The 72,089-nt window shown below is 42.4% G+C and overlaps 2 protein-coding genes across 28 annotated transcripts; both read right to left on the reverse strand.

The window, feature by feature from the left end:
• Nucleotides 1-8,249: 8,249 nt before the first annotated feature.
• LOC144479517 (cold-inducible RNA-binding protein-like) lies at nt 8,250-39,647 on the reverse strand. 20 transcript variants are annotated; one of them, XM_078198284.1, is made up of 12 exons: nt 39,575-39,647; nt 38,700-38,775; nt 35,558-35,649; nt 30,449-30,558; nt 28,973-29,079; nt 27,915-28,056; nt 27,623-27,704; nt 27,437-27,489; nt 23,976-24,054; nt 10,098-10,219; nt 9,349-9,587; nt 8,250-8,507 (listed from the first exon to the last, which is right to left on the reverse strand). In XM_078198284.1, exons 4-8 carry the CDS (start codon nt 30,546-30,548, stop codon nt 27,438-27,440), a joined length of 483 nt encoding a protein of 160 aa, XP_078054410.1. In that variant the 5' UTR covers nt 30,549-30,558; nt 35,558-35,649; nt 38,700-38,775; nt 39,575-39,647; the 3' UTR covers nt 8,250-8,507; nt 9,349-9,587; nt 10,098-10,219; nt 23,976-24,054; nt 27,437. The 20 variants fall into 20 exon arrangements, with proteins under 20 accessions (XP_078054410.1, XP_078054407.1, XP_078054399.1 ...); XM_078198281.1 differs by lacking the exon at nt 35,558-35,649 and adding an exon at nt 24,505-26,556 and having other exon boundaries at nt 39,575-39,632; XM_078198273.1 differs by lacking the exon at nt 35,558-35,649 and adding an exon at nt 24,505-26,556 and having other exon boundaries at nt 27,437-27,492; nt 39,575-39,632.
• On the reverse strand, nt 38,294-50,467 carry LOC144479515 (cold-inducible RNA-binding protein B-like). 8 transcript variants are annotated; one of them, XM_078198272.1, is made up of 8 exons: nt 49,378-49,482; nt 48,214-48,321; nt 46,330-46,433; nt 45,501-45,633; nt 45,050-45,098; nt 44,896-44,969; nt 39,575-39,647; nt 38,294-38,775 (listed from the first exon to the last, which is right to left on the reverse strand). In XM_078198272.1, exons 2-7 carry the CDS (start codon nt 48,311-48,313, stop codon nt 39,643-39,645), a joined length of 465 nt encoding a protein of 154 aa, XP_078054398.1. In that variant the 5' UTR covers nt 48,314-48,321; nt 49,378-49,482; the 3' UTR covers nt 38,294-38,775; nt 39,575-39,642. The 8 variants fall into 8 exon arrangements, with proteins under 8 accessions (XP_078054398.1, XP_078054397.1, XP_078054391.1 ...); XM_078198271.1 differs by lacking the exons at nt 38,294-38,775; nt 39,575-39,647; nt 49,378-49,482 and adding exons at nt 42,014-42,753; nt 48,738-48,755; nt 50,040-50,170; XM_078198265.1 differs by lacking the exons at nt 38,294-38,775; nt 39,575-39,647; nt 49,378-49,482 and adding exons at nt 42,014-42,753; nt 50,168-50,467.
• Between the last annotated feature and the right edge of the window lie 21,622 nt (nt 50,468-72,089).

Below are 72,089 nucleotides of genomic sequence, written 5' to 3' on the forward strand. Positions count from 1 at the left end.
AGTCCACATTTGATGACATGCATATACATTATGTGCATTTTATAAATCCAAATGCATCTCTTTAGGCCCAAGATTAGGTCAGGACCATTTATTCCTTAAAATTAAATGGAATTTACAGCACCTAAAGAGGCCATTCAACCAAACAAAAACAGAAAATGATGGAAAGCATCAGCAGGTCTGACAGTAACTGTGGAGCGAGAACAGAGCTAATTGGCGGGATTCTCCGGCTGTTCAGGCCAACGGGATTCTCTGGTCCGCTGCAGTGAACAGAGATTTGGCTGAGCGCCAAATTCTCCATCCTCGCTGGCAGGACGTGATCAGCCAGGAAATTCCGGCCAACGTTTCAACTCTGGAAGACTTCATCAGGGTCATCCTGACTCGAAACGTCTGCTCGATTCTCTCTCTACAGACACTGTCAGACCTCCTGAGATTTTCCAGCATTTTCTGTTTCTGTCTCAGAGTCCAGCATCTGCAGTAATTGGCCATTCAACCCATTGGTTTATGCCAGTAATTATACTCCACAAGCATCTCCACTAACCCTGCATCATCTAATCATGATAGTGTTGTTACAGTTAGGATTTCAGAATCAAGGATAAAGGATCGTGGAGAAAATAAAGTGGGACTCACTGAATGTATGGACAAAACTCATAAATGATTTGCATCGTATATTGTTTGCTTTAGTCATAACTGAAATCTTCCAGGAATTCTGCTTTAATCTATGTGAGGGTGCCAGGAATAGGAACCTTGGAATTAAAGTTTATTCATTAGTCACAAGTAAGGCTTACATTAACACTGCAATAAAGTTACTGTGAAATTCCCCTAGTCGCCACAGTCCAGCGCCTGTTCGGATCAATGCACCTAACCAGCACATCTTTCAGACTGTGGGAGGAAACTAGAGCATCCGGAGGAAACCCACGCAGACACAAGGAGAATGTGCAAACTCCACACAGACAGCGACCCAAGCCGGGAATCGAACCTGGGTCCCTGGCGCTGTGAAGCAGCAGTGCTAACCACTGTGCCATCGGAGCGGGAGTGGGCAATTCAGCCCTTCGAGCCCACTCCACCATTTAACATGATCATGGCTGATCTTATCCTGGTCTCAACTCCACTTTCCTTCCTGCTCCCTTTATCACCCTTTTAATCAGAAACGTATCTATCTCTTTCTTGAATCTGTTGATTGATTCTGCCTGCACTACACTCTGGGGCAGCGAGTTCCACAGATTCACAACTCTCCAAGGGAAGTCGTTTCCCCTCATCTCAGTTTTGAACCTACCCCATCCCAATTTACATCTTTGACTTGTATAAAGATAAGGTGCTTTAACATTCAACTCCTCGGTGACTTCCTCACATGGGCTTAGTACCTTCACTAAAAACTTCTACATTAGTACCAAGTTCCTCTAAATGCAGAATATTGTACAGCATTGGCGTTTAGGTGAAATTTAGCCCAGTCACCAATATCTGAAATGAAATGGTAGGGTAGCACGCATTATTTCTCCTGGAATTCTGCAACATTTCATGAAGGAGACTGCAGTGCAGCACATCTTAAATCTGAATCATCAGTCTTGACCGTAGATCTCTGATGTGATGGGATGGCGGGACTGATGCATGAGGGGAGATTGAGTTGGTTAGGATTATATTCGTTGGAGTTCAGAGGAATGAGGGGGGATCTCATAGAAACCTATACAATTCTAACAGGACTATACAGGGTAGATGCAGGAAGGATGTTCTCGATGATAGGGGTGTCCAGAACCAAGGGTCCTAAGGAAACAGAGTAAACCTTTTAGGACTGAGAAGAGGAGAAACTTCTTCACCCAGAGAATGGTGAACCTGTGAAATTCAGTACCATGGAAAACAATTGAAGTTAAAGCATAGTATGCTTTCAAGAAGCAGTTAGATATAGCTCTTGGGGTAAAAGGGATCAAAGGATATGGCAGGAAGGTGGGATAAGGCTAATGAGTTGGATGGTCAGCTTGAAGGGCCGAATAGCCTGCTCCTATTTTCAATGTTTCTATAAAACTTCCAATTCAGGGGTGGGAGTGCAACTATTAAACCCTTACCACCTCCTCTGACCTCTACACTTTATATGCCATCACAAAACAAGTGTGCGATTGTGCATTCCTGGTGGAAGCGGAACCCACTATTATTTCAAAGGTTATTTCAGAGGTAGGCGTCCAACTATTGAAATGACACGGAAACCTAGAGGGAAAATAACAGGCCAGTGTTTCATGTGCAGAACTGTCAACAAAACTGAAATTAGAAGAAGAGAAAGTGTACGAATCCTTGGCAGGATTGAACAATTGGATGCAGTTCTATCCAACCTGTCTGTTACGGTTGCTTATAAGCAATACAGCAAGATATTGAAACTATATGACTAAAGTGTTATTTTGGCGTGTTTTAGTAGACAGACAAATATTTCAGATGATGAACTGATCTGGCAAATACAGATTGAATGATTGTCATGTTTAGTGTTGAGGATTATTGGTGAGAACAGGCATGTTTTTAAATACTTTTCATGAGTTAACAATGTGATCTGTTGGTGCCAGCTGGTGGAGATGGTAGGCATTGCTTTCTTCGCTGTGATCCATGTTGATTTTGAAACAACTGCAATGGCTCTATGGCAATAAAATGCATTCCGGTATTGGAATTCTAAATTGATGGCAGCGCAATGGTGTAGTCTCTGCCCCCTATGATCACCCACAGCCCAGCCCAACTTGTATCTTTCTAACAGTTTCAATACCATTACTATCTCCTTAAGACTCTGGGTTGGATATTCTACTTTTCACAGAATCCCTGCAGTGCAGAAGTACGATGTGGAGATGCCGGCGCTGGACTGGGGTGAACACAGTAAGAGTTTTAACAACACCAGGTTAAAGTCCAACAGGTTTATTAGTGTTACTACTGGCATTTGCTACCAAATAAACGTGTTGGACTTTAACCTGGTGTTGTTAAAACTCTTACGGTGCAGAAGTACGCCAGACGTCCCATCGAGCCTGCACCGACAACAATCTCACCCAGGTCCCATCCCCATAACCCCACGTATTTACCCTGCTAATCCCTTTGACACTAAAGGGCAATTTAGAATGGCCAATCAACCTCACCCACACATCTTTGGACTGTGGGAGGAAACTGGAGCACCCGAAGGAAACCCACGCAGACACGTGGAGAACGTGCAAACTCCATACAGCCACCCGAGGCCGGAATTGAATCCCGGGGTCCCTGGCACTCTGAGGCAGCAGTACTAACCACTGTGCCACCGTGTGAATCAGGCCATTTCTCAATGTTGTGCTCCCACCTCTAGAGTGATTGTGTCGACTTATCCTATTTTCACGTTGCAGGGTAAAGGATGGGCCAGAGTCAGAGCTGCAAACGGAGATGGGCAGGTAATAAGACCTGCCTCTGTTTGCTCGGACATCAGTACAGTTCTGTAGAAAAGTGAAGCTGCCTAATCCTTACCCTCATCCACCCTGCACCTCAATGCTCCCATCATTCACAAACACCCCTCCCCCCACCAGTTCCCTACAATTTCCTGTCTGTATCCCAATATCCTTCGATATACCCCCATACTCCCTCACCCTCCCATGCCTGCTCCCCACCCTCTATTGCCCCTCAACTCCCTTGCCCCCATATCTTTTCATGCCCCAAATCTTTCCATGCCCTCTCCCCCATGCACCTATCCTGCTTTCCCTTTACCCTCCCTAGCTCATTGACCTAGTATCCACCATGTACAGAAATCATAATCCCTATAATAATATTAGGAGTCTTCGAGATGCTCACAATACTGCCAAGATAAACTGACGTCATTCAAAAGCCACATTAAAAAACATAATCCTATTAGGGAGTCAAAAACTGTCCAGCTAAGCGCACCGACAGTCCCTTTAACAGCAGTATCAACAACTCCTGCTGAGCTGAATCCATTAGTGGGGTTTGGAACTCAGCCAAACATACATAATGGGATTCAATTGCACAGCTGCATAACCAAAATACATTTTAACTCCTGAACCCATCGGAAGAGCTCAGCCATCTGTTCAAGCTGTAAAGCAGGGAACGGAAGTCTGGGTTGTCAATCGAAGAGTCAACAACCTAATCATAGAATCCCTACAGTGCAGAAAGGCCATTAGGCCCATCAATACTGCACCAACCACAATCTCACCCAGGCCCTATCCCCATAATCCCATGCATTTACCCTAGCTAGTCCCCTTGAGGCTAAGGGGCAATTTAGCATGGCCAATCCACTTAACCTGCACATCTTTGGACTGTGGAAGGGAACAGTAATACCCGGAGGAAACCCATGCAGACACAGGGAAAATGTGCATACAGTGACCCAAGTCGTGAATTGAACCCGGGTCCCTGGCACTGTGAGGCAGCAGTGCTAACCATTGTGCCGCTGTGTTGCCGGTGATCACGCTTTAAATTATAGGAACAGCTGACTGAGCTGTCTTTCCATTAAAATATTAAATCAGGAGTCAGTTGACACCTTAAAATCGGAATATCATTATTGTTCATTGCAGAAAAACATTTTATCCATTGGATTATGCCCCTATGCAAAAAGGTGCAGCAAAAAGATGCAAGTGCAGGTTAGGTGGATTGGCCATGTTAAATTGCCCCTTACTGTCAGAGGGACCAGCAGGATAAATGCTTGGGGAGTTAAGGGGATGGGGCCTGGGTGGGATTGTGGTTGGTGCAGACTCCATGGGCTGAATGGCCTCCTTCTGCACACTAGTGATTCTATGCCCCTTTGCCTATGCCGCTGGAAATTGTCAGCAAAGGGAATGGTGGTTGGACCTCTACATGCAGGTCCCAACTGCCTTCTTCTCTGCCCACCCAACGCAGGTTGGCCCCGGGCCAGGATAGGAAAGCCTGTTTCCTCATGTTATCTTACTCTCCCTACCCTGAATTTTTTCAAACAGGTCCTTTTGCATAGGGAATAAACAGCATTAATAATATGCATCGAGTGTCACTGAAATTCCTGTGGTAGCCTCCTGTGTTTGGATCTGGGGTAGAGCAGAACTTTTTCCCACCCAATGAACGTGTTGCAGGTCCCATTCCAAATCCCCGTTGAAGGGTATTTATATATTTTGAGTAGGTTCCTGTGCCTTCTCTGTGCTTATAGGGAAGGCAGAGTGGGGGGGGGGGGGGGGGGAGGGCAGCATACATTGCTGGAGAATCTCAAAATGTTGTCAATTAACCAACCAACCAAGCTGAAGGTCAGTAGAAATATTTTAAAAGATCTGAGTTTCAAATTTGCTGCCTTTACAATGTCATGTAATCCCTGTGATCGCTTGCTAATAGAAGACCTTTGAAATAATAATGGGTTCCATTTCCACCAGAATCAGATCCATGCATAATCATATGCTTCTTTGCGCTTGGGGGCAGGTACATGAGGGCCAAAGAGGGTTTAGTTTAGTGTATTTATGAGTGTCACAAGTAGGCTTACATTAACATTGCAATGAAGGTACTGTGAAAATCCCCTAGTCGCCACACTCCGACACCTGTTCGGGTACAGAGGGAGAATTTAACACACCTAACCAGCACAGCTTTCAGACTCTGGGAGGAAACCAGAGCACTCGGAGGAAACCCACACAGACACAGGGAGAACGTGCAGACTTCGCACAGACAGTGACCCAAGCCGTGAATCGAACCTGGGTCCCTGGTGCTGTGAGGCAGCAGTGCTAACCACTGTGCCACTCTTGGAATTATAACGAGTGCTCACAGATTGCATTGTCCCTCCAGCCCTGTCTTTTCTTCTGCTATCAGCACCTGAGTGCAGATACAAGGACCTATCCCAATTCTGCGGACCTTCACAATACAAGGATCCAATATAAGTGAGTAGTATCCCAAATTCCTTCTCCACTCAACCAGATCGCAGCAGTGCTTTCCCCCAGAAGGGTGGAATTTCAGGGCTTGTATCTTCAATGTAATAAAATATCACATGAAGCTTCACACAGGAGGGATTAGAAACTTAGCACAAGTAGAAGCTATGGTAAAATACAAGGTTGAGGAAGTGCTTCTGATAGGAAAGAGAAGCAAAATAGTTATGTTAATTGTATAAATTGAGGTTAAGTATATACAGGTGAAGGTTATTGTTTGGATGAATACTTGAGCACATAGAATCATAGCAACCCTACAGTGCAGAAGGATGCCATTTGGCCCATCGAGTCTGCACCAGCTCTCCCACGTATTTACCTCACTAAACCTCCGAATATTGGACACTAAGGGGCAATTTAGCAAAGCCGATCCATCCAACCTATACCTCTTTGGACTGAGGAAATCAGAGCACCTGGAGGAAACCCACACAGACACAGGGAGAACATGCAAACTCCTCATAGACAGTAACCAGAGGCCAGAATCGAACCCGGGTCCCTGGCACCATGAGGCAGCTATGCTAACCACTGTACCACCGTGTCTCCATATAAATAGAAACTGGAATGTGGGAGTAGCATTAGGAGCTATACATTTGTAATGGTTCACTCTGAATAGGATCAAAACTGTGGAAAGATTGATTTCTGATCTACTTCACTGGCCATTGGGAATTTAACAAAAAGATTGCTGAACAATCTCCCTCTCAAAGCAATGTGGTGGAAAGAGGAAATATATTGTAAGCTACATTCTAGTGTATTATTTTGGAGGGAGTTGTGGAAGTAGGATGAAATTCTAGGGATTTGTAGACAATGGTTTTGGATTCAGTGCAACAAGCAATGTAAAACGACAAGGACCAGGTGATACAGGAATGAAAATCTGTCCAACACATGGAGTTTTGGATAGCTAAATGTTTGTTAGGCTCAAGCTGGAGGAGTTTTTTTTCATGGGATGTGATCCTCACAGGCTAGGCCAGCATTTATTGCCCATCCCTAATTGCCTTTGTGATAGTGGCAAACCATCTTCTTGAACCGCTCCTGTTCACGTGGTGATGGTACTCCCACAGTGCTGCTAGGGAAGTTCCAGGATTTTGACTCAAGAACCACGAGTAAAGGAAGTGATGCATTTCCAAGTCAGGATGGTGTGGAGAGAAACTTGCATGTGTCTACCACCCTTGTCCTTTTAGATGGGTTTTGGAAGGCACTGTCCAAGGAGTGTAGGTAAGTTCCTGCAGTAGATAGTGGTAGCAGTGTGCACTATACGTTGCTGATGGAGGGAGTGTCCATCGAGCAGGCTGCTTTGTTCTAGATGGCGTCAAGCTTCTTGACTTGAAGCTGTACTCATCCAGGCAAATGGAGAGCATTCCATCTTTCACCTGACTTGTGCATTATAGATACTGGACAAACATTGGGGGAGCCAGGAGGTAAGTTACTCGCTGCAGGAGTCCTAGCCTCTGATCTGCTCTTCTAGCCACTGGTATTTATATGGCTAGTCCAATTCAGTTAATGGTCAATGATAATATCAAGCATGTTGAAAGCATGTAAAATGTTGTTCACAGGATTCCTTGAGTGCAGATGAGGCCATTTCACCTATCAAGCCTGGACAAACTCAGGAGTATCTCAACTAGGCACTGCTGCCCTATCCCTGTAACCCCATACATTTCCCATGGCTAATAGGACACCAAGAGGCAATGTACCATGACCAATCCACCTAACCTGCACATCTTTAGACTATGGCAACCAGAGCATCCAGAGGAAACCTACAGACATGAGAATGTACAAACTCCAGTTACCCGAGATCGGAATGGAATCCGGGTCCCTAAAGCTGCGAGGCAGCAGTGTGAACCATTGTGCCAGCATGCTGCCCTAGATTTTGTGCTCAAGTCTATGGAACAGGACTTAAATCCATTAGCTCTGACTCATAGGATAGTGTGTGACCACTAAGCCAAGTTAACTGCAGTAACTCTTGCATGGTTTTAGTTTCTAATGAAGAATGACTTCAATGTTTCTGTATTTTGTAATCCTTAAATATCTGGGCGTATACAGGAGTGCGGAGCCTGAGCCACAGTCCCAGTAAACATTCTGTAACATGATAGTCCGTGGCCTCGATGTGCAGTTTTTAAAACTGTAGTTTTTGATTGTCCAGCAGCGCCACTTATCTCTATAGAGATTTCAGTATTATATATTAAATGTATGGGGCAAAAGACCATTAAGTTAACGTTGTACTGACCAAAGTAGCCAAACCGCGAGTACTAAATACCACAAATACATGTTGACTTTGATTGAGTTCAGAATCTGGGACACCCAGTTACTTATTCAAATGAATTTGTGGAGAAATAGTTTATCTATGAATACAGCAAAGAACCATCTAAAACAAAGTAGATAAACACAATGTAAATAACTCAAACATTTATTTAGTATATTAAGAAACAAGTGGGAAGAGATAGAATGCTAACACATTCCTTTTCATCAGACAGTTCTCAGTAACTTGCAAAAGCACATGGTTTTTATTCTCCTGTTTCTGATCCAGGAGATATAGCTGGAAATCCGTTCGTAAATATTCTGCTCAATTTGACCTTTGCAATCTTTGCCAAGGAAAATAACCCTTCAACCTCACTCTTTTTGCAAACCAGTGGTTCAGCAGAATTCGCCCTGGAAAATATACAAGAATTACATTAAATACATGAGTTACATTAAATGTAATGATAGCACTTCACTGAACTACGCAGTCAAAAATAAAACACTGCTTCAGGATAGGATTGATTTACAATTTAATTTGTAAATTTTAGTGCACAAAATTTTAATAAAACAACAGAAAACAAAAACTGCAGATGTTAGAAATTAGAAACATCTGGAGAAAACATACAAGGTAATGTTTCATTTGTAGACGGTCAAGACTGGAAAATATTAAGAGGAACAGCATTTAAAAAGGAACAAAGTGGTAGGAGGGAAAACCACAAAATCAAGTAGAAGATTGGCTTAAAAGTTAAGCACATTACGGTACGAGACCTGGAGAAAAAAAACTGAAGTCATTTACAAGATAGAGAACCAAGACTGCGGGGAGTGGGAAAGATGTGGCGAGGCACGTAGCAGGAGAAGCAGAAAATTGCTCCGGAAAGGCTCCATCTTTATGACATTATGGTGGCATCCTTGGTGTCAAACTGCTTTTTCTCTTCTCTAAGGCTTCTGGGCAACAGGAGCTTGTTCTGCTAATCAATATTTACTTTCCATGACAAGAATAATATAAAATTTATAAATGAGTGATAATTATGCCAGGTCCTTACACAAGAACATTGCCAGTGGTATCACAAAATGCAATGAAGTTTCATTCAGTCTCCATTTTTCTTTAAAGAGAAGCTAACAGAATGGTGGAACTGAATGAGCTGGAGTCATACAGAAGTGAACTACTGATCTGAAACATGAGCACAGTTCATTTCTGTAATGCAGGTGAAAATCAAAAACAAATGAAAATAAAAGTGCGTGAAATGCTTACCTTACAGACATCACTTGTCCCCATTAAAGTTACCAGCACATTGTATTCTTCGTCACATGATCAAACAAATGCAAGCTATTGAACTTTGCACTTCTGACTGTTAGATTCACTTTTTGCAGTTCTTCAGGATAATTTCCTCATCGTCCAGTTTCATTGCAAACAATGCCATCAGAAATATTTACTTTAAATAAAAATGTTTAGTCGTTTTCAAGAATTGTCAGGGTCCCTTTGTTATTAACCTGCAATTGGGCACCGTACAAAAGAAATATTAAAAGAGCAATCTTGCATTTATAAAGCACCTTTCATATCCTCAAAAGATCACAGAAGTGTTTCACAGCCAATTAAATACTCTGTGTGGTCTATGTGGCATGTGGTCAAACATGACAGCCAAAATGAGATAAATGATCTGTTTTAATAACATTGGATGATGGATAAATACTGGCCAGAATTCCCTTTTTTATAAATCTCCAAATAGTGCTGTGCCATACGATCTTTTTCCTTTAAGTTCATTAAAATGAATGAGAATCTAACTAAGCAGTTGGTCAAAATTAGTTTATTTTAAAATGTATTCAAACTACTAATAATTCCAAATTGTCCAATACTTCACAAAACAAGTAATGTAAATAACAAAGTGCTAATTTAGTGCTAGAAATCACGTTATCCAATAATTTGAATTAAACCACAAAAAAAATCAACAGACTTTGTATCGGTAACATGAAAAATGCTAGATTTTCTATTTCTTACACTACCTCAGGAAGCATGTTGTTGTTTGCTTTTGTGATGCTGTTGTTTTTCAGATGAAATTAACCCCGAATTATTTTGCTTGTTCTTCATTGTTTTGTAATGATCAATCTCAAATGGCAATTCTGATCTGTTAGAAAAGCAAAGCAGAAATATTAAACATATTGAACTGCAAGCAGATCTTCAATAACATTCATAAGTTAAGGCCTGAATCTTTAAGAACAGAATGCATATGTTTGATCCTTTAGTTCTGAAGCATTTTTAAGTCTTACTGCACAGCACGATTAAATCAAAATAATTCACATTAGCTTATAATTCACTTTCAGGTTAATTGGACTCTTCTCCCATTTTGCCCCTGCTGAAAGTGTAACCCTTGGGTGAGTTATTGGGGGAACTGCAGTCATCATGCTACACTGAGATGTTCAGTTTTCACATGAGCACAAGCATGTACTGAACTGCACAGAATACTGCTATGCAATGGTGTGCCCCCTGCCAGATCTGATCATGTCTGATTCCTCCCCCTATAAAGTTTATTTATTCGTCACAAGGCAGGCTTACATTAACACTGCAATGAAATTACTGTGAAATTCCCCTCGTCGCCACACTACGGCGCCTGTTTGGGCCAATGCATCTAGCCAGCACTTCTTTTAGACTGTAGGAGGAAACCGGAGCACCCGGAGCAAACCCATGCGAATCAAACCCGGGTCCCTGGCACTGTGAGGCAGCAGTGCGAACCACTGTACCACCGTGCTGCCCGTTACTGCCCCTCACTGGCCCAGGAATACCAAGGTCAACAGTAACACTTCTGCAGCTGCCACAATTTCAGCGGTTTACTGGTGAAATCAAATTCCCTGTCATCTTGTTTATGTCAACCTTCTGGCTCTTGGAATTTCTCACACAATTGCTGCTGGTGCAAAGTCACAAGCAAAGATACCCAACAGGAGACTCAAGCTTCAGAAACTAAATACAATATTTATAGAAGCCACGTGATGAGATGTTATTTGATTAGGCATGACAATACATCACATGATCAACCTCTGGGAATGCCTCCATTTGACTTGCAGGCTCTACCTGCTTTCATAACTCCCAATTATAACCTAACTCTGATAATTCGGTGTTTGCACTAAAACAAATCATCTGAATTAGGCAAGGTGGGAATGTATTTTTAAAAATTTAGAATTAGCTTTAATTAGGAAATTGTGATCAAGGAATCACATTGAAAAGCAAAAATACAAGTATACAGTGATAATTCAGTGTTTGTACTAACATGTGAATTAGGCAAGGTGGGAATGTATTAAAGAATAAAATATTTAGAATTAGCTTCAAATTAATAGGAATCAAATGAAAGGCAAGATTGCAAGTATAAAGGTAGAATGGAGAGGAGTAAATTTAAAACACTGAAGATAGAAAGTGGCAGAGAGACGGAAGGAGAGAGGTTGGAGAAAACATCACTCCAGATCAGATTACAAAGCACTAGCCTTCACACACCAGCAGCAATTAAGTGTCCATCTTTCCTTTACTATAGAACTACCACCAGCAAGGTCCAGATGCAATAAATAGTACAGACAAGCTTAGCTCCACCTCACCCCAGACACCCTAAAAATGAGTTGTGTGAGAAAATATATGTGGACAATAGATGATGACAGGATTAGATCCACCCACTGACTGAATAGCCTACTGACATCCATTGCTTAGAAAATGGCTATTTGTGCCTGGTGATAGAAGGTGGCCAACATCTGCAGAAATATACCTCTTGACAGGCAGAAGCTTCAAGAGATGAGAAAAAAATGAAAATAAAATAACACTGGCAGTAGATTAAATCCCAATCCACGTTTCAATAATATTGTTATTTTCTAAGCTCTCCCATCCAATCAAATCTTTTTTTCTCACTGCAAGAGGTTTTGATAGTGAAAATTGAGAGAGAAAATTCAGGATAATTGGCAAAAGTAAAATTAGATGTTTTTTTTAATGAAAGTTATGATCTGGAATGCCTGAAAAGATGGTGGAAGCAGATTCAGTAGTAACTTTCAAAACTGAATTGTATAAATACTTGGAAAGGAGGGCTTTCTAAAACTGTGCGCAGAGCATCAATAATTAATTCAAAGCACCGAGACATGATAGGCTGAAAGGTGACTTCATTGCAGTGTTAATGGAAGCCTACTTGTGACTAATAAGTAAACTTTAAAATAAATAAACTTAAAGAATGAGTGATTTCATATTTTTCCATGGTCTATTTACTATTTTCCATTTCTGCTCTTTTGCTGGTGTGGCATGCAGCCCACTTCAGTCCCATGTGACTAGGCAAACTGGCGATCAGTATTGCTTTTACTGGCTGACAGAGGATTATACTTCATTCTTCCGTTATTTCCCCCCCCCACCCAGTGATCATCTACCAGTAACTTAATCTCTCGAGATTGGAAATCCAGTCAATGAATACCATAGCTTTCCAATCTGCTTTCCAAGAAATGGACCAGTTTTTTGAGATTCATTGCCAGGTTGTTAAAGGCTTTAACCTTTTGTTGTCTTGCTATAAATATACACACACATCTTAAATAAGTGCTTACTGCAGTCTGTATCTTTATTAAAAATAGCATATGCTGACATCATTCTAATTACGGTGACACTAGGCATATAATCCATTCCTTAGCAAGGTTTCTTGAATTCTCAGAAATGCATGACTAATGCAAAGATCACACAACAGCCTAGAATTCTTACCGAGTGGTACAGATGCGTCAGTGCTTGGGATTGTGTAAAATCAATTCTTAGTATCAATGGAAATGTGCAATTTGCCTCAATGTTTCCACATTGGGGGGGAAAAAACAAAAATGAATTCTTGCTCTTCGCCAGCCAAATATATGAACAATGACTCCGTTTTTGAACCATTTTCTTACTGAATCCAGGTTTTACTGAACTCAATGTGAAGTAGATGGGAGGGAAGTGAGGTGTTCTCATTAATACGTGCACAGTGAATACTTTTAAAGAATCCTAGAATGTAACCAAAAGCAAATTGCTCAACTGGTAAAATTAAGTAGCTCACTAATGAGATCAGAAATCAACAAAATACATTGGACAGCTGCTTAACACAACCTGTAATGCACACCCAAGATGGCAAATGGGGTACACTAAATTCCTCATCAAAAGAAACATATGGTTCCAATTAGGTCAGCCACATCCCTGATTTGCTATTAGTTTTACAAAAAAAAACAAAAAACTGGTCGCTTGCTAACCAGATTTGAATGAAGTGCATGCAGATTGACCAATTAATTGTAAATCCTTGGCATTCTCCTGTTTGGCGATATACCCTCATCATTCACTGCCTCTACAAAAATGCTTTGTCACATTATCTGGACACTGGAAGTGGCATTCACTGTTTCTCTCAGGGCCCAATATTGCCTACGTGAAATCTTATCAATAACCTCTACATTCTCTCTAAACCAATTTTAATATTAATTCCTCTCTGCATCATGAACCTATTTCCCAAAAACCCACTCAGTAGTTTATCCCCATTTCTCTCAGCACATAGGAAAACAGCAATTTGGCATTTATCTCCTTGCATTTAATTGGATGATTGATTATTTGCATCTCTCCTGCTTTGATTCCATCAGTTATTATCCTCATAGAAGAAAAACCTTAAGTGTTGAAATTTTTGATTGATCTCGCCATCTTTTTTAAGTGGGGATGCAGGTAGAATAATTTCAGATTTCAACTCCCTGCCTATGAGCAAAGTACTTCTTGACATCACTCCTGAATAGTCCAACTCTAATGATAAGAACATGCCCCCCTGTTTTTCCACTCTTCAGAGAAAATAGTCTCCCTTCAATGATTTGAGCAAATCCTCGAATCATCTAAAACACCTCAAAATGGATTACTCCTTAATTTTCTAGCATCAAGAGAGTACAAGTCTCTTAATGCAAAATACTACATATGCTGAAAATCTGAAATAGGTCAGATAGCATCTGTGGAGAAAAACAGAGGCCTGAAATGAATATAAATCTAGTCTATGCAACATGCCTTCATAATTTTAGCCTCGAAATTTCTGACAAACCTGCACTGCACTCCCTCCAATGGCAAATATATCTTTCCTGCCCTGCAACAGTACGCCAGATGTGAACTAACTAGTACTTTACATGACTGTTGCATAACTTCCACCTGAGACAAGGGCCAACATCCCACTAGCCTTTTGTACCTATCCATTAGATTTCTATGATCCCGGCACATAAATCCCCAAACCTCTTGCTTCTCCAGTTCCAAACTCTTAATTGTTTAGGTCTGCCTTACAGCTTCCACACAATTCTAGCAGTTGAGTTTACACATTCACTGTAATATTCCTGTGCAACTTTGTTTCTTTATATACTACTTACTGTCATCAGCAAACTTCAATATATTGGCTTTATGTACATCATAGGCAAAATATAATCTCCATTATGTTAACATGTTCTATGTTCAACCTCTATCAATTCTCTATAAACTTGCTTTAATTTTTGCTAATATTTTAGGAAATGTCATCTGAAAATCAATGATTAATATCCTTAGACTCTAACCTAGCACTTTACTGAACTTCTGAAAAAAGAAAATCAACTAGATTTTACACGATTTTCCCTTTACAATCCATGCTGACTTTGTGATCATTTATCCAGTCAGTTCTTAGTAAGCAATTCATGCAACTTCCTACAACAGATAAAAACTATAAAACCTCAACAATTTTCTTGTTTCTCTTTCACTCTTAAATAATGGAGTGAGATTTAACATTGTCTCTGGATTGGAACAATTCTTGATTCAAGGGACTCTTTGAAGATGACTAAAGCAACGACAATTTCCTTATCATTTCTTTGAATACATTGAGGGCACAGAAACCATGAGGTACTGGAAAGTTGTCAATCTTCAGCCTCATCATTTTTGCCATTACCATTTTCTCCCCAACTCCAATAAACCTCTCATGATTTATTTTTAACAATTACTCATTTCTGGTATATTCTTGTTTTCCTCTATTGTTAAGACAAACACAAAGTAATTATTCAGCAAGTCTACAATTTCCTTATTTTCAATTACGGTATTACTTCTCTTTAAAAGCCAAATCACTGATCTCAATCTCATTCAAGGGGAAGAAATCTTGTTTTACAATTCTTCTGACAGTTCTTTTAAGTTTAAGCAATAGCTATCATCTTAGCTTTGACTGGTCCACCCTGAAATACCTCCAATCATCTGCTACCATGATTTTGCCATCTCCTCCACCACTTAAGCCAAGATACATATTTTCCTCAGTTGAGAAAATAATTTCCCCCTCAATTTCTCTCCAATGTCCAACAATTAAGTACTGACAATATCATAGGGTGCTACATTCCTTCACAGGACAGAAAAACGAACTTGACAACTGACGTGATCTTTCTTTAAACTCCATCCACCAACCAACTCCTTTCACTACAAAGTCCAAGCCAATTCAAAATTTCAGTCTGTCTGGGACAGTAACTAATGCTGACTAACACATTCTTATACTCCTGTACAAGATACAAAAAACTGACACAATCTGCCTCTCAGCGCCACGATCTGTCTCATCTCAAACTTCGCACCTCTTCTGCAGAACAATTTATCATATCTCTATTTTATTTTTGGAGTTAGCTTCAAGTTGACAGTCTCAGAATAACTAGGACTAAGGTGAAGAGGATTTTTTTCACTCAGTGGTGAATCTTTGAAAATCTCTACTGCAACAGGGCTGTGGTGACTCAGTAATTTGAGCATGTTCAAGATAGAGATATCAAGGTATATGGGCATAATGCGGGAAAATGGCATTGAGGTAGAACATCAACTACGACCTAGTTGAATGGCGGAGCAGGCTTGATCCTTGCTCCTACTTCCTATGTCTGTTGGAAACCAGTCAGGCATGTTTGCAAAACTCCAAATAACTAGTAATTAACGGGCCAGCCTGGTTCATGTTATTTTTATTTAGAATGTTTACAGAATCCTAGAATGAAGCTAGCCTGCAATCAAATAAATTCACATCATGAGTCCTTTGTCTGAATTGAAACAAAGTTTACATTTGAACAGAACATATAAAGTCACCAAGGTGAATCCATAAGCCAACCCAAATTTGACCTGAAGAGTTCCTGTGTTCCAACAGCACATTATAGTTATGTTTGCAAGCATACGATTTCACTAAATAAATGTTTCGCTTTCATACCTTTTTTCCATAAAACACGTATTGCAGTCAGGTTTGCTCAAGTTATCAGATACCCGTTATATCTAGCCGAAATGAACAAGAATGTGACCGTATGAACTGCAGCAAATCTGGATTTCAAAATTAAATGGATTGTACGGCTAGGGAATAAATACCTGGCACTGTCAATTATAACCAGACAATTTTGTTGCAAGCACTTTATTGAACCAAATATATCAGAACAAATGCTGGAAATGCTCAGGTCAAGCAGCATCTGTGGGGAGTTTACAAGTTCCAGGTTGATGATCATCCCAGCATCTAGAGTATTTTGCTTTTGTCTTATAAAAGGAAGGGCAGCTTTGTAATTCAACAATTTTCAGAAATTCCTTAGACTCGATAGGGCCATAACTTCCAACCAGTGGTGTGAATTCATAAATGCACTTACCTGCTCTGGAAAACTTTGTTCAAACCTCCGCTGGCTGAAGCTGCATGGGACCCGCAGCAAAGAGTGTCCCTGAAGGCCATTGTGCAACAGTGGCGTGCTCAGGGAAGCCACACCCTTTTTAAAAAAAACTGCACTGGCTACTGGACAGCAGGTAGGTATAAAGGGCCCAGTGGAAAATAAGTGGCCACCCTTGAGAAACTCCAAGTGCATTTTTGGGGTACCGCCCAAATCCAACACTGGGGAGCTAGACCATTATGAGCCTATATCTTGCAGTACTTAGCATTTTATACAAGCCTGAGTCAGCGACTACCAAACATCCGCTGCCCACCCCCCAAAAACAAACACATAACACAGAAGAGTAGACCACTCCACCCCTTGAGCGTGCTCTTCCATTTATAACGATCATGACTGATCTGATGGTAACCTCAAATCTGCACTCCACCTACTCCCAATAATCCTTCACCCCCTTGCTTACCAAGAATCTATCCGCCCCTGCCTTAAAAATATTCAAAGATGTTGCCTTCACAACCTTTGCAGAAAGAGTTCCAAAGACTCATGGCCTCGGTGAAAAAATATCAACTCATCTCTGTTTTAAATGGATGGCCACTTATTTTTAAAGTGGCCTCTAGTTCCGGATTTTCTCACAAGGTTTCACCTGTACAAGAGGGAGGGGTCACAACTAAGTTGGAAGGGCACAAATATCCTGGCTGGGAGCTTTGCTAGTGCAGTTCGGGGGGGTTTAAACTAGTATGGCAGGGGGGTGGGGATCAAACTATTAGGTCTATAAGTGTGGTGGCTGGGGACGAGCTTGGGGCTGGGACAAGGCTGGCAAAGAAGAAGAGCACTCTGGGGGAGGACGACCTCACTGAGCCTGGAGGTCTGGAGTGCTTATACTTCAATGCAAGGAGCGTAGCAGGTAAGACAGACGAACTTGGGGCCTTAATGCGCACGAGAAATTTGGATGTGGTTGCGGTGACAGAGACTTGGTTGAAAGAGGGACAGGACTGGCAGCTGAATATTCCAGGGTACAAGTGTTTTAGGCGAGACAGAGGAGGGGCCAAAAGAGGTGGGGGAGTAGCGGTATTAGTTGGAGAGCATATTACAGCGGTGCAGAGGGAGGACAATTCAGAGGAGTCGTGTAACGAGTCACTCTGGGTAGAGCTTAGAAACAGGAAAGGCGCAGTCACTATGTTGGGGGTGTACTACAGGCCCCCCAACAGCCCAAGGGAAGTGGAAGAATGGATATGTCAGGAGATACTGGATAGGTGCAGGAAATATAGGGTTGTTGTAGTGGGAGACTTCAATTTCCCTGGTATAGACTGGAAATCGCTGAGGGCAGGGACTCTGGATGGGGAGGAATTTGTAAAATGTGTACAGGAGGGTTCGTTGGAACAATATGTAGACAGCCCGACTAGAGAGGGGGCTATACTGGACCTGGTACTGGGGAATGAGCCCGGTCAGGTCTTCAAAGTTTTGGTTGGGGAACATGTGGCAAATAGTGACCACAATTCTGTTAGCTTTAGGATAGTGATGGAAAAGGATGAGTGGTGTCCCAAGGGTAAGGTGTTGGATTGGGGGAAGGCTAACTTTATTGGGATCAGGCAGAAATTGGCAGCTCTTGATTGGGAGAGGCTGTTTGAGGGTAAATCCACATCTGGTATGTGGCAGTCTTTTAAGGAACGGCTGTTAGGGCTACAGGACAAGCATGTGCCTGTAAAAAAGGATAGGAAGGGTAGGATTAGAGAACCGTGGATAACCAGGGAAATTGAGGGACTGGTCAAAAAGAAAAGAGAGGCGTATGTTAGGTCCAAGCAGCTAAAAACGGAGGGTGCTCTGGAGGAGTACAATGAAAGTAGGCAAGTACTCAAACGGGGAATTAGAAGAGCAAAAAGGGGTCACGAAATGTTCTTGGCAGACAGGATTAAGGAGAATCCCAAGGCATTTTATTCATACGTTAGAAACAAAAGGGTTGTTAGGGAAAAAATCGGACCTCTCAGGGACAAAAGTGGGGACTTATGCTTGGAGCCCAAAGAAGTAGGGGAGATCCTAAATGAATACTTTGCGTCGGTATTCACAAAGGAGAGGGATGTGTTGAATGGGAGTGTCTCTGAGGGGAGTGTTGAACCGTTGGAGAAAATCTCCATTACAAAGGAGGAAGTGTTAGGTTTGTTAGAGAATATAAAGACTGACAAATCCCCAGGGCCTGATGGAATCTATCCAAGGCTGCTCAGGGAGACGAGAGGTGAAATCGTTGGGCCTCTGACGCAAATCTTTGTCTCGTCACTGGACACAGGTGAGGTCAGTAAGAAGTTTAACAACACCAGGTTAAAGTCCAACAGGTTTATTTGGTAGCAAAAGCCACACAAGCTTTCGAGGCTCTGAGCCCCTTCTTCAGGTGAGTGGGAATTCTGTTCACAAACAGAACTTATAAGACACAGACTCAATTTACATGAATAATGGTTGGAATGCGAATACTTACAACTAATCCAGTCTTTAAGAAACAAAACAATGGGAGTGGAGAGAGCATCAAGACAGGCTAAAAAGATGTGTATTGTCTCCAGACAAGACAGCCAGTGAAACTCTGCAGGTCCACGCAACTGTGGGAGTTACAAATAGTGTGACATAAATTCTGATTCTAGGATCGCATGATAAAGACTCAGGAGGAAAAAAGCAGAAATATTTATGTGAAATAGTGTGACATAAACCCAATATCCCGGTTGAGGCCGTCCTTGTGTGTGCGGAACCTGGCTATCAGTTTCTGCTCCGCGACTCTGCGCTGTCGTGTGTCGCGAAGGCCGCCTTGGAGAACGCTTACCCGAATATCAGAGGCCGAATGCCCGTGACCGCTGAAGTGCTCCCCAACAGGAAGAGAACAGTCTTGCCTGGTGATTGTCGAGCGGTGTTCATTCATCCGTTGTCGCAGCGTCTGCATAGTTTCCCCAATGTACCATGCCTCGGGACATCCTTTCTTGCAGCGTATCAGGTAGACAACGTGAGGTACCAGAGGATTGGAGGATAGCCAATGTGGTCCCGTTATTTAAGAAGGGTAGGAAGGATAACCCGGGTAATTATAGGCCGGTGAGCTTGACGTCCGTGGTGGGGAAGTTGTCGGAGAAGATTCTTAGAGATAGGATGTATGCGCATTTAGAAAGGAATAAACTCATTAACGATAGTCAGCATGGTTTTGTGAGAGGGAGGTCATGCCTCACTAACCTGGTGGTGTTTTTTGAAGAAGTGACCAAAATGGTTGACGAAGGAAGGGCCGTGGATGTTGTCTATATGGACTTTAGTAAAGCGTTTGACAAAGTCCCTCATGGTAGGCTAGTGAAAAAGGTTGGATCCCATGGGATAAAGGGGGAGGTGGCTAGATGGGTGGAGAACTGGCTTGGTCATAGAAGACAGAGGGTGGTAGTGGAAGGGTCTTTTTCCGGCTGGAGGCCTGTGACTAGTGGTGTACCGCAGGGCTCTGTATTGGGACCTCTGCTGTTTGTGATTTATATAAATCATCTGGAAGAAGGAGTAACTGGGGTGATCAGTAAGTTTGCGGACGACACAAAACTGGCAGGACTTGCAGATAGTGAGGAACATTGTCAGAGGCTACAGAAGGATATAGATAGGCTGGAAATTTGGGCAAGGAAATGGCAGATGGAGTTCAATCCTGATAAATGCGAAGTGATGCATTTTGGTGGGAATAATGTAGGGAGGAGCTACACGATAAATGGAAGAACCATAAAGGGTGTAGAGACGCAGAGGGACCTGGGTGTGCAAGTCCACAGATCTTTGAAGGTGACGTCACAGGTGGAGAAGGTGGTGAAGAAGGCGGTGAAGAAGGCATATGGCATGCTTGCCTTTATAGGACGGGGCATAGAGTATAAGAGTTGGGGTCTGATGTTGCAGATGTATAGAACGTTGGTTCGGCCGCATTTGGAATACTGCGTCCAGTTCTGGTCGCCACACTACCAGAAGGACATGGAGGCTTTGGAGAGAGTACAGAGGAGGTTTACCAGGATGTTGCCTGGTATGGAGGGGCTTGGTTATGAGGAGAGATTGGGGAAACTGGGGTTGTTCTCCTTGGAAAGACGGAGGATGAGGGGAGACTTAATAGAGGTGTATAAAATTATGAAAGGCATAGATAGGGTGAACGGTGGGAAGCTTTTCCCCGGGTCGGTGGTGACGTTCACGAGGGGTCATAGGTTCAAGGTGAAGGGGGGGAGGTTTAACACAGATATCAGAAGGACATATTTTACACAGAGGGTCGTGGGGGCCTGGAATGTGTTGCCGGGCAAGGTGGTGGAGGCGGACACACTGGGAACGTTTAAGACTTATCTAGACAGCTATATGAACGGAATGGGAATGGAGGGATACAAAAGAGTGGTCTAGTTTGGACCAGGGAGCGGCGCGGGCTAATTGTTCCTTGTTTCTCGTTTCAAGGCTTCATTCTATGATCATCTTGCTGGTGCCAGTACAGAGCGAGACTGCGGATAGTTGGGAACCTGTCTCGGGGGCAGGGAATTCAGATGGTGTTCGTGGAAGTGGAAATGAATAGGGTTGGGAAGCATTTTCCGATCAGGGCCAGTGTGATCTCCTGGACTCGTTTCGATCGCCTCAGGGGGTCGGAGAGGAATTTCCCAGATTTTTTTTCCCCATATTGGCCCTGGGGTTTTCGCCTCTCCCTGGAGATCACATGGTCTGGAATGGGGGGGTGGGGGTGAGTTAATAGGTTGTGATGAACAAAGCATCGTAGCTGTGAGGGACAGCTCGGTGGATAGGATATTGGTATGTAGATAGGCTGGAAAATTGGGCGGGGATCCTGGATTCAATCTTGGACCGGGGAGCGGCGCGGGCTTGGAGGGCCGAAGGGCCTGTTCCTGTGCTGTATTGTTCTTTGTTTGTTAAACATCTTCTCCGCATCCACCCTGTTAAGACCCCTCAATCTTATTTGTTTCAATCAAGTCACCTTACACTTCTAAACTGTGGGGTGGATACAAGCCTAGCTTGTCTGACTTTTCCTGATAGACTAATTCCTGGAATGGATGGATTATTCTGTTAAACCACCTCTGAACTATGTCCAATGCATTTACATCTTTCCTTATAATGTGACCAACAATGTAGTGCTCCAAATGTGGTGTCACGAGTTTCCTGTACAACTGAAGCATAGCATCCTTACTTTTGCATTCAATTCTCCTCGCAATAAAAGATAAATGTCCTAATTACTTGGCATACCTGCATACTAGCATTTTGAGATTCACAAGCACTAGGTCACCCAAATCCCTCTGCACCTCAGAGCTCTGCAATCTCTCGTTTAGATCATAAGCTTTTTTCATTCTTCTGTCAGTTTCACATTTTCTCACATTATACTCCATTTGTCAGATCTTATCTATATCTTTTTGTAGCTTCCTTATGTCCTCCTCACAACTTACTTTCAACCTGCGAGTCATCAGCAAATTTGCCAACCATACCTTGATTCGTAATTTATACGAATGTAAACAGTTGAGGTCCCAGTGCTGATCCATGGCACACCATTTTTACATTTTCCCAACCTGAAAAAGACACGTTTATGCCTACTTTCTGCTTCCAGTTAGCCAGCCAATCTTGTATCCACACCAATATGTTACCCCCTATAACATGAGCTTTTACATTCCATAATAACATTTGATGTGGCACTTTATCAAATGCCTCTGGAAATCTAAGGGCAGCACATCCACTGGTTCACCTTTATCCACTGCACAGGTTACTTCCTTTAAAGCTCCAGTAAGCTGGTTAAACATGATTTCCCTTTCACCAAATCATGCTGACTCTGCCTGATTATCTTGATCATATTTAAGTGCCCTGCTATAACTTAATTAATAATAGCTTCTAAATTGTTTCCTACGATAGATGTTAGGCTAACTGACCTGTAGTGTCCCGTTTTCTGTTCCTCTCCCTCTCTGAATAATCTTGTAATCTAATAGGATCTTCCCCAAATCAAGGGAGTTTTGGAAAATTTGAAACCAATGCATCAACTATCTCACTAGATACTTCTTTTAAGACCCTAGAATGAAGTCCATCAGGGCCAGGGCACCAGTCCAGAGCTCCAACAATTAATGCAGTACCACTTCTCTGGCGATTGTAATTTTCCTGAGTTACTTCCTCCCTTCCATTTCCTGGTTTTATAGCTGTTTCTGAGATGTAACATGTATCCTCCACAGTGAACACTGATGAAATACCTGTTCAGTTTGTCTGCCAATCTATCAATTCTCCAGACTTACTTTCTAAAGGACCAGCACTCACTTTGTTTAAGTCTTTTTAAAATATTAACATTTTCCATCTGTTTTTACATTTCTGGCTAGCTTTCTCACACTCAGTCCTTATTAATCTTTTAATCAGCGTTTGTTGTTCCTTCTATTATGTCCAATCTTCAGACCCGCAACCTATCTTTGCACAATTATATTCTTTTTATTTAAATTTGATACTATTTTTAACCTTTTAGTTAACCATGGGATGGTAGGTCCATCCCTTGAACGTTTTCTTACTCAAGCCACCAGTGATTCAGTGAGCTTATGATACTAAACAATACAAATTGGAAAGCTCAGATAAGTGCAAATGGATTGTCAGCACTGGCCTTAATATATCTGGATTACAATAAATAGCCACAATACAATTTTGGTTACGAAACAATGTTTCATGCTGGAACTGCGTGTCTGTAAACAATAGATGAAGAAAAACATCAAGCTTAGCTACAATAGTCCGCTTGCAAATAGTTGGTTGTCATTCACCAAAGAACACAATAAATGGGAGCAGCAGTAAGCGTTACAGTTCCTCGAGCCTGTTCTGCCATTGAATAAGATCATGGCCAATTTGATGAGAGTCTCAATGCCACTTTCTTGCCTGTCCCCATGACCTCTGACTCGCCCATAGGCAGTTTGTCTCAGTTATTTAACATATCCCTAAAATTACAACATAGTTAATTACAATAGGAAAACAGCCTAATTCTTGTGTTCAAATATGAATACCAGCACATATTACACGCCAGTTTCTGGTGTACTAAACAGAATGCCTCTGGAACAGTTTTTCTTTGGTGCCTTGCAGCTGCTATTTTTATTCACCTTACTCAACGGGTCAAGACAATTTTCTATTTAAAAAATCTGAAAAATACTAAGTAGTTCATTTAAATAAGTGATCATCTGTATTAGTTTTAGGTTAATGGAAATATAGATGGGCAGTGTAGGAGCCAAAAATATTTACATGAAGTCTACTAATCTACGCGACTACATATTCAGCAGTCTACTGCAAATGTAAAGTCAAACCTACCACACATGCCTCCCTCTGCCTTCAGTGTCAATGGGTAATCAACGTCATTATTCACTCATGCAGTCATCACTGCTTCATTCTGTAATATGAAAAGAGATTATGAGTTATGTTTGAACATTAAGTAATTTAGCAAAATATAAACTTTTCAGGCTTAAGAATTTGATTACACTAACATAATAAAAGTTTTACGATATTCAGAAAAGAGTCACTAACAAGGCAAATCCTAGTTAAGGGAACAAATTGTGCCACTAACAGTACAAGATCCAATTTCCTTTTTTCAAGGGGGTAATATTTTAGAGTGCTCACTTTGTTATAGGTCAATGGAGTAGAATACAGCAAACAACTGAATGAATAGAAGATCAAGGGATGAAACTTTATAGTAAGGTTTGGTGTGGTGTTCAATCTTAAGAGTTGGATTCTGCTAGAGAACTAACCCAATAAAATAAATGAAATTTCACAAGCATATTATTTCAGAAGCTTTTTGAATGAACAGTCAACGCAAACTGCCTATGAGAGTAAAAGGAGTTACCTCAAATCTAGGACTATATCCACATATGCACTTAGCCATGTGCTGTTTTCATCTCAGGTTTCATTGAAGAAGGCACAGCACTTCGTTCTCCATGGCCATTTCTTTCCAAATGTTAGCAAAGATCCTTAGAAGTTGTGAAGCGTTATAAAAATCTTTAATGGACTTGAACACCTTTCTGAACAGACATTCGCACCAAATTTAGCTGTGTCCAATTATTTTTGTTTTTTTTAAATTACAGTAAGACAGATTTTTGAACTGTTGGTAACCTTTATCCTGATGTTCCTGATAATTGAAATCCGAACAGCTGCTACAGACCATCCAGTTGCTAGTACTAAATTTACCACTCCACCTACACAGCAGCAAGTTTTTGGAACAGAATTTTTCCATTTTGCTATCAATTACTCCATGTGTTGTCAAAGTTATTATAGTTTTAGAGAAACAGGGAGAAAGGATTTATTTATAATAAAGTTTCAAACAGAAACAGATAGCCTTTGGATACCTGGCACTAAAAATAATTATTTTCAAACGAATCTGGCAGGACAGAAAATCTCCACTTCAAAACTTGCCGAAGTGATAATTAGCAATATAAACTTTAAAATATTTATATGCATGGAAAATGGCTGATCCAAGGTAAAAAGCCAAGGAGGACAGATTCAAAGTTCAACCTAAGGAGTAACTTCAGATAAACACCATAGCTGGCAATGACTTCAGACATGCCAGTTACATGGGAAAACAAGTACAATACTATTACTAGAGTTCCTACAACTGTTGCAAAGGGACAGTTGAGATTTCAGTTTAGATTAATTAATATTTTTGACAGTACTTTTATATAGTGTACTACAAAAATCATGACAATAGGATGCATCTGGAAAAACTTTTGCCACAAGTTGCTTGATACTAAGCTGGCAATTTGTTCACATCACTTAGCTGTCAAGGTAAGTGGGGCATCAACTGCAGTGGCTATAAATCTACAATCGAATAGCAATACAAAACTTCATTGGTGGGTAGAGTCAGTTCCTAATATCCCCCAATTAGCTTTATTCAAATTATCTTCTTCCAACTAATTTTACCATTACAGAATTAATCCCTACCTGTATCCTTTCTACTATATCCCATCCCACAAGAATCCAACTACAGGAAGATCAGGGTGATGAGTCAGGTATTTAGTTTAATGAGGCTTCGTGAAGCCTGTTTCAGTACAAAAAGGTCAACTCTAAACCACTTGAACATACAACACAAAGAAAGCCATTTCCAAATATTTCTCATCCAATACATGTCAGCTTATAAAGATACATTGCTCAGGACTTCATTTGTAAATTTTGAAGAATTTGGAACATGATTAACTAGTTATTTACAGTGTACAGAGCTCTTGGAACCACTGAAAGATGCACAAATGTCCAATTACAAGTTAAAAATGAAGCCTTTTATCTTCAGCAGTATCAAGGCGGTTTGTGAGGCAGAGAATATCTTCTGTTCCCGTGTTGCTTCCCTACCTTGCTACACTAAAGGAACGTTTCAGATGACAATTTTTACAAGAATACGTGGCTATGAAAGCCTTTATTTTAAAATAAAGACCACAGCTTGTTCAGCTTCTATAAAACATCAGTTTGCTTAGCATAAAAATAGATTGAGAACACACTATTAACCCCTTTTACATGTTTGTTTTACTATAATTCCAGTCAACCCCACAACTTCAATTCAGAAATAGCTAGACTTTATGGGAAGCATTTGAGCAATGTTAAGACAAAAAAAAGCAGATCTAAAGTCAAAAGAAAACCTCAAAACATTACTAAAAAATATTAAGGGCTCTGTCAACTGCCTGAGAATGCTTATTATTTGATTGTTTAATTCCAAAATTACTGAGCCAACACAGTGTGCATCCTCATGTCAGAAGCTGTCAGGCTGTGATTAACAAGGCCAAACTGAATTACTACAAGTCAGTGAGAATACAAGTACACAATACGATTCCACGAAGCTCCGAAAATCTTTATAAATACAGCCATAGGAAGGACGATCTTGAGTCAGGAAGATTTATTTATTCGTTGTGTGTAGCTGAGAACAAGAAGCAGGTACAATGTAAAAAGACTGCAACAGTAATCATAGCTTCCTCTTCCTATTGCTAGATCAGTGGTATGGACTGACTTGGATCATGGTTTAGAGCTACTGAGGCCTGATGCATCATGTAACATTGAAAATTATTGCTTTTGCATTTCCTTCAATGTAGATGCAATGAATATATTATGGGAAGACAGCAGGGAACTGGGCTTGAGATTGTCATATATAAAATCCAGGTCTGAACTTTTAAGATACGCTCAATGTTTTAGAAATTTAGAATACACTTTTTTTGGTTTTGTTTCAAGATAGTAAATACAGATAAATGGATTTATTTAGGAGAGAACAAACCTGTTCACCTCTCTAAATAGTGGGTGAAAAGTCTGGCATGCAGAATAAGAACTAAAAACTATACTCGCCCAAGATTTCAATGCAAAAGAATGCATGAAACTATGGTACTATACAATTAACTTCAAAGATTTGTAATCCATTTCTCAATATTGCACCATTCTAGTTAATTTATAGAGCCTAGTGGCAGGGATCAAGCACCGTGGTGTTGCACAGACCAAGAACCTGTTCTTTCCGCCTGGACCCAACAGAACTGTAAGGCCAGAACCTACCATCAGTAGAACTTTCCGCCCCCAGAGATGCACTGTTGACTGGTACTACAGGAAGAATAAATATTATTGTACTGAGCTTTCAGTATTCAGGTTATGGTTACTCAAATCCACATGGACAATGTTGACATGCAGATACACTGCTCACATTATGTAATTTTTCAGAAATCCATTACTAAGATAACTATATCTTTTCGGAAGATTAGAGTTGTGACCCCAGCCCAACCATTTTTTGCTTAATTTCCATTTTTAACGGCACCTACCTTAACTATCATAACTGTCCCTATAGGAACCACCGCCGCCATAGCTCCCTTGACTCCTAGGGACAAACAAAACCCCTGTAGTGTTTGGCAGATCATTTCAGAGCAAACAGTCAATTATAACAATGTGTATCCAAACATAAACTGCATATAATAAAATTAAACCAAATAATAAAGAAACATCTCTACCTATCTCGGTTATAGTAGTCTCTTGATCCCGAGTAACCACTTCTTGAATCATAGCGTGCAATATACCCTCTGTCACCTCCACCTGTGTAAGAATCCAAATAACGTTGTGAATACAATCAAATAGACAATCCACGTAAAGAAATTTCATAAAAAGTTCTTCTAGTGCTGCTAAACACTGAATACTAAAATTGCTTCAAAATGAAGAGACCAAAGGCCCACTAAATCAGTCCTTCTAACCACCATTGTGTCAGTGGACAAAATTATTTTACATTATATCGGCAATGTTACATACCTCTGGAAAACCCACGAGCTCTACGTCCAGACCCCCCACGGAAAAATCCACGACTGCTTGCATTTCCACCCCTGTAGCCTCGGGATCGGTCTCCGGAGGATTTTCCGGCTTGATCCACCCTAATCTGACGCCCATCAATAGACTGGAATCAGAGGAACGTTATAACATAATTGTTAGTTGTCAATAGTTTCATTTATAAATATAAAATAACCTGCATTTATATTCCTCTTTTCATAATCACTACATTCTGATATGCTTTACACAGAAACACAAGGCAGCCACTCAGCACCTAGAGGTTATTTCACCAATCATGACTGGTCTTGATATTTTAAAATTGCAATAATTATAATGTAGGGAAACAGGACAGCTGACCTGCAATCATTCCACCATTAACAACCTGCATTTGTGCAATACTATAACAGAAATCCAAACTTTAACAGGATTTCAAGATGACAAAACTCGACACCAATCCAAAGGAAGAGATAAAACAGGTGAATAAGGCATGGTCAATAAGGAAAAATGAACTCTTGGCCAAGAACACTGGTAAACCAGGGTCTGGAATCAAAACAGCAGGTAAGAGTCTGGAAAAGGTTTCATTAGGTAAGCTGAGGACAAGTAGAGATGATATTACAGACGAGCAAGTAGAAAGTCTGGAGTTGGAAGCTCAGCATCAAATGGGGCACTGAGATGGCAAAGTCTGGTTCAGCCCAAGACAGCTGCCAAAAAAACTGATGGAATGGCCATGGAGGGATTTTTGTTTCTTAGTAATATTGGTATTAACTGGGACACATGAACTCCCGTACTCTTCAAATTGTGCCACTGGATCTTTTAAATTCACCTACGAGGACAGATAAGACCACAATTAATGTCTTATCCAATGGAGAACATCTTTGACATTACTCTGAGTACGGTACTGAAGAGTCATCCCGAATGATGTGTTCAAATCTCTGGAATGGTGTGAGGGGGATGGCATGAACCTTATCATCCAGAGGCAACAGATACCACTTATGACACCTAAACTGTAAAGGTTGCAGAATTGATGGGTATTTAAAATGTACCTTTCCATTCATAGCTAACATGGCATCCTTTGCATCATCAGGATTTTCAAAGGTGACAAAACCAAACCCCCTCGACCTCTGCGTCTCTCGGTCCTTAATTACAATAACTAAAGCAGATAAGGGAAAAACGGTTCAAGTTACGAAATGCCACCTCACGACTGAAACAGCTAACAAAAATTGTTTCCAGACTATTTTCGAATCCACAGCACAGAAGCAGACCATTGGGCCCAAACGGTCCATGCTGCTGATATTTATGCTCCATACAAGCCTCATCTTACTAAAATTTATTGTATCCTCTTCCATTTACTGCTGCCCTCCTCCATTACTATTCATATTATCTGTCTGAGCGTCCATATAGTATGAAAAAGACTTCCAACCTGTTTAAAAATGTGAAATCATAAGGAACCGATGCACCAAATTTTTCACTAAATGGCAAATCACCATTGGATTGCCACTCTGCTCCTATTTGCTCATCTTAGACTGGAGCACCATATTTCTCACCCAGACATCCGACCTAGACCTGCTGAGAAATGTAGAGCGCAGCTGTTCCTGAAATGTCAGTGGGGGGGGGTTTGGAAGTGAAGCCATGCACCCCTTTTACAGTACTAGCTACCACATATTGTTTAAGTGTAAACATCTCAGCCAAAGTGTATAAGTTAAGCGGATGGGATAGGAGTGGTGGAAGTCAGTTGGTCAGAGGTGAAGGGATTGGGCGGCACGGTGGTTAGCACTGCTACCTCAGCGCCAGGGACCCGGGTTCGATTCCCAGCTTGGGTCACTGCCTGTGCGGAGTCTGCACTTTCTCCCCATGTCTGCGTGGGTTTCTTCTGGTTTCCTCCCACAGTCTGAAAGACGTGCTGGTTAGGTGCATTGGCCATGCTAAATTCTCCCTCAACTGAACAGGCGCTGAAGAGTGGCAACTAGGGGATTTTCACAATAACTTCATTGCAGTGTTAGTGTAAGCCTACACGCGATAAATAAAAATAAAAAAAGGGTCAGTCAGGGTAGTGGGGTCTGGAGATAGTCAGTGGGATAGTTAGGGGAGGTCAATAGCATAATTACCTTGGAGTTAGAACTGGTTTTAATCTCTCTAATTTTTCCTGAGGAAATATCACTCAAATTCTCGGATTTTAAATCGGAGTTTCGGAAGGTTCCAGATACAGGGTAATTGTCCAATAGAAGTCAAAACTTCCTGGGCAATTCCGTGCAGCTTTGCTTCAGGGGGTGTCCCAGCGCATCTTCCAGGCTACCGCTATCCGGGGACCTGAAAATCTGGGCTGATATTGTGAGGGCAATGTGCATTCAACAGTAAAAACAATCGAATGCTCAATTATAAACTGAAGATGTGGGTAATGTAAAGAAAATACCCATTTCAAAAATAACTCGTTCATAATGCAAGCTGCTCTGTGCTGTCCTGAAATTGGTCACTGCATAAGCACTGGTGGATTATATTTAGATGCCACACCAGATACCAACCTTCAGAGATCTGTCCATATTTGGAGAAGACGGATTCCAGGGACTGTTCATTAGTGTCAAAGTTAAGACCACCGACAAAAAGCTTTCCTTCGTCAGACATTTTGCTTTACCTGTTTGGGAGAGGAAGGAAGAGAAGGAGAATTGAGTGTTTTTGCTAGGAATAGGGAGGAGAATTTAGTGTTTTTGTAGGGTGCTAGGGAGGGACGAAGAGAATAATTTTTTGTAGAGGGATAGGGGGAAAATTTTTTTTTGCAGGGATAGGGAGATTGGAAGAGGAGGATTGAGTGTTTTGTAGGGGAATAGGGAGGAAAAGAAGGAGAATTGAGTGTTTTTGCAAGGGGATGGGGAAGAGAAGAATTTTTTGCAGGGGGATAGGGAGGTAGGAAGCAAAGGAGGATTAAGTATTTATTGCATGGGGATAGGGAGGTTGGAAGGGAAAGAAGATTGAATATTTTGCAGGAGGAAAGGGAGAGAGGAGGGGGAGGTTTTATTCGATGGGAGAGGACTTGCAAGCCACAGCAGTTGGGTGATTCAGGGAATGGTTTGCTGCGTAAAGACCCCCACTTTCCCCAGCTCTGGGCCGGCCGGCTTTTTCTCTCTGCTGGCAGGCAGACTGAGTGCCGCAGTGCGGCAGGATCCGGGTCCCGAGGCAGTGGCCATCTCGGTGCCCGGCCAGGCTTTGTGGCGCCGTCGCCATTTTAGAGACCACCACCCCCAGAGCCCCTCACAACACCCGACTCTCCTCAACTCCCGCACCCCAAAATAAACCCCACCACCGGCCCCAACACAAAAACAACTCATTCCCAACGGGATTCATTTCATGCCTTTACAGTTAGTCCACCGACATCTCTTTTCTCTCCCCATTTCGCATTGAATCAATTATTTCCGAATCGAGGACCGGCTGCCGGCTTATTTAATCAAAATACCGCCCGATTTCCAGATGCTTATTAGCAATCTCCGGCCCACCCGTTTCTATTTAAAAGGACGGCTTCTATTTTTCTTGCCCCACCCCCTCCCTCGGTTCAAAGGCAGCCGCCGCCGCTCCGTTTTGACAAGCGGCTCTGATCACCAAGCAGGGCTTGTTCACACCCCCCCCCCCCCCAGCATCAACAAAACAGAAACCATTCACTGCGGTATTGATGTCGCACATTGCTCACTCACTCACTTTCAATAAAATGGCTCCAACATACACCACCTCCAAACTCCGGGCTGGAAATGGGAGCGCGGCGACACCGGCTGCTATTTATAGCCGCAGCCCCCCACCCCACAATGCCCCGGATCCAGAGGCTCTGCGCATCCTCCAAATCAGTGAATGAAACCTCAGCTGCTGACCAGCAGCAGCTCCCCTGGCAACCTCAGATCTCCCCCCACCCCCTCTTGCAGCCTCAGATACCCCCCCACCCCCTCTTGCAGCCTCAGATACACCCACCCCAGGTGGTCCTCTTGCAAACCCCCGAGAAGCCTCAGGTACCGCCGCCCCCCCCTCCCCCCGTAGCTCCTCTTGCAAGTCACTGTGCAGCCTCAGGTACTCCTCTCAGGAGCTCCTCCTACAGTCTCAGATACCATCACTGAGCAGCTTCAGGTACCCCATACCAGCTCCTCTTGCAAGTCACCGTGCAGCCTCAGGTGCCCCCACCAGGAGAGGACTGCAAAGCTACATCACCCCGTCCTCACTCAACACTTATTTACTCTCTCTCTCTCACACACATACAATTACATGTTTGCTGGCAAGTGGGGCGGCCTCAGTTTGTTCTCAACAGCCAAACAACACCAAAGCTCTTCAGGCAAAGATGAGCAAGCAACCAAAAGAAAAGTTGCCACTGGATCACAATTAAGGATGTGACAGAGCTTAGTCAAACCAGTAGGCTTTTTAAAGTCTTAAAGAATGGGGGGAAATATTAATGATGTGGAGATGCCGGCGTTGGACTGGGGTAAGCACAGTAAGAAGTCTCACAACACCAGGTTAAAGTCCAACAGGTTTATTTGGTAGCAAATACCAAGCTTATGGTATTTGCTACCAAATAAACCTGTTGGACTTTAACCTGGTGTTGTGAGACTTCTTACGGAAAATATTAATACAGCTTAGGCAGCTGGAGGCAAGGCCACCAGTTATGGATGAATGAATGGGAATGCTGCCAACACTCGAGGGAGAAAGCGTGCAGAAATCTTCTATACTTGTTCTTCATTCAATATCAGGGCACTTCTCCAGTTTTAGCCAGAAATTGTTTTGGGGTGGCACGAGTTAAACTATACCACCAATTCAGGAACAGCTTTCCATGTTAAAATAGTGTTTCACCAATCACTATGATTACATCATTATGTTCAGGTGATCCAGCCATCCATGTTAAGTGTGCTGTAGCCTGATCCAATTTATTTTATGTTGCGACATCACAAAACTTTTAAAAAGTAACTATGACAGCTAAAAAAAACAGGTTCATCACCCATAGTCACTATAGGAGGATGGCATCCATCCTACACTTTTAAAATCAACAATTATACCAAGTAAAATGTTAAAATACAGGATTTTTAAAAAGACTTTAAAAGAATTTAAAAGTTAAATTCAGGAATTTTACTACATGTGTGTGAAACAGGCAACTTATCATTGACCTGAAACTCCACTGATGCTGCCCGAACTGCTGAGTGTTTCCAGCATTTGGTAGAGTGGCTATCACTTAGAACTGTAATAGTCATTAATCTATTAAAAGTATTCACCTGCAACTCTCTTGGAATTTGTAATGGAAACTTCACATGTAAACCAGTCAGGTTTTAATTTTGCTATCAATGGAGGCACAACACTACTTAAATTGGCAGGATATAATTACCTGTTACATTAATAATGGAAACTGACATTGCTGTTGGCTACCCCTTCATTGGCGAGCAAGATTGTTTTCCATGAGTCCAAAGATAGCTCATGAGGCAGATTCAGGATCTACAGACATTATAGCATGTGGGATTTCTGGTTGTGTATCAGTTTGGATCACAGCTCATTTTTTTTCCACTGCTTTTGCTTTTCCTCTTCCTCTTCATTTGTTGTCATTAGGGTTTCAAAATGCTGGGATTCTACCCAGACTCTGTTGCCATTCTGATTTGGTCCAAGGGGACGGTCTCGCAGGAGCTAATCTCAATGTTGTATTTCTTCGTATTGATTTCAGCAGATCCTTGATGCACTTCTTCTGGTCTTCCTTTGGTGCGTCTTCCCGACTGAGCCTGGTATTTCAATTATATGACCAACTCAACGAAGCTGGTGTTTATTGCCTCGAATGCTTCCTTGTGAGGGGACACTAATGTTGATGTGTCTGTCCTCCCATGTAATATGGTTGATGGTATGGCTCAGTCCTTTGAAATGCCTCCTATACATTGTCCATGTTTTAGCCTCACACAGCAAGGACCATGAGCTTGGTGTCAGTTTTAATTTTGCAACCTTTAACACTCACTCCCTCATGCGGAAAGGCTGCACCAGCAGATTTTGGGCAATGCTGGATTTCTTCATCAGTCAGCCTCCTGTGAAAGATGATTTCCAAGGTACTGGAGTGTTCCACGTTTAAGGCACTCATTGTAAATCCTGGGGCACGTGCATGAACTTACTGATGGATAACTTTAATCTTCTGAATGTTGAGCAAGTCCCATCTTCTTGTATTTCTCAGTAAATACATGAACAATTTTCTGGAGATCCATTTGCCACGCGGCACTTACGACAGCAGAGACCTAGGCCAGAGTGGTCTTAATGTTTGATTGGAGTCAGATTAAATAGCTTACCGTCCATTCAATAAACAAGGTGTATTTGCTGATGGAACATATTAGCAAGTATCGCCAAAGCGAGTTGGAGCTATGACATTGTTTGACTCCTGACTTAACCCTTAAAAGGGTTGGTAATAGATCCATTATTAAGGATCCCTGCTTGCAAGGCATGTAAAAAATCATGTCCTTGGCCAAAACCCATAGAGATTCCAGAGTAGCTTTTCAGTAAGCATAAGAAGTTGATTCCAAAGGGTTCTTGTAATGATTTTTCCTGCAATGGAAATCAGGAAGATATTTCTAATTTATATAATTGGATTTATCCCTTTTCTTGAGGATTGTCACAACCATGACATCCTTGAGATCAAGGACTTCTTCATCGAAATCAGTAGGATATGGACACTGAGCTGTAATGTTACTTTTTCAACTTGGTGCTTAAAAAGATTTGAGTGAGAATTTGTTATTGTGTTATGGCTTTCCTCACCTCCATTGGCACTGGTGAAGCTGGTTGAAATTATTGTAGGTAACAGCAAAATATCTCAACGCCATTGTTCGTCAGTTAATAAGATTCTACATTTTCACTTTTGTCAATATCAAACTAACTGGCCTTTAGTTCCTTGTTTTCCTCTCCCTCCTTTCTTGAATAACTGTCAAATCACATTTACTACCTTCCAAATCTGTGGGGGGTGTTCTAGAAGAGAATTCCGGCAGATCAGAATTAATCTATCACAAAAACGTTCAAATAAATATTAAACTTAAAACTTAAGACTCAATGCTCAAATTCACACATCTCAGGGAGATGGTGTATTGTAATGTGACTGGACTAGTAATCCAGAGACCCAGGCTAATGCCTTGGGACATGGATTTGAATCTCACTATGGCAGTTAGTGGAATTTAAATTCAATTAATAAATTTGGAATATAAAACTCTTCTAGTAATGGTGACCATGAGACTACCATTGATTACTGTAAAACTCCATCTCGTTCACTGATGCCCTTTAGGGAACAAAATCTGCCAACCTTAACTGGTCCAGCCTATATGCGACTCCAGACCCCACAGCATTGTGGCTGACTTAAATGTGCTCTGAAATGGCCTAAAAAACCACTCAGTTCAAGGGCAACTACGGATGGCCAACAAATGCTGGCCTTGCCAGTAATGTTCACATATTGTCATGCGTAAACCCTTCCATCTCAGCTGAAGCAACAGAATTAGCCAAAACAACAGAATTGAAGACTAAATTTTTGCTCACCTGATTTATCTCAGCTTGTGTCAAATTTCATGAAGTGCCTTGGAAAGTTGGACATATTAAACATGCGAGATAAATGCCAGTAGTTGCAATTTCATTCAATGGAACTAAGGTCCTTATTATCTTACCCCTCTCTAGGTCCCATTGCTCCAATTACAATACCATCCCTTGGACCTCCTCATTGTCAGTTCTTCTGGACTTTATTCTACAGATGTGCAAACTGCAAAAGTTGTGCATTTCAGAATAACAATGGTAAATGCTAATATTTTCACCAATACCACTACAATATATGAGCCATTACTTATGTACAACCCAGGACACCTTTTGCATTGTCCAATGTCAAATATCATTGTTTTAACTGGCAACTTGGAATTTAAATGTTTCAGTTCCTACAACTCGGGGGTTGTTCCAATCAGCAGCCTTTATCAATTTGCAGTTTTTTTGGGCAACTATTGTTGGGAAGGAATTTCATGCTGTCTCTTCCCTAGAGGCAATATATTCTGAATGCACTAAAGCATCTCCGGTTAGAGAAAAAAAACCGAATAGTGTTAACATTTGTAGTTAATCCAGTTTACCCTAGAATAATCCATCATGCAAATATAAATCATAGCTGATCTCTCTCAAATCCCTATAACATGATACAAATCAATTGTTAGGCAAGAACAGAGGAATATGGATCAATGGTTGTTAAATGAGGTACAGATCAAATGGTGGAATATACGTAAATAGCCAACTCGTGTTTTTATATTCCTATGACAGTTATGTATTTCCATTATCCTTGTGAAAAGATGGAGCGTCCTGCACAACAGGTGAGATTTAAGGACAATAAAATCAATCACTGGGAGAATAAAATATCAGCAGACAATGCTGTCAATGAGTCAAATTATCTTCCTCTGTGCTCCAATTCTACATACTGAGAAGACAAGTTTGAGTGTTAAGGTAACCTTTCAAATTTAACTAGGCAGTTTCACAAATAGAAGCACATCTCAAATTTTATGTATGGCACAGAAATAAATGACAAATTTAAGTTTGTGTCACAAGTAGGCTAATGTTAACACTGCAATGAAAATCCCCTAGTCGCCACTCATGACACCAGTTTGGGTATGCCGAGGGAGAATTAGTATGGCCAATGCATCTAACCAGCATGTCTTTTGGACTGTGGGAAGAAACCAGAGCAGCCCGCGCAGGTACGGGGAGAACATGCAGACTCCACACACTGACCCAAGCCAGGAATCGAACCCAGGTCCTTGGCGCTCCGAGGCATAGTGCTAACCACTATCCCACCATGCCACCCAGGTCAGTCTAAGTAATTTGGCTCATAACCCTCTCTAAAAATGACTTTAGGTAATAGCCTAAAAAGTCAAATTTTCAATTTAGATGATTACACAGCATGGAATTTTTAATTATATGCAACGCAACTCAAAATTACAGATTTTCATTTTTCTAATAGCTTTGATTGCCTGAGTCAGTTATGCATATAGTTAGTTTAACAAGGAGATCCAAGGGCAGCTGCACAATTCCGTGTTTGATGTTTAACTAGACTCAATTAAAGACCACTTCTGAACAATCAGGAAATTAAGATTAAGTAAAATATTTCCTTCCTATCACTAGTTCAATTATGCAAGTCATTACATAGAATTATTTACAGGTCTAAAAGCAATTTTTCTTCAATCAATAAAGAGTTAGTTTCTCTGGTTTAAGAATTTTTACAATGAAGGATAAAGATTTATATAATCTTTCTAATCCAGTTCAAAACCCACACTCAAATTTGTGTAAGGTCTCTCCAGGAAGTTACACTTCCTGGTGACTCAGCATAAAGCATTCAATTCCAGCCATACGTTTACCCTTCTGGGCGCATCACCGGTTACATCTGAATACCCAGCAAACATCAAGAGTTTAAAATTGTTTTATGATATAGTGAGACATCAGGAGGAAAGAGAATGGAAAAGACAAAACCAAAAGTGATGCTTTAAAAAAAACTTGCAGCTCAAGAGATAAAAGTAGAGGCATGTGAGCAAATATAGTGATGATACTAATTTATTGAATTGTAAAATTACTTTCCCAACTTTATAAAGAGCAGCAGTCCTATTTGTGGATAATTGAGGAATGCCACTTTTAGACAATGGGCGAAGTGCCTTTCAACTACAAATACACCACTTCAAAAGTAGTACATGCTCCATTCATTTACTCTACAAAGTCCTCAAGTATAACCAACTCATTTTAAAATTGTTTTTATTATGTATAGTGTGAATTTTCTCAGTTAAACATTGTTCAACTGATCAAAGCTGCCACCTGCCAATAACGTGATGTTGATGATGGCTGAGTTACTGCAGCTAGTAATTCCCACTCGGTACCTCATTACTTAGCGTTGAAATAGTTTGGAAACAAAAGCTGCAAGCACAATCTTTAATGTAATAAATGTCAATTCAAATAATTTAGTTTTTAGGTGTCCAGTCCATCCATTCCAAGAGGTCTTACTCCAGGCAGCAAATACGGTTTTTGCAGCACAGTGGATTTCATTTATGAAACACAAAAATAGTTCAAGTTTTTTTTAAAAATTAGTGTCACAAGTAGGCTTACAATAACACTGCAATGAAGTTAGTGAAAATGCCCTAGTCGCCATACTCCAGCGCCTGGTCAGATACAGTGAAGGAGAATTTAGCATGGCCAATGCACTTAACCAGCATGTCTTTCGGACTGTTGGAGGAAACCAGAGCACCCGGAGAAAATTCACGCAGACACGGGAAGAACGTGCGGACTCTGCACAGACAGTGACCCAAGCTGGGAATTGAACCTGGGTCTCTGAGGCAGCAGTGCTAACCACTGTGCCCACCACTTTTAATTAAGTAAAAACGCTAACCACATTCAATAGAACTACAACATTTAATTGATAGTTTTGAAGTACATTCTATAACTTTATTTACAGTACAAGTCCTCTTTTACAGTACATTTTAATTGCTTCCCAACAGTGATGTAGAATCAGGATTGATATGGAATCAGCGCGATGGAATCTTTTTGGACAGAATTTGGTGCATAAGAGAATGAAGGGAAAGTTCACCATTTAAAAGTGAGCGCACACTGAGCTCTTCAGACCAGGACATTAAAAAAAACTATGCCAGTTGTTGCACAAAGACTTTGGTGGGTACTTGTTGCACTCATATTAATTATAATGCTTTCAAAAATGCCATCTCCACAATTTAATGAAATGGGAGGAGAAAACTGTAGGCTGGACACAAACAACTTAATCCAACAAAAGTATTGGCCAGTTACCTGAAAACATTAACTGCAACTATGCTAAAAATGTTTTTCCTTTTTTCTTCCTTTTCTTTCAAACAGAAGAATCAGCCTGAAATGAGTGAACAGAAGATTAACGAAGATTGATCAAATGTGCATCAGACCCCGATCCAATAATTTGTTGACATACTTTCAAAACTTGGATATAGAATAGTAATTAAACAAATTTTAAGGCATCAAATATTGATGGTCCATATTTGCAACTGGTATTTACAAGAGTGAACCAAGATCATGCTATTCAACAAACAATAGCTTGAAGAAACCATTCAAGGATCAACTCATTGACCCAATAGTGCTGGAATAAGTGAGGAGGATATGAAGTGGGACAAAACAGAAGAAACATCCAAGTTCACCAGAATACATATTCTAAGTTAAAAGCAAGTATTCAAATTTTTAGATTAGGCTAAAGCATCAAAGCTAATCACTAATCAATAGTAACCAATGTTGCTTGATGAGCAAAATGTCAATGTTGTTCAAAGGTGGAAGTTTTTCACTTCCCCTTAATCCTGTTTAATTTATACCAGCTTAATTAACACACCAACTTCAAGGTCAGGTCGGTCAAGATAAATTAAAACCAGGCAAACATACAGGCGTTATTTTCTGGTATATACAAACTCAGGTCTTCACCCAATATCATATAGTCACTTGATTGCATGCAAGAGACAAAACTGAAAGGTAATAAAGCTTCATTGCAGTTATCCTAGTTTTAAAATTAAAAGTGCACAAGTGGACATCACAAAATTGCAGTACCCTTTTCTCCAATTTTCTATCATCAAATGCAATTGCGTGCAAGATTTATTTCACACTGGTGACAAACTCACAATTTTATTTCACCTAATGAAATTACTTACACTGCGGTTCATGAGATTTCACCACCTCCTCTCCAAACTTAACCATAATCTTCTTTCTTCAGCTTTGCTCATTCTACAATAGAAAGTCAATAAGTTAACCTCATCTTGTATGTAATTTCAAATATTAATCCATTAACTAATTCTCTATCCAAGCATAAAATTCTACTGCAGCACTAAAATTTAAGTGGGTCACCCGAAAGCTAATCCAAAACTTTCTATAGTCCTTGCTTTCAAAATGTCCTAGTTTAGCAAATCTAAAAATCCAAGCACAGAATTTGCATAATTGAGAAATTCAAGCATGTTCACTACAACTCAGTATGAACTGAACATCAGATGGGTTTGCTTACTAATTTTAAAAAGTGTGCAGAACTAAAGTCTGCATTTTAGGAAAAAAACTGAGAAGTCCACCACCACAATTTACAGAATATATTTCCAAATTGTGGGGAGACTGCAAATATTCCAAACTCCAAGAGATCCTCCACTCCAACCTCTTGGAGATAAGTTACCCAAAGGGAAGTGGCAGAATTGCAGAAAACAATACTATTCAATGATAAGCATGCTAAATTAAATATTAAAAAACAAAACAAAATTTGAACCATTGCTTGTGGTATGCTGGGCCCCAGACTGAAATCTGGGGACCTTGCGAACCCCAGTTTAGAAATGTATGCTGTATTATATTGGAAATAATATCAAAAACAACTTGTGAACTAGGATGTTGGTTAAAAACAGCGCAAAACCATAAACTCCACCCCTCCCTCCACTTAACAGCACAGTTGACCTTAGCATTCGCATTGCTGAGTTTGGCAAGTTAAGGTCCAGAAGTGGACAGTTTCAGAGTCCTTCATTGGTCTTTTATCCCAATGGCAACAAGCCAACTTGATATGGGCACATTTCACAAAATTGGAGAACCGTAGTTTGTTTGAACTGATTTAGAGAGATGTACACATTAAAAAGAGGCCAAGGAGGAAAGCCACTCAAGTTTATTCCAAGTACATTACCAGAACATTTAAAATGGTTCAGCTTAACAAAATGGGAAAGTGGACATTGTACGAGAGCAAAATGAGTTACCTCAAGGCTATGATTATGTCCACTGATGCATTAGCCATAACCAGCTGAAGTTTCCTTGCAGGGGGAACACGTCATTCTTCAATGCCACTACCTTCAGCAAAGCTAGCAAAAATCTTGATATTGTAAAGTATATGACATCTTTTTGACAGGTAATATGGGCTGTTATCTTAATTCATGTAATGGTTGCACAAGTTTTGAATATTAAAAGGACAAAACAACTAAGCAGGAAGTACTTTCAGATAGGATAGTCTGAGAAAAGGTTTTACTTAAATGCCTGGTAAAACAGGAATTTTGGGTAGGGTGACAAGGAGAATTTGCATTCCAGGTGAGAATGGCTTTATTTTTTTAAAAAAAGATATCACCTCTGGGGCCAGGGTTGTAACTTAAAGTGAGGTTAATGATTTTATTTACAATTTGAATTCTAAGATGCTGGAATGTTATTTGGGTTCCTTTCAGGACTGATATTTATGTTTCCTTGAACAGTTACATAAAACAAATCTAGCTTTCCCTATTGAAAGAAACATGCAGTTTCTCTTTTAATCAGCCACAAAAATTACATTATTCATACAACTCGGAATGAATGAAGAGGGTTTAAAAATTAAATTTAGATGAGCCATTCAAAAGGTCGATATGGATCATCACATTTGCACAGTGGGCTAACAGCTAAACACTACAACTACAAATCAAAATTACTCATTCATGCATTTTCAAAAATCATCTAAAGATAAATCAGCATCATTCTAATCTCAACAAAAAGAGAAACTAGTTTGCCGGGTCAAGGTGAGAAGGGAGAGGGTCTAAAGGAGCAAATCACGAAAATAAACAAGTTGAGTGCTAATCCATCTCGCCTGCATTATTGGGTCCCAAAGACCACCACTTCAAATTTGGTTCAAAATATGCTCAATGTTTTTAAAAATATAGAGGATAGTGACTTCAATTGCAGAACGTTTTATAGAAGACACTGTCATTTCATTTGCACCTTTAAACACACAAGAATGATGCACTACAGATTTCCCAAATAGGGTAGGTCTTTTTTTTTAAATGTTGTTTCTAAAGCCACTGTTATTAATAGGTATAAAGTTAGCCAGGAAACAAAGCAATCTTGTTTTTCTGGCAATCTCTATTACACAAATTACGTAGCATGAGGAGTTACTTAAATCATTGAACAAAATAGAAAATGGGAGTTCTTTACTACATTAATTCGGTATTTAGAATTATAGAGGTAGATAAAGGACAATAATCAGAAAGTCACACGTATTAAAATGGAGAACTCAACATCCAATTTCAGTAGCTACATTTTATCCAAATTGGATGAACTTCGGTTAACAGGGTTCACTATGATACTTATGGTTGATTAAAGGCAACAAGAGATCTTTGGGCAAGGTTCTTTAATCAGTTTCCAAAAAAGCCAAGTTTATACAAAAAAAAAGTGTTTCATCCTTGCACATGAAATACAGCATGAACAAATGGCCAACTTTACCAGTATATAATTTTCCAAAAACAAGCCTCCTATATTAGATTGAAAATGAATGCATTTTTTTGTAAATTGTATCTTAACAGGCTCAATGCAAAATACTCAAGATCCAGCAGTTTGAACATTCCACTGCAAGTTAATTTTTAATGACAGGCAGAACGACTGAATGTTGATTTACCATCAGGAAAGTAATGTGCGTAAAATTGTATTTCAGCAATTAAACTAAAAAAAAAAATCAATACTCTGCAGCATGCACAGCTTTTGTGATCTTGTTCAAATTGGTCTTTTTACAGCCAGCAGAGGGAAGTGAGAAAAAATGAGAAATATCAAAATTCTGCAAAAAACTGTGGGGTTGGGAAAGGAACTGATGAAGATTTCAACAAGATAAAACATGACCAAGTTTGTTCTTTACAAGTGTAGGCCTGAAACTGAAAACTTTAAAATAAATAGGCTCAATAGGTCATTTTTGACCTAAAAGTAAATGCACATTCAAGTCAGAAGCTATCAGACTGTCAATAATTTTGATAATGTTAAAACAGACAACAAGTTCAGAAGATAACTGCTTTCTGTAGTTCCAAAACTCAAGAGCCAAAAGGAGGATGATCTTGATTCAAGGAGATTGATTATTCATTTGTAGCTGGAGGAGGAGAAGCAGGCACAAGGTAAAGAATTTGTAATACACTTTTAATTCAGCTTCTCCATATTCTATCAGATTGTAAAAATAGCATCTGACTGGTACACTTTCCTTCTTTAACACCATTAATTTTTAAGTACAAACTGCATGAAGTGCTAGTACCGGTATGGGTCAAACTTAAGTATATTCAAAACAAGCAACTGGGAAGGCAGCGCAAGATTCCAATTTCAAATTGGGGATCCATTTGCCAGAATCTTGGATGACCATTTCATTCCAAGTACTTTTTTCTTGGGTTAAAAAGTCAAAAAGAGAAGGAAGGAGGTACAAAAGAAAGGCTAGCAAATGAAGCACCCACCTCTTCATACAGAATGTCATTGAAAGATATTATGGCAACGTCCACAGCCAAGACAATTTCCTTTTGTTATATAGTATGGTAGTACGTAGACAGAAATTGAAGTACCGAGAGAAATACCAAAGCTAAAGTATCTCTCTCTATGTTGCCCATTGAAAAATCAGAAAACAACTGCCCTTTAGAGCGCATTAGTTATGCTTTATAAATAGATAATCTGGAGCTTCCAAAACTCCTTCTAGGCGCAGAAGTATATAGCTGCAGCACTATCAATGCCTAAATAAAGAGTGCGCGACATGCATTGCCAATTAGATAGATAGTTCGCTGATAGGGCTGCTCGGCCCACTCAAAGCTCTGTGAGCAAAACTCAGCAGCCAAAGCCCCAGGGAGCATAATGCAGAAGAGGTTATTTCATGTCAGTCACCTCCCTTGTCTTCCATATACTGCTGATTAAATAGTACAACGGGAGTTCAACCACCAGTACAGAAGCCATGGTCTCAAAAATAATACACCATAAAATAGTTTAAATTTGTCATCAAGACAGGCAATGAGTTCATTATAATTTCTTCAGTCCTGGAGGAGAGTTGGAAACGAAAATTTCACCTGAAATTTATGCTGACTTGATATGTTTGGTTTGCAAATGTACAGAAAAATGACTCTACGAAACAATAATTGAGAGTAACCAGCATTTTTCTATAAACAGGAGCGCTCCATTTATCCAGTTGTTAGAATTGAACTTAATTGATCAGAGATAGAAAACAAGTGATAAGGAAAATTTGGATCCGTAAAATCCTGATTATCCAATCTCGATTTTAGATTTCACATTTTGAAAATAAAGTGTGCTAAGTTAAGCGATTACATAATTACAGTCTTATGAAACACACTTAATTGAAAACATTTTGAAAATTGAAGGTTTACAATTCACAGAATTTTATAAAACATCAGGTTCTTTCATATTAGTAAAATAAACTTTATTATCGCTATAAAATCCTAAATTACAATAACATCGAAAAGTACAATTTAAAATAGCTCATCAGAATTCCCACATCTTTGTTATGCTTATATTTTCATCTAATTCACTGTAGCCTTTTAGAAATAGTCTTTGCCCTTTCTCCTGGCTTCTAGTTCCAGTGCAGAGGAAGGGATACATTTTTAAAAAATTAGGTGTGGAAGGGGAGGTTGAAACAAAGCCTTTCAGCCACCTGATTCACCAAGTAAAAATTGACATTTGTGGCTGAAAAATTGACATTTGTGGCAGTTAAATTTACAATGAGTAAAATATGCCCAACAGTGGCAACACAATTAATATCAAGTAATCTTGCAGGTTTAACTCCTTTCAAAAATCCCACAGCCAAACACTCCTTGCTGATACATCTTCATTTCAAAACTGAATCATAGCAACCTATACTACTGTTCATATAAAGGTTTACATTAAGCTCGCCAAATTTAAAAACAACTTCATGTCAAGGTATTATTGCAGTTAAAACCCAACATTGCGAAAAGGTGAAAAAGAAACCTACAAGTCGGATATTCCATATATCCCAGGTGAGATTTTAAGAAAGCTTGAAGTTCATAAAGCTGTATGGAATTTTTCACATTGAAAGTCAATACCAGTTTTTCAACAGGTAGGAAATCTCAGTGTCGTAATATAATGAAGTTCTTAGATTTTGTAAAAGAACAAAGAACATTTTAATATACAAGATTAAATGTATAATCCACTGTTCTAAGCTGATGATTTTCAGTGTTAAATTGCAAATACACTGGAAGCTTAATAAGAGGTTTGTACATGTACTTACCATAACTATCATAGTCATCCCGATACGACCTTCCAACTGAACTGTTATAGCCATAGCTGCTAGAATTTTGACTCCTACAATTTAAAAAAAATGTATTTACCACAATGCAATACAAAAAAAAAACTTGCCAATATGCAGGAATGCAATTATTTACCTATTATAGTAGTCGCTTCTGTAATTGCTTCGTCCACTTCTGTCACCGTCTATTAGAAGATTGAGCAAGTTAGCCTTATGTGTACTGAAGGGCATGGATAGAAAAATTTAACATACAAGATTTGCCTACTATATACAATGGAATACAAATATCAAATGTTTTTACAATTGTGGGTGGAAGCGAGTGTTAAGACCCAATATGCTGAATGCCGCTGATCTCCCAGACATTCTGTACAGCACCAACCTCAATACTGGCACCAAAGTTGTTCAACTTCAGCAAAGCAGTATTACCCACCCCATCACCCCTAGTTGCCACAAGGGCACTGAAATCACATACAGGTCAGTTCAAATAAGACTGTTACCTAAAAAACCTCATAGGATTTCACAAACTCAACCCATTTGTGTCAATTTTTCTACTGCATTCACCATGTTAATTTCCAACATTAAATCACCTCTGTAAAATCCACGGTTGCTTCTCCCACCACGAAATCCATAACCTCGTGATTGCCCACTTTGGTAATTCCGAGACCGCCCTCCGGAGCCCTTTCCTGCTTGATCTACTCGAATCTGCCGACCGTCAACTGACTGAAAGTGACAAAAGAAACAAAACCAATTAATCGCCACAGTGGAGCAGTATTCACAGTAAAAAGGTAGAGTTGTCATAGTTCCAGGTGATTATAGACTGCTCTCCCGGGGAGAGTTGGCTGGTGGTGACTTTAACCCAATGATCACCACAGCTCAGGCAAAGGGCAAGATTGAGAAGGCAGGCCTTCATTGGTTTAGCTCAGTTGGCTGGGCAGCCATTTAGTGATGCAGAGCGACACCAACAACACGCACTCAATTCCCATAGTGGAGGAGGTTATTAATAAGTATTGATAATATAAACTGAGTATAATCGCAATATTTCAATTTGTTTTCCTCAAAAGTTTGGAATTCAAAACAAACTTGTCCTGCTCAAGGAATATATAGGTGTAATTGAGGAAAAATGTAATCAGGAAACATCAGGCTAACCAAGTGGGAGGTTAATAAGTCCACAAGTCTAATTTTCTGGTTGAATACCTGAATAGAGTCACTAAGTTACTTCAAACATATTGGAACTTATGTAATGAAATAGGTTAAAGACAGTGTACAATGGTGTAAATGACGTTTGTTCCATAGAAAACACGGCCTTCTGGTACAAAATGCTTTCCCATTATGAATAGATCCAAGATGGACAGGTTCTCTCAGAAGTTGGATGCCTACCATCTAACTTTTAAAAGACTCTTATCTAGAAATATATACCTTTCCATTCATAGCCAAGGCATCTCGTGCATCATCAGGATTTTCAAAAGTAACAAAACCAAATCCTCGGGATTTGTGTGTATCTTTATCTTTGATCACAAGGACTAAACATGAGCAAGGAGAAAAGAAAGCAGCATCAGGATTAAGTGTTCAAATTAAAAAATACATATAAATTTCCAAATTAAACATCTTGCATAGAGTATTTATGGAGCAGCTGTTAATGTTGAGCTGGTCATTTTTTTAAAAATGCAGTTGAAAGAACTGTGTCTCTGACAAGATCAGTTTACTTGAAGATTTCATACCAGGAACAAAGATGCCTGCTAGCCTACAACAGAAGCATAAGATTCGTCAGCATTTAACAAAGTTTTATTTATAAGATTTGTCAGCATTTAACAAAATTTTATTCACTACCCTGTCCACTTCCTCAAGTCAAATCACATTTAACAATCTGGGTGCTATACCGGAGTAAGCAGTCTCACAACACCAGGTTAAAGTCCAACAGGTTTATTTGGTAGCAAATACCATAAGCTTTCGGAGCAATGCTCCTTCGTCAGATGGAGTGGTCTCTGTTCTAACATCAGGTTAGCCTGATGTTTCCTGAACAGAGACCACTCCATCTGACGAAGGAGCATTGCTCCGAAAGCTTATGGTATTTGCTACCAAATAAACCTGTTGGACTTTAACCTGGTGTTGTGAGACTGCTTACTGTGCTTACCCCAGTCCAACGCCGGCATCTCCACATCATGCTATACCGGAGACAGGGCTGTGATTTCCACATCCCATCACCAATTTTATTTCCAACATCACCCACCTCTGTTCTGTAATATCTTCAGTGTCTTCAGCACACCACCCATCATAAATTTAAAGTTGTTGAAAATTCAACAGTACATACAGTTCCACACTTAAACCTGCTTATCAACGACCCAATCTCAAACTGGCTTTTGGCTGTCTCTGCCTCATTGCATTAAATTCGAAACATTCCTCACAATCCTCCAGCTGTTCATTTCAATATACCTGAGCCTCATGTATCCCACAGCACCTCATTTGAATAGTTTGCACATCCTTCACATCCCTTTACCCCAATATCTGAAGATAGATCAGCCACCTTGATTCATCTCTTCCTTGCCTAAACCATTTTGGCTTTGCAATTTCAGAAAACCTATCTTTTCAAACCTGATTTCAGTCACCTCTTCTGACATTCATTCAGCAACTGCAAATTGCATTTATTCATTCTCTCTATTATTCCCCCACAAAGCACCCTAGATTGAAAGGACAGTATAAATAACAAGTCACTATTTAGTCTTGATTGAAGAATACAAACTAGGAGTACCCTATACTTTTGTTTGAACATCTGCAAGTAGCACACAGGGGAATATTTAAACCGAACACTAAAATACATCTAACTTGGACAGTCCTGGTACACTTGCTAAAAAACATTCAATGGAGTATCTTCAATTGGATGTGAACCTAACCTTGTGCACTAGCAATGTGGCTCAGACTCGACGTTTTTATTCAGGAGAGATTCTAGTGAAAACTATAGCAGTTGGGTATCAATCCAAAATAACCAGTTTAGGTGCATGACTCTCCAACTTGAGTGCGCTAATCTTGAACGTGAAAATTAAAAGTTACCATCTCATTTTAAAATGCTGGCAGTATTATCTTGATATGTTCAATCCTTTGTGTCCTTTTGCCTTCCCGTTAAAACCAGCCAAGTCTGACAGTCCCTTCTTGGTTGTCATCTCGTTGTTATTTTAGTTTAATATACAAATACCAACCTATGACAAAGCATATTTGGTACAGGCCAGCCAATTCTATGTTCTTAGTAAGGGAATGGTCATGTTAAAATTGTTTCAAATGAACATAATGTACACATTAAAATCTTACCATCACGAACCTCCCCGTACTTGGAAAATAGTTGTTCCAGTGATTGCTCATCCGTGTCAAAGTTGAGTCCACCAACAAAAAGCTTTCCTTCATCAGACATGGCGTTTTCTGAGAAAATACATAGACCACTTCAGAGCATAATACATTTACAATGAAAGACACTGAAATTATTAAACTATATTTTGCAAGGAATAACTAACTTTGAAAATTAAAACTTCCTAATCCCACCCATCTAATTGCATCTAACAAAAGGAATACTGCAAAGTCACACCACACACACGTGCAGACAATTTCTGGAAACAGATCAAAACTGTAGATACACGTTCTCTCATCCTGTAACTTTTAATGAACTAAACGGTCAAATTCAATTATTTTTAAGCACATACCAGTTAATAATCCATTTAGTAAGGGTGTACGAAAGCAAATTTCAGAACTTAACTACACCGTGCAATGGCACATAGGTGAGAACTTTCCTAAAGAATGCAGAAATTAACAGCAAGTGGGCAGTATAATACATGTCTGACCTGCAAGCCAGGTCGGGTCTGTTGGAAGGGCATGGAAAATCAATATTGTACACATTACTGTTGTGCTACTTTTGAATGTGCTTCACTCAAACTGACAACGTGAACAGTCAATCTTAAGGAATGGAGATGGCACGTAAATCATGAGATCTAAATTCTATACACACAAACATGAGTCAGTTAAGCTATCTTAAATGGCGACAGAACCAATCTTCAAATTACAAAAGCTGTTTCACAATGCTTTAGAAGGGAGTGGTGGAAATATTATTGTGCAAGAGGAAGGGAAAAAAGGAGAGCAAACCACAAGTTTTAATTGTAACTGCGACACAGAAGATGGAGGCAGCTACCCTGCTCCCCAGAGTCCTCAAGGAACTGGAGACCCCTCCTACCAACGATTTCAGAGTTGGAGGCACCCCAACCGATTGAGTTCTGAAGAAGCTGAACACATCCGCCCCCCCCCCCCCCCCGGAACTGGAAACTTCCCCTCCCCCCCTCCACAAAGGGCCTCAAAATGATCCTCTCCGCCAAAAGTTGCAGAAACCTCTCCTCCCCCCCCCCCCCAAAGTCCTTAAATTGCTGGAGACCCCTCCTTCCTCCCCCACCACCAATCCTCAAGGAGCTGGAGATATCCACCTCTCCTCACCCAGTCTTTGAGAAGCTGGACTCGCCTTGCTAGCCACTATGCCAAAGGAGCCGGTGACATCCCCTTCCTTATCCTTACGGAACTGGTGATACTTGACCCGCCCCGGGCCTCAGGGAGCCAGTGGGGTGGGCACCCTCTCCTCGGGCCTCAGGGAGCCGGGGGTGGGGGTCTCTCTCTCCAGGCCTCAGGGCCCTCTCTCCCCTGCCCGGGCCTCGGGAAGCCGGGGGCGCCCCCTCTCCCCTGCCCGGGCCTCAGGCAGCCTGGTGCTCCCTCTCTCCCCTCCACGGGCCTCAGAGAGCCGGGGGCACCCTCTCTTCCCAGGCCTCAGGGAGCCGGAGACACCCTCTCTCCCCTCCCCAGGCCTCAGGGAAGCCGGGGGCACCCTCTCTCCCCTCCTCAGGCCTCAGGGAAGCCGGGGGCACCCTCTTTCCCCTCCCCAGGCCTCAGGGAAGCCGGGGGCACCCTCCCGGAGCCGCCGCCATTTTAGCGCCCCGCCGCCATTTTAAACGGCGGGTGCGGAGCGAAAGACAACGCAGAGAAAAAAAATAACCCGAAAGCCAGCTATGCCGAATTTAAGGTCACCCCTCGCCTCCGGATAATTTAACACAACACACACCAGAACACGTTAACAAATAAAAGCATTATCGCGCGTTTCTTTTTACTTCACAAAACGAGATTGGGGCGCGGTTGTCGTCCTGGTTTCGCAGAACATAAACATTTAACCAATCCTAATTACAACTTCCCTGACTTAAATGTCGACCGAAGTACTTCAACCGACAACCTCACTCACCGTATATTTATGCACAAACACTCGATTTGTTTAATCCTCTCAGCGCACCGTTTCCTCTCACCGCTCCGAGACAAACAACAGGACGGAAGGAGGAAAAGAAAATCCGCCCGCACTATTTTCTCATTATAGCGCAGGCGCGGCGAGTGGATCTCCCCTCCTCTGCCCTGCGAACAGGCCCCGGCTCCCGGCAGTGCGCAGGCGCGGCGAACAGGATTATTCGAAAAAACCGTCACCGGGGAGGGGGGTGCGCGCGCGCGATGGCGGTGCGCATGCGCAGAGAGGGCTCCTGACGACGACAACAACTCCTCCTCCCTAGGGGCCTCTTTTAGGGCCAACCAAATAAACCAACTCAAATTAACTCAGGGATAAAGTAAAAGGGGCAGCTCCCCAAAAAGGAGGGGGGAACAGCCCGAACAAAATCAAAGTACAAAGGAAAGTTGAAAACATCAAATTATAATGTGATTATTAGGGTCGATAATGCACCCCAACCCCTGCGGTGGCCAACGGGCGCGGAAGACGTCAACTGCACCCCCGTGGACACCGCATACTCCCTCCCCAGGGACACCTGGCCGCGACCATAGCCGCGGTAGAGGGGCAGACAGTCAGGATGGACGGCCCCCTCGATCGCCCGCTGCCTGGACTTTGTAAATGGCGCGTTTCGCCAGGCCCAGGAGCAGGTTCACGAGGAGGTCGCCATCCCGACCCGCCCCTCTCCGCACCAGGTGCCCATAGATCAGGAGCGTGGGACTGAAGTGCAAACAAAACATTAATAAAAGGTTCCTCACGAAAACAAAAAGGGAGTGCAACCTAAGACACAAAACATAGACATGGTCCACGGAACAACTCCCTGGGGGAGGAAAGATAATGTTGGAAATGTTCATCAGGTAAAGAGGCAGCATCCCTGGAGCAGCAACAGAATTAAAAGTGTCATGTGGACTGGAAATGTTAACTCTATTTTCGCTCACAGATAGTTTATTTATTAGTGTTACAAGTCGGCTTACATTAACACTGCAATGAAGTTACTGTGAAAATCCCCACACTCCGACGCCTGTTCGGGTACACTGAGGGAGAATTTAGCATAGCCAATGCACCCTAACCAGCACGTCTTGGCCGCACTTGGAATATAGTGTTCAATTCTGGTCACCATACTACCAGAAGGATGTGGAGGCTTTGGAGAGGGTACAGAAAAGATTTACCAGGATGTTGCCTGGTATGGAAGGCATTAGCTTTGAGGAGAGGTGGGAGAAACTTGGTTTGTTCTCGCTGGAACGACGGGAGGTTGAGGGATGACCTGATAGAAGTCTACAAGATGATGAGAGGCATGGACAGAGTGGAAAGTCAGAAGCTTTTTCCCAAGGTGAAAGAGTCAATTACTAGGGGGCACAAGTTTAAGGTGCAAGGTTTAAAGGAGATGTACGAGGCAGATTTTTTACACAGAGGGTGGTGGGTGCCTGAAACTCGTTGCCGGGTGAGGTAGTGGAAGCGGATACGATAGTGACTTTTAAGGGGCGTCTTGACAAATACATGAATAGGATGGGAAAAGAGGGATATACTCCCCGGAAGGGTAGAGGGTTTTAGTTCAGTTCAGGCAGCATGGTCGGTGCAGGCTTGGAGGGCCGAGGGGCCTGTTCCTGTGCTGTAATTTTCTTTGTTCTTTGTCTTTCGGACTGTGGGAAGAAACTGGAACACCCGGAGGAAACCCACGCAGACACAAGGAGAACATACAGACTCTGCACAGACAGTAACCCAAGCCGGGAATCGAACTTGGGTCCCTGGCGCTGTGAGGCATGATGTGGAGATGCCAGCGTTGGACTGGGGTAAGCACAGTAAGAAGTCTCACAACACCGGGTTAAAGTCCAACAGGTTTATTTGGTAGCACAAGCTTTTGGAGTGTCGCTCCTTCTTCAGATGACTTCTTACTGTGCTGTGAGGCAGCAGTGCTAACGACTGTGCTAACCCAAGTACTCCCTTACCTGGGATCACAGGCACAGAAAGATGAATGCTAATATATATAGCTAGCTTCATCTACTCTGCAAGGCCACCAGCATGTTATATTATTTTGTCAATCTAGAGAAAGTATCACTGTGGATTTGAGCTCAGGTTCTGGCTTCGGAGAATTGGCAGATACAATTGCTCATGCGTACAATTCTTCAACCTTGTGACTTGAGGTGTCTGGCCAGTTACACACAAGTACAACTCAGCTGCAGGATAATACATTGTGTGTTAAATATTACAATAATCATCTCATAGAAACTTTGAAAATTTATGGCACAGTAGGCCATTTGGCCCATCAACAATGTGCCAGCCAAAAAAAAGAGCTATCCAGCCTAATTCCATTTTCCAGTTCTTCATCCATATCCCTGTAAATTATAGTAGTTCAAGTGCATGGTATGGCACCCGCTCTGACCAAGACCGCAAGAAACTACAAAGAGTTGTGAACGAAACCCAGGCCATCACACAAACCAGCCTCCCATCCATTGACTCTGGCTACACTTCCTGCTGCCTTGGAAAAGCAGCCAGCATAATCAAGGACCCCACGCACCACAGACATACTCTCTTCCACCTTCTTCCATCAGGGAAAAGATACAAGAGTCTGAAAACACGTACCAACCGACCCAAGAACAGCTTCTTCCCTGCTGCCATTAGACTTTTGAATGGTCCTATGTCAAGCTAATCTTTCTCTTCACCCTATCTGTAACTGCAACACTGTATTCTGCACCCTTCTCCCCTATGTACTCGATGAACAGTATGTTTTGTCTGTACAACACTATACTTTTCAATGTGTCCCGATACATGTGACAATAAATCAAAAAAAGGTGGTTCATCAACTGAAACTCCGTTTCCCTTGCCACAGATACTGCCTAACCCAAATTCCACCAATTTCTGATTCATGTCACACTATCTGTAACCCCCACGACTTGCCTTGCTTTGCAAAATCTCACTAACTGTCCTGGCTGGAGACAATACACATCTCTAACCTGTGCTGAACCCTTTCTCCACTCACATTGTCTGTACCTTTAAGACTTGATTACCTGTAAAGACTCGCATTCCAACCATTATTTTGTAAATTGAGTTTGTGTCTTTATATGCCCTGTTTGTGAACAGAACTCCCACTCACCTGATGAAGGGGCAGCACTCCAAAAGTTAGTGGCTTGTGCTACCAAATAAACCTGTTGGACTTTAACCTGGAGTTGTGAGACCTCTTACAGCATTTATTGCCCATCCCTGTTTCTGAATTAACAGGCCACTGAGTGAAAGCTGACACCCAGGTCCCCATGTCTCATCCATCGTTGTGATGTGATGCATTAAATAAATAATGCATACTGTTCTTCACAAATAAAAAACATTGTTAGCAGTGTAATTTAATTCCCAGGATATTGGGAGCACTGTTTTATTAATAATGATGGATATTGAACTCAATTCTGCAGGAGAAGTGATGGCTCATGGCTTTTCTTATACCCTATTCAATTTCCCCTTTATTAACTCCATACACATGGGTCATTTTAAGAACAAAGCAGAAGAAAGATTTGCATTTTTATAAAGGCCTCAGGATATCCCAAAGCCAATGAAGTACTGTACTGAGATTTCCAGAAGGCATTTGAAAAGGTGCCACATCAAAGGATTTATTGTGTAAAATAAAAGCTCATGATGTAGGGGGTAACATATTGGCATCGGTTGAAGATTGGCTTGCGAACAGGAAACACTTGGCATTAATCAGTCTTTTTCTAGTTGACAGTATGTGACAAGGGGTGTGCCACAGAGATCAGTGCTGGGGTCTCAATTTTTTAAAGTTTATATAAATGACTTGAAGGGACTAAAGGTGTGGTTGCTAAATTTGCTGACGACAAAGATAGGTAGGAAAGTAAATTGTGAAGAGGATGTAAGGGGGCTACAAAGGAACAGATAGATTAAGTTTATTTATTAGTGTCACAAGAGGCTTACATTAACACTGCAATGAAGTTACTGTGAAAATCCCCTAGTCGCCACACTCTGGCGCCTGTTCGGGTACACTGAGGGAGAATTTAGCATGGCCAATGCACCTAACCAGCACGTCTTTCGGACTGTGGGAGGAAACTGGAGCACTCAGAGGAAACCGACACAAACACGGGGAGAACATGCAGACTCTACACAGACAGTGACCCAAACTGGGAATTGAACCCGGGTCCCTGGCACTGTGAGGCAGCAGTGTTAACTGCTAAAGTTAAAAGTTAAAGTTTATTTATTAGTCACCAGTAGGCTTTCATTAATACTGCATTGAAGTTACTGTGAAAATCCCCTATTCGCACACTCAAGCTAGGAATTGAACCCGGCATCCTGGCGCTGTGAGGCAGCAGTGCTAACCACTTAGCCCGACTAAGTGAATGGGCAAAAATCTGACAAATGGAGTATAATTCGAGCAAATGTGAAATTTTCTATTTTGGCAGAATGACTAAAAATGCTTGTCTAAATGGTGAGAAATTGCAGATATCTGAGGTGCAGAGGTATCTGAGTGACCTAGTGCATAAGAACATAAGAATTAGGAGCAGGAGTTGGTAATTCAGACCCTTGAGCCTGCTCCACCATTCATTACAATGATGGCTAATCTCATCTCGGCCTCAACTCCATTTTCCTGCCCATTCTCCATAACCCTTCAACCCAACGCTAATTAAAAATCAGTCTCTCTCCTCCTTCAATTTACTTAATGTCGCGGCATCCACCGCACTCTGAAGTAGTGAATTCCACAGATTCATGACCCTTTGAGAGAATGGGGGGTGATTGTCCCACAAGGGCTGAATTGGTGGAAAAACTGTTCTAGATCACGACTGTTTTTTCAGTGCAGCTTCTCACTCAAATCTCCCCACTTTGTGCAATGTAGAGGTCATAATCGGGAATCTCATTAAAAACCATGGGACAGGGCCTATTCGCGCCAGAGTCTGACAGCTTCAGAGCTCTGCGCATGTGCAGTGGTCCCGATCTGTCAATCTTCCCGTTTGTTGGCCAGCTCAATTGCTGGCCAGCCCGGGGACCCCTGCAGTGCTGCCTCTCTAGCGGCACACCACCCCCCCCCCCCCCCCCCCCCCCCCCCAGGAGGCTAGCCTCCCTCTATCCGATCGCCATGTAGAGTGGCAGCAGACCCCCCAACTTCTCCAGTCACCCCTAGGCCCCACCCACAATAGGCCCCACCCCTTTGACACTGCCCGATGCCCGGTGGGCAGTACCAAGGTGTCCCCTGGGCATGGGTACTTTGCCCCTTGGGCAGTGCCAAGGGGCACAGGCTGGTACTGCCAGGGTGCCCATGCCCAGGGGGCACCACCCCCCCCCACCCCACCCCACCGCCTGACCCCTTCATTCCGGTGGGGTCTCCCGCTAGTTCCCCGAACGTGGGGAGCTACTCCAAACATGGCCAGAATGAAGTACTCCTGGTGGGATGGGAGATTCTATCAAGACCGGCAAATTCCCGATAATGACATGCAAAATATATTTAAACTACATTAAAAAAGATTCAAATGTCTCACCTGCCTTCCCGCCAGTTTCCAGCGTGGTCTGGACTCTGACTGTTCCCTGGCTCCAGGAGACGTGCATGTGTTCCCGGCGCATGCGCAAATCCCGGAAAAAGGCCGACGATGTGATTCTCCCGACCAGACCCGCCAGTAAAGTTGCGGGTCACGATGGGAGAATCGGGCCCGTAGTTTCTCCTCACCTGTTTTAAATCTGCTATCCTTTATCCTAAGACTATAACCTCTTGTTCCAAATTGCCCCACAAGAGGAAGCATCCTGTCTACATCTAGCTTTTATCATCTTATCTATCTCAATTAGATCTCATTCTTCTAAACTCTGGAGAGTATAGGCCTAAATTGCTCAATCTCGCTTCGTAAGAGAAATTTCTCATCTCTGGAATCAATCTAGTGAACCTCCTCTGAACTGCCTCCTCTGAATTGCCTCCTATGCCAGTACAGGGCGGCACGGTAGCACAGTGGTTAGCACTGCTGCTTCACAGCTCCAGGGACCTGGGTTCGATTCCCGGCTTGGGTCACTGTCTGTGTGGAGTTTGCACATTCTCCTCGTGTCTGCGTGGGTTTCCTCCGGGTGCTCCGGTTTCCTCCCACAGTCCAAAGATGTGCGGGTTAGGTTGATTGGCCATGCTAAAAATTGCCCTTAGTGTCCTGAGATGCGTAGGTTGGAGGGATTAGTGGGTAGATATGGGGGTAGGGCCTGGGTGGGATTGTGGTCGGTGCAGACTCGATGGGCCAAATGGCCTCTTTCTGTACTGTAGGGTTTCTATGATTTCTATCCTTCCTCAAATAAGGGGACCAAAACTGTACACAGTACTCCAGGTGCGGTGTCACCAAGACCTTGTATAGCTGCAACTACACTATCTTAATTTTATACTCTATTCCTTTATCTATTAATGCCAAAATTCCATTTGCTTTCCTTATTACTTGCTGTACCTGAATACCAGTCCTCATGCAGGAGGACACCCAGATCCCTCTCTCCATTTAGATAAGTTGCTTTTCCATTTTTTGGACCAAAAAAGGGTAACCTCACACTTAACCACGTTAAACTCCATCTGCCACATTTTGGCCCACTCACCTAATCTGTCGACATCCATTTGTAAATTACTTAGTTCTTCATTGCAATTTACTATTCCATCTATTTTAGTGTCATTTGCAAATGTAGCTATAGGACCTTCTATCCCTGTATCCAAGTCATTAATATAGATTGTAAATAGTTAGGGCCCAAGGACTGAACCCTGTGGCACCCCACTAGTTACATCTTGCCAATCAATCAAAAAAGAAACCCATTTATCCAGACCCTCTGTCTTCTGTTAACCAGTCTTCTATCCAAGCTAATAAATTACCCCTTTGCAATATGGTATACCTTAGATTTTGTCTTAATGTTGTCTTTAACTTCCTTGCTTAGCCATGGGTGCTTTTTCCTCTCTTACAATCTTTCTTCCTCTCTGGAATATAATTTAGTTGAGAGGAATTGAATAACTCCTTAAACAACTGCCATTACTCATCAGTTGTCCTACTTTTTAGCCTTCCTGCCCAGTCCACTGGGGCAAGTCTGTCCTCATGCCTAAGTAATTACCTTTGTTAACTCCAAAACGCGAGTGTGGTACTCCAGTTTCTCTCCCTCAAAGTAAATTTTGAATTCTACCATACAATGATCACTCTTCCCTAGAGGATCCTTAACTATGAGATCATTAATTAATCCCTCCTCATTACACAACACCAAATCCAGAAGTGCGGGTGGCTACATGGGGCATGAACGAATATGTAGCCATGGAAAAACATGAGGAACCAGTCAGGGTACAAACCCTCAATACCCTTAACAAGAGTCGGCCCACACGTAAACTTGGGACATGTGCAGAGAAATTGTCACCTCGATTGTACATGGTGGACATGAAAGACCAAATATACTGGTGCAAACTCAGGCTTATGTGATCAAATGGTGAAACTGTTCCTTCACTGCAATTAGCTGGTCAAGGAGACGAGATCTCACCAACTATACTGAGTGCAGAACTATCATCAGTCCCAGAGGTCCTATGTATCCACACCAATCGCAATGGAATGATAAAACTCTCCAAGGTAACAAGAGCCATGGGATCAACACCCTTCAGCCATGGAGCATCACCCAGACGAACAGCCGATATCAACAAGCATGTGTTCCATTAAGAGACCTCCATGGTTTAAAGACGGTGGGATTTTGCGGCCGCGCTCGCCCCAAGGCTGGAAATTCCCGCAGGAGATCATCGGACCTTTGCATGGTCTGCCCCCGCCCGTGGCAGGCGGGACGGGAAAATTCTGCCCTATGTGTGCAATGCATATGAAACGAGTGACAATAAATTGTGGTGATGTTCTATGAATTGATCGCAGGTGATTCAGGTACAGGTTACGATCATTTGTTCTTGCGACATGCAGGGAGAGCACAGCCCTAGAGAAAGCCCTGGAGTAGCAATTTGCCAAGTCACAGACTACCACCACATTTATACACTGTATTTTTATGTACACAGAACGTGGATAAATTCCATTCTTGTCTACACATAGGTTTATATTAAACAGATAGCATGCAAGAAACAATACTTTTCACTGTATCCCAATATATGTGACAATAATAAATCAAATCAAAGATCCGCCCAGCCAGGCACTATCTGTCCTCTCTCTTATCTCCCAGAGACTAACTTACTCTGTTCTGACACAATGGCTGGAATTTTACTACCGGAATTTCACCACCCCACCCACCATGGGAATTGGAATGAGCGAGGGGCGGACAATGGGAAGGTCTGTTGACCTCAGGCAGGATTTTACGGTTTCAGGATTAGCGAGGCCGTAAGATCCCGCCCAATGTCTGTCCTTCTAACAGTCAGTAACCAAGACCTTGCTGGACTGTTTTGCAAATGCAGGTCCTTGACGAGTACAAGCCTCATCAGACAACTCATGCTAACAAATATGGGCCCATAGGGTGTAAAATGTCCTGTCTATGTAAGCATTTCATTCGTAGTGTCTTTCACTCGAAGTCTGCAATAATTATAATCCTTTTTAATAAATCAATTTTATTTCCCCTAACAAAACAAACAGTTGTCAATGCATGAGAACATTGGATATATGGTGGGTAAATTGGGTAACTCAGTTACACAGGATTGTGCATGCAAATGTGTCTTCTGCTTGCAAGGAAAAGAGGGATGCTTAGATCTCTAGTTCAATCTGAAAAAGGGTTGTTAGGATTTTGAAATATAATGTATCTGATGTGACCTCTGGCTTGCTGTAGTGATGTCACTAGGACAGGCGGCTGTCTTTCAGGAAGCTGGCATGTTGAGTAGTTCAATAAGGACCTCTCACTGAGAAACACTAAAGAAGCACAGTTATCTTTAAATGTGAAACAAATCATACAGAAGTATAATGACCATGGAAGTCTATTGAAACAATTTTTTTTGGAGGGTAATGGAAATATCTGTGTAGTGGGAATGACTGAATGAACAAAGCAACAAATAATTGAGTCACTGTTCTGGGAGCAGTTCTCCTGAGGGAAAATGTCAGGTTTTCACACAATTCCAGTTTTTCGACAGCTGGATTTTGAATAACGTACTTGTACCTGTCTATCTATCCAAAAGGTATTGTATCTAGTACAGCCTGTCACACTTCAGATGTCACACTTCAAAGTGGCAGAAGTATAGAAAAAGAGAGATAAAGGAATTAACATCATGCTGAGTTCCTACTGGACGTATGGAATAATTTGTAACCTGCAAACATCCCTGTCCAACAGCAATCTCCACCGAGCATCTCCAGCAATTGGATTTTGTTGTTATAAAGGCTCAGTTAGCCCGGGGGAAGGACAGCAACACTTTAGTAGCGGAATTGTACATTATGCGATAGGACATTCCAAAACAACATGTCCACCTGATTTGCCATGAGCCATGTGACATCTGCTCATATATGCTACGATATACTGACTGAGCGGCATTAACAAAGCTTGGAGCATTACATATTAGCCGTTAGTAGAGGTGCAAGATGACTGATAAGCCAATATGAATTGGGGAATTTCCAGAGAAGAAAGGAGAGCAAGGGACATCTTAAAATGGCCAAGGAACAATGTAGCTTTTGAAAGAGAAGCCAAAGATTCTAATCTCTCAGCACAGTTACCGATGTCAGACAATTCCAATGAGATAGATTACAAATGAATAGGAGTGTGTTTTTATATTCAGTACCTTAGACAGAAATGGGTTAGATGAAAGTAAGTGAGACTTGGCAGGTTAGTGGAATAGTTAACCTCTTTAACTACGACTGGATGAAGATGAATGTTTGGCACACTTGTATATCTGTACATTTTTGTGATTCTGTAAAAGAAGCCCTTTGATTACTTTACATCAAGGAATAAGACGCATTGAAGACAAAGGGCCCTTGAAACGAATACCAAGTGCAACCTTTGGCAATGTGGCAGGCCAAACTGGAATGGTCTCAGTCAGAAAGTTCCTACCTTTGACTGAGTCTCATTTACCAGTCAAAAGATCCAGCCATCACCTGAGCTTCTTCAAAGTAGATTATATCTAGCACTGAAGACCGTCACATCCTTTTTAACTACGGGTATGATCTTAAAGCCTTAGTTTCGTGATCAAGTCGGAATGCATCGGGAGATGAGAAAGATCAAGTATCAAAAAGAGAATGAAGCCTCCCTCCATCTCATATCCCAATATGTAAAAATATCCTCTCATCAACTTACCAGAGTTAATTGAGTGATTCTCGATCAGACTACAAAGATTGGTGCAGGACAGTACAATCTTTATTCAGTATTAAGCACAACTCCAATATTATGAGCTTGAGAAGAATTGAGGTGCATCTCATACCCGCTACAAACCAGACAAATGTCTCAAACCTCTTACTTTCTGAAAAGTTGTTAAATCAAGTCCATGTAACAGAAATTCCATCTAATGTGGCAACCCAGCTAGCCAAATCAATACGAGTGTTAAACACTTTATCAAATACGTAATTTGAATATTGCTGTAAAGAGAGACCCGTAGACAAATCTTTTTGTCTTGCACTCATCAGGACAAAAGCCAAGTTTCAAACCTTGCACCTTTTTTGAATTCCCCGGGAGCTGACGGAGCATATAGTTCCCTGTTGCTTTCTGCATGGCAACACCTTGGCTAATCAGGGTTGACTTGCCAAACAATTAGCAGCATTTGCTCCTGTTGTATAAATTGTTGTGATTATTTGAAATTTGGTATTCTTTCATTTGCACGGTAGCACAGGGCGGCACGGTAGCACAGTGGTTAGCACTGCTGCTTCACAGCTCCAGGGTCCCAGGTTCGATTCCCGGCTCGGGTCACTGTCTGTGTGGAGTTTGCACATTCTCCTCGTGTCTGCGTGGGTTTCCTCCGGGTGCTCCGGTTTCCTCCCACAGTCCAAAGATGTGCGGGTTAGGTTGATTGGCCAGGTTAAAAATTGCCCCTTAGAATTCTGAGATGCGTAGGTTAGAGGGATTAGCGGGTAAATATGTGGGGGTAGGGCCTGGGTGGGATTGTGGTCGGTGCAGACTCGATGGGCCGAATGGCCTGCTTCTGCACTGTAGGGTTTCTATGTTTCTATGTCCTGATGAGAGAAAGATGAAAAACTTCAACAACATTAAGTTCAACGTTTTAAATTATCTTAATCACTTCAATTTGATCACACCTCAATCTTCCATGCTCGAGGGAATAGAAGCCTAGTTTAAAGTTTTAAAGTTTATTTATTAGTGTCACAAGTAGGCTTACATTAACACTGCAATGAAGTTACTGTGAAAATCTCCACACTCCAGCACCTGTTCGGGTACACCGAGGGAGAATTTAGCATGGCCAATGCACCTAGCCAGCACATCTTTCAGACTGTGGGAGGAAACTGGTGCAGCCGGAGGAAACTCATGCAAACATGGATAGAACCTGCAGACTCTGCACAGACAGTGACCCAAGCCGGGAATCGAACCTGGGTCCCTGGCACTGTGAGGCAGCAGTGCTAACCACTGTGCTGCCCCATGTCTCTCTATCACTGCCCTTGTGGATGAATGACTCCAATTGAATCTCCCTCCACTTCTGTTCTTGGGTGCTGGAGTAGAGTCATGAGCCTCCCTTTCAGGGGACAGTCCTTGTCATCAGGGGCGATGAATAAGCCTTGGCACCTGTGAGGGTGATGTGGAGATGCCGGCGTTGGACTGGGGTGGGCACAGTAAGAAGTCTCACAACACCAGGTTAAAGTCCAACAGGTTTATTTGGTTGCACAAGCTTTCAGAGTGTTGCTCCTTCAGGTGAGTGAAGCATTGTGTTCACAAACAGGGCATACATAGACACAGACTCAATTTACAAGATAATGGTTGGAATGCAAGTCTTTACAGGTAATCAAGTCTTTACAGGCACAGACAATGCGAGTATATAATTCACACGTCTTTAACCTGTGCTTAACCCTCTCTCCACTCGCATTGTCTGTACCTATAAAGACTTGATTACCTGTAAAGACTCGCATTCCAACCATTATCTTGTAAATTGAGTCAGTGTCTATGTATGTCCTGTTTGTGAACACAACTCTTCGCTCACCTGAAGAAGGAGCAACGCTCTGAAAGCTTGTGCTACCAAATAAACTTGTTGGACTTTAACCTGGTGCTGTGAGACTTCTACCTGTGAGTGTCTCAAGGTGTCAGCATTGTGTGAGCTCAGATTGCATTGATGAATGGGATACACTGTCCTCTGGTGGCCAAAATATGAACAACTATCACAGTTGTATTAAGAACAGAAAATGTTGGAAAAAGATGTTGGAAACCGGCCAGGCAGCACTTGTGGAGAGAAACAGGGTTAACAGCTGGGTTATTCTGGCTGGAGTGTAGGTTTGGTGGCAGACACGGAATTAAGAATGATTTACACTGACTTGGGGGGGTGGGGGGGGGGGGGGGGTGGGTGGCAGGTGGGGGGAGGTATGGCTGACAATGTGCGATGAGCAGGGAGCCAACATCCCTGCCGTTACCTTTTGGGGGTTGGCGATTGTGGCACCATATTTAAAGGCACACAGCAATTCACTCATGGTAGAGCTCAGAAAGGTAATGGACACAGGCTTGCAAAATCTGTGTCTAGTGATTGCATATAATCTGCACATTCCTCGAGTGAGTCCTTCTGATTCCCAAAGGCTCCCGGCTCACCTGTAGGTGCCTTGATGGCCACATGAGTGCAGTCGATGGACCATTGATGCGAGCAATCACCGCAAAGCCTCTGGTCCTCTCAGCCTGGTTGGCCTCATCCATCTGGTATCGGATGAATGTCATGACCCATCTGAAGAGTGCATCAATAATGAACTTGACACAACCACGGGCAGCAGAACGTGATACATCACATAGATTCCCTGGAGAGAGATCAGTTGTACAGACGTTGAAAGGCCCTGTGGCCTTCAGAGCCACGGGCATAGGGTGGACACCCATGCAGTTGGAGGTGATTTCTGGCCCAATCATCTGGCATATGGTTGTGTTAGTGTTCCTAGAGAGGCAGAATCTGCTTTGGCACTGGACCCAGGACATGTTGAGGTAGTTGGATCATTGCCTGTGCACTCTGATAGGACACAAGATAGTGGAGTCTCCTGCAGACTCTTCCGCCTTAGAGTCATGCAGCACAGAAAGTGGTCCTTCAGCCCATCGTGTCTTAAGACCATAAGATATAAGAGCAGAATTAGGCCATTCAGCCCATCGAGTCTGCTCCGCCATTCAATCATGGCTGACATGAGTCTCATTCCTGTCCTCCTGCCTTCTCCCCATAACCTTTGATCCCCTGATTGATGAAGAACTTACATATCTCTGTTTTAAAGACACTCAATGACCTGGCCTCCACAGCCCTCTGTGGCAATGAGTTCCACAGATTCACCACCCTCTGGCTGAAGAAATCGCCCCTCATCTCAGTTTTAAAGGAGCATCCCATCACTCTGAAGTTGTGCCCTCAAATTTTAGTCTCTCCCACCGGCCATCAAGCGACTCCAATTCCATTTTCCAGCACTTGGTCCGTAGCCCTGCACTCCCTGCTGGCTCTGCACCCACTGTGCCTGCACCTCTCCTCCCACAGGTCGTTGCCTGGGACATTGCCTATGGTCACCTAGCCTCCTCCCCCTCCTGGCCCTCTCGTCCTCCTCAGAAGAGCTCCCACCAGCTGTGTGTAAAATGTCCATGATCAGAAATGCACATCTTCAGACAAAGATGGCAAGAAAAAGTATTTCAGAACAAAGTTAACCATGCATTGGAAATGCACCAGAAATGACAGCGAAACCTCTCAAATCGAAGAAACTTCACCAATAAACTCTAGCCTAAAGAGAAGTGCCTTTGCTCCAGGGACCTTTTATTCCACCTCTGGATGAGAACTTGAGGAAAATGTGTTGGCTGCCTTCTCATTTTGCCTGTGCAATGACCACAAAATTGCACCAGCACAGTAAAATTACTTTCAATTGCTAAATTAATGGCCTTCGTTGGCTCTTTAAGTGGTGGCAGGTGCTCTCCTGACTTCCGTGCACCTCTGCTGATCGTAATATGATTTGCGTGCGTAATGACATCAGGACATACACCCCACATCTTCTCACCTGCTTTCATGCAAGTTTGGGCCAAATGCAGCCCGTTTTAATTGCATAAATTCTGGCCCTTATGTACATCGACCCTAGGGTGCCACGGTGGCACAGTGGTTAGCACTGCTGCCTCACAGTGCCAGGGACCCAGGTTCAATTCCAGCCTCGGGTCTGTGTGGAGTTTGCAAGTTCTCCCTGTGTCAGCGTGGGTTTCCTCCGGGTGCTCCGGTTTCCTCCCACACTCCAAAGATGTGCGGGTTAGGTTGATTGGCCATGCTAAATTGACCCTAATGCCGGGGATTAGCAGGGTAAATGCGTGGGATTGCGGGAATAGGGCCTGGGTGGGATTGTGGTCAGTACAGACTCAATGGGCCGAATGGCCTCCTTCTGCACTGTAGGGATTCCGTGATTCTATTCTATGAAAACTGTACATAATCTTAAACCTCTTATCAGGTAGGTCACACCTCAACCTTTACCTTTCCAGAGAGGAGAGCCCCAGTCCATTCAATCTTTTGCCTTCATTCATTAAACAGACTCGCTGTAATGATAGCCTTCACTCCCTAATTGGAACATTTCTTTCTTCCCTCGATTACTATCCTGAGGTGGTGTTTCCCAGCTATCTCTGCATTGAACATCTCCCACAATAAACAGGCAATGCCAGGTTGGCTTTGAGCATTTTGCCATTCAGTTGGACAAAGAACACGTTAAAAAGAGTGCACTTAATAATAAATAACAGGGTAAGAAAATGTAAACGGCAAGGCGCAGGATAAATTTAAGGCAAAAATCATTATTATAACACCGCACATTGGAACCTTTCAAAACGTTACTAAGATTGCTTTGATGAATGGGAATGATTTCCTACACTGTCCTCTGGTGGCCAAAATGTGAACAACTATCACAATTGTAATAAGAACAGGAATTATGGAAAACTTCACAGGCCAGACAGCGCCTCTGGAGAGAAACAGGGTTAACAGCTGGAACCTTCCGTTCTGGAGTCTAGGTTTGGTGGTGGACGCAGAATTGAGAGTGATTTTTGCTGGGGGTTGTGGGAGGGGAGGGTGGGGGCGGTGGCGGTGGGCAATCTTGCACCAGAGCAGGGAGCCACCGTCCCCGCTATTACCTTTTGGGTTGTGGTGCCATCTTTAAAGCCATTCACTCACGGCGGACCAGGAGCATCAGTCTGGCTGCCATTCGAGAATCTGTCGAGACCAGAACATCACAGGGAAGACAACGTCTGGCCCTACAGTTCAATGAAGCCTCCTCTGCAAGGTTCTCCTCCAAGCCATCCAGAAAATTGGGCGAACAATCTTATGGGCGGCACAGTGGCACAGTGGTTAGCACTGCTGCCTCACAGCGCCAAGGACCCAGGTTCGATTCCCGGCTTGGGTCACTGTCTGTGTGGAGTTTGCACATTCTCCCCGTGTCTGCGTGGGTTTCCTCCGGGTGCTCCGGTTTCCTCCCACAATTCAAGGGTGTGCGGATTAGGTTGATTGGCCATGCTTAATTGCCCATAGTGTCCTGGAGTGTGTAGGTTAGAGGGATTAGTGGGGTAAATGTGTGGGGTTACGGGGATAGGGCCTGGGTGGAATTGTAGTTGGTGCAGACTCGATGGGCCATCTGGCCCCCTTCTGCACTGTAGGGATGTTATTAAAAGCAGCACCTCCTTCCCAAGAATGGCAGCAGGAGACCCTCCTGTCTGACCACAGTGGCCTGGACGGAGGCTGCAGCAGTGGTTAGCGTCTGGTGGTCCACAGGGTAGCTGCCCAGCAGCACAGAGAAAAAAAAAAGAAAAAAAATGGTGGGTAGGCAGACACGGAGACTCTAGTGAAAGCCGAAAACCTGGAAACCCGCTGGTGTATAATCGTGTTGTAATTGTCCCAATGGCCGGTGGGTCTTCCCGCTGATGGGTGGCATGAACGCTATTTGCCTTAGTTTGCATCTCATGAATCCTCATTAAAACAGCTGCCTGCCAGCGTTCTGTCAGCCCGTCCAATCTTGCATCACAGCAGCATGAAATTACATCGGTCTAAAACCCGATTGCTAAAACCCAAAGAGTGGCATGCACAAGGTGGTCCTCAGTTCACAAGAGGCTTCGAGGCGAGCGAGACAAAACCTTGCTGCCATAGTGCTGTGCTGCTCCTGATGCATTGTTCACCACTCTGCCAGGGGAGATCGGTTCCTGCCCTCCATCTCCACACCGAGCTGGTCTTCATGGATTGCACCATGCTGCTAGACCCATGGACCTCCCCTGTGTCACTGTCCCAGATCAGTACTGCACCTGGGGTTAGGGGGTACAGGAGTCTCCTTCCCCCTGGTGCCACACACCAGTGTCTGTCTGGTGTTATAATTCAAGTCAGAAATTCCAAAATGTTTTATGAAGTCCGCCTGGATCATAAGTTTTGAATTTGGCTAGAGCAAGCATGCGGTGTTTCACTTCCGGTATGATTCAAATGACCCACTCGGGAGCTTTTATCAAACAAAGTTCATTTAAGAATGCAGTTAACATATAGCAATAACTTTTACCAATTACAAACAAGAAAAAAACAACCATGTCATTGTATAAGCCTTCATAACTATATGAAATGTTCCAATCAAACAAACCTCCTTAAAACATACCCCTGCCACAGCCTTAGCACGGAAAATATGAATGCTCATGTGATGCTAGAATTTAGTCTTTTGGTTGGAGAATTGAAACTCTGACTTACAAACCTTGTAACTTCCAGCAGACCTTGAGGGAGAGATAATGCCACTGTGGGCCTCCAGCTTTTAGCCAGTGAACCACTGCAAGAGACAGAATTCTAACTTCAGGAAGGCAAGAAGACCTGCTTCCAGCTAGCCAGCAGAATCCATAATACCAGGGAGTGTGAGAGAGGGAGAAAACCTGCCAGGATAGCTTCTGACTCTGAACCAAATCTGAAAGTGAATCCTTGGATTCTTCTGGGGAGGAACCACCTGACCTTGACTTGTCAATCAATCTTCACCTTCACACTTCAAAAGGTTGTAAGATCCTGGACGCTGCTTGAAGCCCAGAGTGAAAATAAATAAAACCCCATTTAAACCATTGAAGCAGCAATAAAAGGACTTCTAATTAGGGGGCCTGTGCCAAATGAAACCAAAAGGCCTGCTCACAAACTGCAAAGAACATGAATTTTAAAAAAAATATTTCTTAAAGGCACACTAGTGTCACACTGGACAGCACTGTGCTGTGCGACTCATGTAGCCATTGCAACAAAGGTCCAAAGTTCTGCCGGACGTGGAGTGCAAAGTGAGGCCGGGAGAGGGGATGGTGGTGGTGAGGGTTGAGGTGACCTGACGAAGACAAGGGAGGGGGGGGGGGCAATATGGAAGAAGGACTGTGCAAGAAGTGGGGGAAAGATCAGGGTTCACAATGACAGGCAGAGGGGCAAGGAGGTGGATGAAGAATGTTGCTTCTACGATGTTTTGCTTGTTGCTATAGTTAAAACTACCATTCCCCTCAAGCAGCCAGACAAAATCACGGCTGGTTCAAGATGATTTATTGACAACTGTAGCTGCAGGCCTCTGATGAAGCCATTAAGACCAGTCAGAGTACAGAATTGCGAAATACACAAGCAATTATAGTTTCAAATTTGATCACAAGCAATTAGCATTTACCAATCAGGGTATAGGAGTTATCTCTATCCACTCACAGTTATTGATTAAGGTTACATCATTCATAAAGTACATATATTTAAACCAATCACAATCACCTGATGCTCGCTTAATTATAATATCCAATCAGCATGAGATTTTAATTGCGTCAATAGGATATTGTTCCAGTTATCTTCGGACACCCCAGCTGTGTTTGAATGTTAGAACACAAATCATTCCAATGTCTGGTTTAATGACCTTTCCCAAACTAAGGCGCCTTATCTCCCCTTCTATGTATCTAAAGGCTCTTTGTATTGTAGTTTACTATTCTGGGATGCATGTCTCTGCTAATAACTGTATGCAGGCTTTTTTTTTGGTTTAACCTTTTCACTAGACACAGTTATTAATATGGTATAACTACTATTCTCCTGCATAATTATTAGTATGGGTATTATTCCCTCTCAAAGAAGATGAACAATGGAAGGCAGAGGGAAGACCAAGGGGAGGGAAGCTGCACCCTGACAAGGCTGCATGAAAAGCTCACAATGAAGCAGGGTGTCAAAGGGATACCATATAATTTACTGGAAGGGGATGGATGAAGATTCCAGATGCGGTGGGTGGTGGTCCAAGTAGGGCATGGGCACCTTGCAGGTGATGGGCTTGGGCGGAAGGTGATTGACCTGAGGAACAGACTTTTCTTGAGCCTGCTGGCTGTGTCCCCTGGGTTGCTGACACCATGCATGGGCTGGAGAGAGTGGTAAGCGTGTGTGGATTGGTGTTTAAATATGGCGCCAGGACTTTTGAACCTGTCAGCTGGTGGGTGGGTGGATGAATCAACTGCTGGCCCATCAGGGGAGTCAGAGGGGGACCCGCCTGTGCATAATTAATGAGGCTCCAAGTGCAGAATCTGGCGTGGGATCCCAGTATTCTGGCCAGTGGAAAAGACACCACCAGAGCCTCCTGTTACCACACTTAGACAGGGACCTTCAGCTCCCATTAGCATTGGGAGGGTTTGGCACCAGGACCAGAAAATAAGCCAAGGTTGTGCTTTATGTCGGCATGATAACTTGCCATGATTGTCCTCTTCTTCCCCCGTCAAAGGGGGACCACATTTCTACCGGACTACATTGACTACAACAAGTGTGTACATCTGGACCAAGGTGGATTAGCTCCATTGTGATGCTGTCCCCAAGACCCAGCAGTGGCTTTATGTTTGGGCCAATTATATGAAATTGGGAGCTGCTCTGTGTGCTGTGAACAGTGGCCACACTTTCCATGTGGATAGTTTGTCTGCCATACGCCACAAGGTCTACCTGAGTGTAAGGTTCTGGTGCAGCATATCGGTCTATTTCCTGCAGCAACTGCCTGGACAGTACATTGCACTTTCCTCCAATGTTGATCTTTACTTTTAGTTTTACATTGCTGCAAGCAATGTTTAAGGTTGTGAAAATCTCACCCTTCTCCGTGATGGTGTCGACACTCACAGTAGAGTATTTTTAGAGGCTTCCAGCCTTGGTTACTTTGGTTAAGCTTTAATTCATTCATCGTGTTTGTACTTAGAATCCTGGGAGTAGTGACTGGTTGCGATGTGGCCGGTGACACGAGCAGACTATTGTGGCTTGGATCTGCAACATTTCAAAAAATTGTTCCATTTTCCACATTTGTTATAGCTTTACCAAATGCCGAAACATGTAGTTCTGTTCTGTGAGTGATGACCGCCACACTTGGGTTAGGGCGTGCTCTATACCACAAACTCTGTTTCCTACCTGAAATCGTTGCTGCTTCTTTCTGAGCACTCATGTAGCACACAGATGCTGATGGCAGTTTTCAGTGTTAGATGATTCTCATGAAGAAGGTGTTTATGGATAACATTACTATGGACCACACACACAATGTGATCTCTCACAGGGTTGTCGGTGAGGGTGCCAAATGTGCATTTCTTCACTAGGATTTTTAGGGTCATGGCGTACGACTGAATAGATTCATCAAATCTTTGGTTGGCATTATTGAATATGTGTCTATCCAACATCATGTTCTTTACTGATATGCATATGTGCTCAAACCTTTATAAAAGAACAAAGAACAAAGAACAGTACAGCACAGGAAACAGGCCCTTCGGCCCTCCAAGCCTGTGCCGCTCCTTGGTCCAACTAGACCAATCGTTTGTATCCCTCCATTCCCAGGCTGCTCATGTGACTATCCAGGTAAGTCTTAAACGATGTCAGCATGCCTGCCTCCACCACCCTACTTGGCAGCGCATTCCAGGCCCCCACCACCCTCTGTGTAAAAAAATCCCTCGAATATCTGAGTTATACTTCGCCCCTCTCACCTTGAGCCTGTGACCCCTCGTGAACGTCACTTCTGATCTGGGAAAAAGCTTCCCACCGTTCACCCTATCTATCCCCTTCATAATCTTGTACACCTCTATTAGATCTCCCCTCATTCTCTGTCTTTCCAGGGAGAACAACCCCAGTTTACCCAATCTCTCCTCATAGCTAAGACCCTCCATACCAGGCAACATCCTGGTAAACCTTCTCTGCACTCTCTAACGCCTCCATGTCCTTCTGGTAGTGCGGCGACCAGAACTGGACGCAGTACTCCAAATGTGGCCTAACCAGCGTTCTATACAGCTGCATCATCAGACTCCAGCTTTTATACTCTATACCCCGTCCTATAAAGGCAAGCATACAATATGCCTTCTTCACCACCTTCTCCACCTGTGTTGCCACCTTCAAGGATTTGTGGACTTGCACACCTAGGTCCCTCTGTGTTTCTATACTCCTGATGACTCTGCCATTTATTGTATAACTCCTCCCTACATTATTTCTTCCAAAATGCATCACTTCGCATTTATCCGGATTAAACTCCATCTGCCACCTCTCCGCCCAATTTTCCAGCCTATCTATATCCTGCTGTATTGCCCGACAATGCTCTTCGCTATCCGCAAGTCCAGCCATCTTCGTGTCATCCGCAAATTTGCTGATTACACCAGTTACACCTTTTTCCAAATCATTTATATATATCACAAATAGCAGAGGTCCCAGTACAGAACCCTGCGGAACACCACTGGTCACAGACCTCCAGCCGGAAAAAGACCCTTCGACCATTACCCTCTGTCTCCTATGGCCAAGCCAGTTCTCCACCTATCTAGCCACTTCTCCTTGTATCCCATGAGCCTTAACCTTCTTAACCAACCTGCCATGTGGGACTTTGTCAAATGCCTTACTGAAATCCATACAGACGACATCCACGGCCCTTCCTTCATCAACCGTTTTTGTCACTTCCTCAAAAAACTCCACCAAATTTGTAAGGCACGACCTCCCTCTTACAAAACCATGCTGTCTGTCACTAATGATATTGTTCCGTTCTAAATGCACATACATCCTGTCTCTAAGAATCCTCTCCAACAACTTCCCTACCACGGACGTCAAGCTCACCGGCCTATAATTTCCTGGGTTACCCCTGCTACCCTTCTTAAACAACGGGACCACATTCGCTATCCTCCAATCCTCAGGCACCTCACCCGTGTCCAAAGAAGCGACAAAGATTTCCGTCAGAGGCCCAGCAATTTCATCTCTCGTCTCCCTGAGCAGTCGAGGACAGATGCCATCAGGCCCTGGGGCTTTGTCAGTTTTAACGTTCCCTAAAAAACCTAACACTTCCTTCTCTTGTAATGGAGATTTTCTCTAACGGGTCAACACCTCCCTCCGAGACACTCCCGGTTAACACGCCCCTCTCCTTCGTGAATACCGATGCAAAGTATTAATTTCGGATCTCCCCTATTCCCTTGGGTTCTAAGCATAATTCCCCTCCTTTGTCCCTGAGAGGTCCGATTTTCTCCCTGACAACTCTTTCGTTCCTAACGTATGAATAGAATGCCTTAGGATTCTCCTTAATCCTGCCTGCCAAGAACATCTCATGACCTCTTTTTGCCCTTCTACCTCCCCATTTGAGTTCTTTCCTACTCTCACTGTATTCCTCCAGAGCTCCATCTGTTTTCAGTTGCCTGGACTTAACGTACGCCTCCCTTTTCATTTTAATCAGATCCTCAATTTCCCTGGTTATCCACAGCTCTCGAATCCTACCTTTCCTATCTTTCCTTTTTACAGGCACATGCCTATCCTGCAGCCTTATCAATAGTTCCTTAAAAGACTCCCACATGCCAGACACGGACTTACCCTTGAACATCCTCTCCCAATCAACATCCACCAATTCCTGCCTAATCCGACTATAGTTAGCCTTCCCCCAATTTAGCACCCTGCCCGTAGGACAGCACT

The sequence above is a fragment of the Mustelus asterias genome, chromosome 26, assembly GCF_964213995.1.
Source record: "Mustelus asterias chromosome 26, sMusAst1.hap1.1, whole genome shotgun sequence".
Classification (NCBI taxonomy): domain Eukaryota; kingdom Metazoa; phylum Chordata; class Chondrichthyes; order Carcharhiniformes; family Triakidae; genus Mustelus; species Mustelus asterias.

Bases quoted from the DNA above. Each gene is read 5' to 3' on its own strand.
- LOC144479517 (XM_078198274.1), bottom strand. From the start codon at position 30,548: ATGTCTGACGAAGGAAAGCTTTTTGTCGGTGGTCTTAACTTTGACACT. The intron at 27,705-27,914 runs GTATGTAACATT...ATTCTTACACAG, and splicing joins AGCTCGTGGGTTTTCCAGAG to GTGGAGGTGACAGAGGGTAT. The intron at 27,493-27,622 runs GTAGAGATGTTT...GTTTGTCCCTAG, and splicing joins GACTACTATAACCGAGATAG to GAGTCAAGGGAGCTATGGCG.
- LOC144479515 (XM_078198264.1), bottom strand. From the start codon at position 48,792: ATGTGTACAATATTGATTTTCCATGCCCTTCCAACAGACCCGACCTGG. The intron at 48,322-48,737 runs GTCAGACATGTA...GTATTTTCTCAG, and splicing joins AGACCCGACCTGGCTTGCAG to AAAACGCCATGTCTGATGAA. The intron at 45,634-46,329 runs GTATATATTTCT...TGTCACTTTCAG, and splicing joins CCTTGGCTATGAATGGAAAG to TCAGTTGACGGTCGGCAGAT.